The sequence below is a fragment of the Phaseolus vulgaris genome, chromosome 10, assembly GCF_000499845.2.
Source record: "Phaseolus vulgaris cultivar G19833 chromosome 10, P. vulgaris v2.0, whole genome shotgun sequence".
NCBI lineage: Eukaryota > Viridiplantae > Streptophyta > Magnoliopsida > Fabales > Fabaceae > Phaseolus > Phaseolus vulgaris.
In genome coordinates this window covers 11,329,681-11,401,769 of record NC_023750.2, presented here as the reverse complement: position 1 = coordinate 11,401,769, position 72,089 = coordinate 11,329,681, and the positions used below count along the sequence as shown (strand labels likewise).

The following is a 72,089-nucleotide window of genomic DNA, read 5'->3' as shown; positions in this document are numbered from 1 at the left end:
CAAGAGGAAACCCAAAAACTTACCTGCCTCCACGCCGAAAATACATTTCTCCGGATTCAGCTTCAATCTGAACTTGGCGATCGTCGTGAACAACTCTTCCAAGTCTGCAACGTGCTTGCTTTTTTCCGGCGAGGTCACGACCATGTCATCGACGTAAGCTTGCACGTTCCTTCCCAGCATTGGTGCAAGTACTCGATCCATCAGCCTCTGGTACGTGGCCCCCGCGTTCTTCAGCCCAAACGGCATCACCTTATAGCAATAGCACGATCTCTCCGTCATGAAGGCTGTCTTTTCTTCATCCATGGGATGCATCTTGATCTGATTATATCCTGAGAAGGCATCCAGGAAACTCAGCAACTTACACCCTGCAGCACTATCGACCAGGGCATCTATGCTTGGTAAAGGATACGAATCCTTTGGGCAAGCTTTGTTCAGGTCGGTGAAGTCGACGCACATGCGCCATTTCCCGTTACTCTTCTTCACCAGCACGACGTTTGCCAACCATTCAGGGTACTGGACTTCCCTGATGTGGCCTGCAGCGAGGAGTTTCTGTGTTTCGTCCCTGATCGCCTGCCTCCTCTCCTCGTTGAACTTTCTTCTCCTTTGTCGCACCGGTCTCACCAAATTGTCCATCGCCAGATGATGGCACAAGAAGTCGGGATCAATCCTGGGCATGTTCGAAGCGGACCATGCAAACGTGTCCAGATGCCGCTCAATCACCTCGGCGATCTGGTCCTGGAGCTCGACCTCCAGAGATCTTCCCAGCTTGAAGATCTTTCCTCCGATCTCCTTTTCGAGCCACTGCTCGACAGGTTTTGGCCTGGATTCTCTGGCGATCACCGCCCTGGCGATTCCCTGCTCCCTCGCTTCCTAAGGGCGATTCCGCTCCTCTTCCTCCTCCAGACCAGCATTCTTCTCCCCCAGCTCAGCGTCCACCATCTCCACATCTCTTCCGGCGGCCTCCTCTGTTACCGTCGATCTGGGCTTCACACCGGGAGGCGGGGTGGTTGTTACATAACTCACCGATCTCTTGTTTTTCAGGCTATTCTCATAGCACTTTTTCGCTTCTTTCTGATCAGACTTGATCGTGATCACCACCCCTTCCATGGACGGCAACTTTACCTTCATGTGCCGGGTCGACGGGATGGCGCCTATCCTGTTAAGCGTGGGCCTTCCCAACAGGATGTTGTATGCTGAAGGAGCGTTTACGATGAGGTACTTGATTTTCTCCGTCCTCGACCCAGCCTCATCTATAAACGTGGTTCTCAGCTCTATGTACCCCCTGACCTCCACCTGGTCACCGGCGAACCCATATAGGCACCCTCCATAGGGCCTTAGCTGGTCAAGGGGCAACTCTAGCTGCGTGAAAGTCGGCCAGAACATCACGTCTGCCGAGCTTCCTTGGTCCACCAGAACTCTGTGGACCTTCCTTCCCGCTGTAACCAACGAAATGACTATGGGATCGTTGTCATGGGGCACAACGTCCCGAAGATCCTGTTTGGTGAACGTAATGTCCACTTCCGGCGAGTGATCTTCAAACATATCCACTGTCATCACCGATCGCGCGTACTTCTTCCTCTGCGATGCGGTGCATCCACCACCTGAGAAGCCCCCTGCAATGGTGTGGATCTCCCCGTGGATAGGCATCTCGTGTTGCTGGGCTTCTCCACCTGCTGGCTGGGAACTCGACGCTCCCCCCGTCCTCCTGTCCAGCAGATAGTCATTTAGGAACCCGCTCTTAACCAGATCGTCGAGCTGATATCCCAAGGACAAACACGAGTCCAAAGTGTGGCCAAAACCTTGGTGAAACTCACACCAGGCATCCGGCTTTGACCCCAGCACCTTGTCGCCCACCTTCTCATGCGCTTTCAACCTAGCAGATATATTAGGAATGGCGATTAGATCCGCTAGTCCCATGACAAACTTGTGCTTAGGCGGGCGATTGTATTCCCGGCGTGCTGGTTGCTGGCGCCCCTGGCTCCTTCCCTTGTTCCTCCTGTCGTAAGGATGGCGAGTCCTCTGGTCCTTCCTGGCCGCCGCCGCTGTTTCCAGCACCCTTTGCGGCTGGATTCTGGTCTGGGCGCGTGGCCTAGCGGGAGCCATGCTCCCTCTCTTCTCAGCGACCTCACTTTCATTAGCGATGTGAGCCACCGCAAGTCGCCTGACTTCAGCAAACGTCGCGGGGTGAGCCCTGATCAAGGCCTCGCAGAATGGTCCTGGCAGCACGCCCTTCTTGAAGGCATAGACCAGCATTTCTTCATCCTTGGCCGGCGATCTGACCATCTGCGCCCCAAAGCGATTCAGGTAGTCTCTAAGGGACTCTCCCTGGTACTGCCTTATATCGAACAGATCATAAGACACCCTAGGCGGTGCCTTATTCACGATGTACTGCTCGACAAAAATCTTCGAGAACTGTTGAAAATTGGTTATGTGGCCGTTAGGCAGGCTCACAAACCACTCCATCGCCGTTCCCTGGAGCGTGCTCACGAACATCTTGCAGTAGACGGCATCTGACCCTCCCGACAGCATCATCTGCGTATGGAACGTGGTTAGATGAGCCTCTGGATCCTCCACGCCGGTAAAGACAGCCTTAACCGGAACCACGCTCGTGGGAATAGGCGTGTCAGTAATCGCCTGAACAAAAGGCATAGGGAAAACACGAGGTGGCGTCGACGGCGCCACCTCTTCAGCAGAAGAACACCCTTGCTGCTCCTGAAGAGCTTGACGCAGCTCCTCAGTCACCTTGCTAAGCTCCTCGTTCCTGGCGCGAGAGGCGACCAGGTCCTCATGCATTCTCGCCTGCTCTACGCGTGAGGCTTCCACAGTTGCCTGCAACGAACGCATCATCTCTGCCATCTGCGCCATGGTCATGGCAGCGGCGCCTTCGGCAACAACGGGCGCAACTGGACTTGAACGATTGCTTCTCATTTTTCTCATGAAACTCAGCGAATCACGGAATGCAGCGAACGACACTTCAACCACGATCGATTCAGCGACCAATCGGAGAAAACTGTGCGAAACTGCGCGAGAAAACTCAAGAACACCGTAAACCTTCAAAGAAAACCACAACTTCACCAGAAACCACCGCTTCCCCACGGACAACCAACGAGCGAAAGAACTCGAACTCCACCGAACAAATTACGTGTGAACAGCAGGAAACCTTACTCCACCAATCGAAAACCCAAACGAACGGTACAAAACGCGAATTCACCGAACGAAACTCAAGCAAACAACGAACGATGGTTGCACCGGCACACAACCACGCGGAAAACTTCGAAAACCTCCAAGAACTCACGCTGTGGATGGGAGCAAGTTTTACACGGCCCCACGGTGGGCGCCTGATGATCCTGCCTGTTGACCGGAACGCTGGAAACTGCCTCGTCAAAGGATCGACGTGTGCACCGCTTGGAACCTCCGTTCCTCTTCGAGATCCACCTCAAGAACCTGCAAAGAAACAGAGCGGCGCCGCTGCGGCCGATCGCACTCCAACGCCCAAGTCAGTGACGGTATCACCAAATACTAAGAGAACAAGAACCGTGCAAATCCTCTCTCACAGTAAGCTCTATAACTCGCAAGCGTAAAGAGTATAATCTGAACGTGCGTACCTCAGAAAGTTTGTTGAGAACTCTTATATACCTGGTTGTTTTCTCTCTCCTGGCAGTTACAGACCTGGACACGTGGCTCGCATCCAGTCGTACACGTGCCATCATCTGGAGCCTCCTTGACTTGGCGCTGCTTCTACTCTCATTTTGGCTAAGTTACTTATGCATGGTACTGCCCAGTGCATAGCTAACTTAGGAGTGCGATCTCTACTGGAACTGGCGAGTTAGGGGCCTTCATACACCTTCCCTGTGGTCTCGCCGGCCGCCTTCATAATCTGTTTCTCCTTCATCTTTGGCGATGTGCTTGCTTTGGCGATCTCCAATGACTAGGTTGCCTGAATCTACATCTGGCGACTTCATCTTTAACCTGGTGATCGCTGATTCTGGTAAGCTGGAGATCGGAACACGCCTATTTAACAACTGGCGACTACACGAGCCCCCCGACTTCCTTCCCTTCTGCCAACCTGGCGCCTTGTCAACACGCCTATATTGTAGCAAGATGCCACGTCATCACTCCCGACTACCAGGGCGGTACATTTTGTTATGACGAAGATTTGTTCAATATTACCATTTGTATGTAATCTAATCAAGTTTACATATTTTTTTCATTTGTGATGAAAATTATTTGTTTATCAAAAAATTATATATTCAAGAAGTATATAGGTTATTTTGTGTAATTTTTTATAACTTAACTTATATATTATTGAAAAAATATTTACTTATTTTAAAAATATATAAATTTAGGTGCATAAAAGTTTAAATTTAAACGTGGATGGTGAATGATCGTTGCCCTGCTCACATGTAGATAAAATTGAGGAAAGTCGCGTATGCACATGCAAAATACCATATTAACCTTACTTTTGTTTTTTTTACTGGTGCACTCTTCTTTGTTGTTTGAGGTCTTCGTCTTTGACTTGTTCGTGTGAGGTGTTTGTTGAAGAAAGGTGGTGGTGTGAAAAATTTGTTGGAATTGCTTTCGTTATGCTTAAATTTGAGGATGTGGTTGTCTTTGTGGTGTGCTCGTCAGTAGAGTAGGAACACGCAAAGGTAATCATAACCAATTAAGGAGGTGGAGTAATCAATTATACATAATTTATGTGTGTGATAATTGATTATGTATGCGACCATAATCCATTATGGTGCATGAATAACTGATTATGGGTTTCGTTTGTGAGTGTTAATCGATTAAGGTCCATGAATAATCGATTATTCATCTTCGATTGCATGATTTTTTTTGTGAACGTGTTGAAGGTGGTTATTATTAGTTAGACATTGCTTCTAGACGCTCTAAATACAGTAGACGCTCCTTATACAGTAAATGCCCTCTTAAGACGCTCACTTGTACATGCTTGAGTTACACTTCTTATAACGTAATTTTTGTATTGTACACCCTGAGATTTGTGTTGTAGACACTTCCTGTAGAGGCTCCCTATACTTCACAGTTGCCTCAACATCTTTTCTCCTAAGTGCAGTTGCTGACTTGCAATTGTTGAACAAGGTGCTTTGATGTTTCCAAATCCAAGAGGAATGCTTGAAAACCTTATTATTGGTTGTGTGTGTGTCTAGTAGTCTTTAAATTTTTAATCCACTCCTTAAGATGGGCCAAGGTTAATTGAATCTTAATATTTTTTAAAAGAATGAGTTTTCTAAAGAGTGTGAAATTTCAACTTGTTGAAATGTCGATTCAACCGGTTGTTTGACACTAAGTGACTTTTAAAATGAGTTTGAAAAGCTTAGCTTTGTTTTGACTTTGCTGTCAAACTGATTCAACCAGTTGTTTCGAGAATTCAACTGGTTGTTTTTCTGAAAACCTTAGCATGATCTTGTTAAGTTGGTTAAACTGATTTTTAATGACCCTAACTGCTTTTGGTTCTTAAATTAACTGCTTTGACCATTTGATTGGAGTATAAAAAGTTGTTTTACGCTCATATGCATTAACTAAGTAAGAGAGATCAATCAAAAATAGTTTTCAAGATTTCAAAGAGCTTTTGGATCATCTCAAGTGTGAAATAGGATTGGGTTTTGTAATTCTGAACCTTAAGCTTCTATTTACCCAGGTGTGTTTTATTCCCTTCTTTCTTGAACATTGTATTTCTGTGTGTTCTTGTGTGGTACAGTTTTAGAAGGTGGTTCTGGATACTATGGTGTTTGCTAAAAGTGGTGTATGTTCTTGAGGGGTTCAAGATCATCACTTTTAGTGTGTGGTTTGTAATCTAGGTTTAATTACATAGTGAATTCTCAGTGGTTAGCTGAGGAATGGATGTAACTCTTGGTTAAGAGTGAACCAGTATAAACATCTTGTGTGAATCTCTCTATCCTTATACTCTTTAAACCACTTTAGCTTTGATTTTCTAAACTGCTGGTATAAACAACCGATTGTTTCTTAAAAACAACTGGTTGATTTTCTGGAATCAAACTAAAAACGGTTTTCTTTTTAGCTAAACAGATTTTTAATTGATTAATTCTTCATGTCTACCTTCAATCTTTGCAAAAATATTTCAAAAACAATTTACCCGCCCTCTTGTTTAAGGCCTCTAATTCTAACAATTAGTATCAGAGTTGAGTTCTTGAAAGTTACTCAAGTTTCGATCCTAAAACCTTTTTAAAATGACTAAAAAACTACCCTTTGGGAAGAGTGCTTCTATAAATAGGCCACCTTTGTTTTTTGGACTGTATTATCAATTTTGGAAGGTTAGAATGAAAATCTTTATTGAATCAATTGATAAAGGAATCTGGGATGCTATTGTAAATGGCCCTTTTATACCTAAGCATGAAAAAGATGATGTTTTCATTGAAAAAACCTTGGTCCTAATGGACTGAGAGTGAAAGTAAAAGAGTTCAATATGATTGCATTGCTAAGAACATCATCAACTCTTCTTTGAATTCTGATGAGTTTTTCAGGGTCTCATAATCTGCTTCTGCAAAGGAAATGTGGGATATCCTTGAGGTTACCCATGAAGGTACCACTGATGTGAAGAGAACAAGGAAGCATGCTTTAATTCAAGAATATGAAATGTTCAGGATGCTAAAGGGGGAAACGATCTCAGATGTGCAAAAAGGATTCACCCACATAGTGAATCATCTCATCAGCCTTGGCAAGATCTTTGAAAGGTAGAAGTTGAACATCAAGATCCTCAAATGTTTGGATAGATCTTGGCAACCAAAGATCACTGTAATTTATGAATCCAAGGATTTGACAACATTGACCACAACCTATTTGTTTGGTAAGCTAAGAGAGCATGAACTTGAGATGAACCAGCTAAGTGACCAAGAACATGAAGAAAAGCATATGAGGGGCATAACTTTAAGAGTTGTTGGTCATAAAAATGGTCAAGACTCAAGTGAGGGCAGTGATGGTGAGACTCTCAACTTGCTCACAAGAAAGTTTAGCAAATTCTTGAAGAAGAACAATCCGGACAAGAACCAATCTTCAAACAAGTATAATAGTAAGAAGGTGATTGAGTTCAATTCTACAAACTATATTTGTTTTGGATGTGGTAAACAGGGTCATATCAAGGCCGATTGTCCAAATAATAAGAGCAAGGAGAGAGGGGAAAGCAAGAAGTTTGAAAAGAAGGGTAAAGCAAGAAAAGCCTACATTACTTGACAAGATAATGATGATTCATCCTCTAGCTCATCATCAAAGGAAAATGAAGAAGCCAATTTATGTTTAATGGCAAAGGAAGAATCAGAGTCAAGTAGTGTAAGTTCCAACATTTCCATTAACTTTGAAAATTATAGTCAACTTTTTGATGCTTTCAAAAAGACCCATGAAAAAGCTAATAAATTGACCCTTTTGAACAACCGCTTGAAAGGTTTGAATAATTGGTTGGAAAATAGAGTCAAGACCTTGGAAGAAGAGTTGAACAATTCAAAAACTGATTTTGAAAATTTGGAAATGATTTACAAGAACTCTTCTTGCAAGTGTGACTCTAGCTTTTGTGAAAATTATGAATCACTTCAAAAGAAAGTCCATTATCTTTTAAAAATTGTGGACAAGTTTTCCAAAGGCCAATCCAACTTTGAAATTGTTCTTGCATCCCAAAAATGTGTTTTTGGCAAAGTTGGACTGGGTTTTAATTCAAACAGCAAAAAAAGATCAGTTCAAAACCTTTTTCCAGTTTCTTTGAAAAACAACTGATTGTTTTGTCGAAACAATCGGTTTGTTTCGTGCTTTTACTACATGAAAAGGGGCCACTTTGTTAGATTATGCAGAGTAAGAAAATATTTTGTTCCCAGAGGTATTTTAAAGTGGGTTCCTAAGAATTCCAAGGTTCTTACTGTCCCAGTTAATACCCATGGACCCAAATTTATAAGGGGACCAAACCTTGCCTCTTGATCTTATTTCTTGCAGGATTCTTTGATGGCAAATCAGCACATGTGGTACCTGGACAATGACTGGTCTAATCACTTGACAAGGGATAAAGACAAGTTTGTCATCTACTCATTAAACAAGAAGATCATCTGAAATATGGGGACAACAATGAAGGCATTCTTTGGCAAAGTTGGACTGGGTTTTAATTCAAACAGCAAAAAAAGATCAGTTCAAAACCTTTTTCCAGTTTCTTTGAAAAACAACTGATTGTTTTGTCGAAACAATCGGTTTGTTTCGTGCTTTTACTACATGAAAAGGGGCCACTTTGTTAGATTATGCAGAGTAAGAAAATATTTTGTTCCCAGAGGTATTTTAAAGTGGGTTCCTAAGAATTCCAAGGTTCTTACTGTCCCAGTTAATACCCATGGACCCAAATTTATAAGGGGACCAAACCTTGCCTCTTGATCTTATTTCTTGCAGGATTCTTTGATGGCAAATCAGCACATGTGGTACCTGGACAATGACTGGTCTAATCACTTGACAAGGGATAAAGACAAGTTTGTCATCTACTCATTAAACAAGAAGATCATCTGAAATATGGGGACAACAATGAAGGCATTCTTTGGCAAAGTTGGACTGGGTTTTAATTCAAACAGCAAAAAAAGATCAGTTCAAAACCTTTTTCCAGTTTCTTTGAAAAACAACTGATTGTTTTGTCGAAACAATCGGTTTGTTTCGTGCTTTTACTACATGAAAATGGGGCCACTTTGTTAGATTATGCAGAGTAAGAAAATATTTTGTTCCCAGAGGTATTTTAAAGTGGGTTCCTAAGAATTCCAAGGTTCTTACTGTCCCAGTTAATACCCATGGACCCAAATTTATAAGGGGACCAAACCTTGCCTCTTGATCTTATTTCTTGCAGGATTCTTTGATGGCAAATCAGCACATGTGGTACCTGGACAATGACTGGTCTAATCACTTGACAAGGGATAAAGACAAGTTTGTCATCTACTCATTAAACAAGAAGATCATATGAAATATGGGGACAACAATGAAGGCATTCTTGGGAATCAAGAAAATCTTAGAGTAAAGAAAAAGTGTTATGGTGAAAACCTATCAAAGTGATTGATATTCTTATGGTTCAGAAGTATACAGCTTACTCAGATTCTTGACAAGTAAAAAATTCATGATCTATGTAAAGTAAGTTGTATATGTTCATCCTATGCTTGTCTCATATGACCAAATGAACTTCTAAAATGTTTTTCTCTTGGTTAACCTTGTTGAGATTGTCTTTTTGCAAAGGTATGAATGAATTACATTATACATTTCCCATCACTTAGAAAGATTATTTGCTTTGAAAAAAACTTACTTGTTGTCACAGTAAAACAACCGATTGTTTTACCTCTGACACCTAAGAAATTAAGCTGGTTTGAATACTTACTCATGGTTCCAACTATTTCTTTTATTTCAAAACCTATTATGGGTCAAATATGCATTAAATGTGCCTTTGAATCAGATCATAATGGAATATATTTTGGTCATAAAGGAATGTATTCTATGGTTTCCTTGGAAATTTAAGTGCTTTTTATGGATGGTCAAATCTAAATAAAGGGGCCTTAAATACTATATATGTTTGAGTCTGACACATTGTAGATTCCCACTGTAACAAATATTTTTTTTTCTTCAGAAAAACAACCCACTAAATGCCAAAGCATCTTGATTGCTTTTTCTGCTTATATATATGTGTTATTTCAACTAAATATTTCACTTAAACAACCCATTGTTTCTCTGCTACCTTACTTGAAACTTGTTGTGTTCCTCAAAAGTCATCTCTGCATCACGACCTTAACACCTCCCTCATAAAAAAGGATGAAAACACGTGTTGTAAAAAGAGGAGGACACCTAGAGAACTAGTTTTCAGGTGATGATGAGAAGAGTGATAAGTTCTTGCATGAATCAAGTAGGAAAACCATCAATAATCCTAAGTTGATATCCAGTTAAAGGAACAACAGCTGAAAAGGTTTTTGGAAATGTCAAGAAACACATATCCTGATCTTGTGAAGGTGATGTCAGGAAACACATATCCTGATTTGTGTGGATTGCTATCACAAGGTTGAAGTATGTTGGGCTGAGATCAACAAAGGAAACATTGGTGTAGTGGAGGAATTCAACAAGATGTAGTATTATAGGAGTTGCCTCAGGAATCCTCATTCTAAAGTGAAGGGTTTTTATATGGGAGGTTTGAAGTTGAATGAAAGACTCATTGCTTTCATAGTATTTTGGAAGTTGACTCCAAGGGGGAGCAATCATTCGGTCCTTACTGAAGAGGATCTTGTTCTCATATACTGCATTATGAAGAAGATCAAGGTTAATTGGATTCATATCTTCAAAGAACACATGCAAAAGTCAATGAGGTTAAGTGACTACCACTTTCCCTATGTTGTTCTTATTTCAAATTTTCTACAATACTTTGAAATTGACCTTGAAGAAGAATTATCTTAGGTGGTGAAGCCATCTCATGAAGTTAATAATGGATCTCTTAGTAAGATGGGATTCATTAAGGTTGGTGGCAAATGGGTAAGTAAAGATGGTGAACAAGGGGGTTCTTCTAGTGGAAACCAAGCTGAAGCCGACGAGGATAGTCAAGTTACTCCTAATACTGGGAATGACGGAGTAGATGAACATCAAAATGGACAGGGAGATCAAGGCAATGATGTTACTGGTAAAGCCTATGGTGTTGGTCCAAGCATTGGAAATATGGATGATCATATTGCTTCCATGTCACCTTTTGAGAGATTGATGATTAATCGCATAGATAGCATGGCCTATAATCAAAGGAATAATTATGAGTTTTATGCTGCAAGGTTCCAAATCTGGATAAACAGATTGAAGTTGTACAAAACCAGCTATTCGAGCTCCAATACGGCGAAGATTGAAAAATTTCATGCATCAGTTTATACTTCTGCTTATGCTTGTTGAACTATCTTTCTTAAAATTTTGCTTTTATCCTTTCTCTTATTCTATTTATGAAGACAAATAGGGGGAGAATTGGAGGTTTACATGTTGTAATTTTGATACTCTATCGTGTGTTTTTAATATGCTTTGAATTGTTGGTGCCATAAGCTCTAATTCACCATGATTCTATTGCCACACACTGGTTTTGGCACTGCTTCTATGGTTCTCTGCATACACATGTGTAGATCTGTGTGTGCCTTCTCAAATTTGGTTTATCCTGCTGCTATGTATGCTTTGTATATGCATGAATTCTGTTTTGTAGGACCTATCAAATTCAAACACTACAACAAGTAAATTTGGGATTTGTCTTCATCAAATAGGGGAAGATTGTTGAACAAGGTGCTTTGATGTCTCCAAATCAAAGAGGAATACTTGAAGACCTTGTTGCTGGTTGTGTGTGTGTCTAGTAGTCTTTGAATTGTTAATTCACCCCTTAAGATGATCCAAGGTTAATTGAATCTTAATATTTTTTAAGAGAACGAGTTTTCTAAAGAGTGTGAAATTTCAACCTGTTGAAATGTCGATTCAATTAGTGGCTTTTAAAATGAGTTTGAAAAGCTTGGCTTTGTTTTGACTTTGCTGTCAAACTGATTCAACTAGTTGTTTCGATAATTCAACTGGTTGTTTTTCTGAAAACCTTAACAGAATTTTGTTAAGTTGGTTAAATAGATTTTTTAATGATCCTAACTGCTTTTGGTTCTTGAATTAACTGCTTTGACCATTTGATTGAAGTGTAAAAAAGTTGTTTTACGCTCTTATGCATTAACTAAGTAAGAGAGATCAATCGAATACAATTTTCAAGATTTTAAAGAGCTTTTGGATCATCTCAAGTGTGGAATATGATTGGGTTTTGTAATTCTGAACTTTAATATTTGATTTACACAGGTGTATTATATTCCCTTCTTCCTTGAACATTGTATCTCTGTGTGTTGTTGTGTGGTGCAATTTCAGAAGGTGGTTCAGGAAATTGTGGTGTTTGCTAAAAGTGGTGTGTTTTCTTAAGGGGTTCAAGATCATCACTTTTAGTGTGTGGTTTGTAATATAGGTTTGATTACATAATGAACTCTTAATGGTTAGCTGAGGACTGGATGTAGCTTTTGGTTAATAATGAACCAGTATAAACATCTTGTGTGAATATCTGTATCCTTACACTCTTTAAACTGCTTTAGCTTTGATTTTCTATACTGCTAGTATAAACAACCGTTTTTTTCGTAAAGACAACTGGTTGATTTTCTGGAATCAAACTAAAAACAAATTTCTTTTTGGCTAAACAGATTTCAGTTGATTAATTTGTCATTGCTTTTCACTTTACCTTCAATCTTTGAAACAATTCACCCCTTCTCGTTTAAGGTCTCTAATTCTAACAATAATGTGGTGCAGGTTGGTAGCTGTAGGAGAAGGAGAAAGATAATGAGAACATAATAATGTTATTAATAAAAATAAACATTAAAAGTTAAAATAATAATTTAGGAAATTAAGTTATAAAATAATAAAAATAAATATAACTGTTTATAATAATAATAAAAAATATATGAATAATAATAATAATTAATTGAAGAATTTATTTATTTCTAATTTTATTTAAATATTACATTAAATAATTTAAAATTTTTATTTCTTTAGAATTTTTAATAATTTAGGAATTTAATTTATTTTAAATTTTTATTCAAATAAGACATTAAATAATTTTAAAATTTGTATTTATTTAAGATTTTGAATAACTTAAATATTTTATTTATTTTATATTTTTATTTAAGTGAGACATTAAATAATTTATGATTTGTATTTATTTAAGATTTTGAATAACTTAAAAATTTTATATATTTAAGATTTTTAATAATTTAGAATTATTTTTTATTTCAGATTTTTATTTAAAGAAAATATTAAACAATTTATGATTTATATTTATTTAAGATTTTGAATAATTTAAAATTTTTATTGACTTTATATATTTATTTAAGTAAAACATTAAATAATTTAAATTTATTGTTTATTTAGAATTTTAATAATTTAGTAAATTTATTTATGTAAAAGATGTGTGAAAATTTGTAAAATATTTGTACATAAATTTTAATTTGTCTATAAATAAAATAAAATAATTATATTTTATTTTAATTTAATTTTAACAAGATAAATTTTTAATCTTACAATTTTATCTATCAAAAAAATTATTTATCAGTCACACCTATCACTTCATTTACACATTTTCATATATTTTTTCTTTTATTTTTATATATAAAACAATTTTACTTTTACCTAATTCACCTAATTTCATCTCAAATTTAACGTAAAGCTTAATCATAAAAAAAAGGCTAGAAATAAATAAGTGACCCTTTGTGTATTTTTTTAAAGGGAAATGGAGGGAAATGTGGTCCCTTCCCACTTCAGTTCTTCCACATTTCCGTACAAACTTCCTTAGACTGTTCACACCACTCCCAACGCAAATTTGCTTCAAACAATAATGAAAAATATTTAGGTTAGATTACTTGTTTTAATTTTTTAAAACTAATTTTATGATATATGTGGAAAGTATAAGGGATTAAAATAATACATTTTTCTATAAAAATATATGTTTAAAAATATTTTTATATATTACACTTAAAAGTAATATATATATATATATATATATATCAAAATGCGAGTAGAAAATTATCTATAAAATTTACGAGAAATGTATATTCCAGGAAAACTTAATAAAAGGTGATATATAATTTTTACTACAAATTTAGATTGATGCTTGATTTAAGTTATTTTTAAAAGACTTAATTTTATTACTAATTACTGGTTTTAGTGTTTTTATGGACATAATTATCTCATTTTTATGGTATATTTATTATATATTAAAAACAAATTGATTCCTTCCTCAATATTCTTTTGATTGCTAGGCATATAATAATTCTTTAATTTAGATTGCGTGTATTTTTTTTCTTAATATTTTAATCTAACCGAGTCTCATTTTCAAATTGAGCAAATTTTAATTTGATTATTAATAGCTTTTTATTTAAAACCCTTAAATTTTGGTTTTCTATTAACATAAATGGAATCGATTAAATTACCTTGTCCTCAAAACTTATCACTCAAAATATCAATCTTCGCTCTAAATAAAAATTAAATCTCAAAATTTCAATTGTTTAAATCCAATCATCATCAACCCGACAAAAAAAAGAGTCCGATATATCATCTAATAAAATCTTTCAAACTTTAACAAGTTTTACTCAATTTCTTATTTCTAAATCTTTTAAATTGAAAAAAAAAATACTAAACTCGATACATATAATCTTTATTTATGTTATTATATTGAAATTGATTTTTTAAAATTCATATAATTAGAAATAATTTATACTACCTTACTAAATTAAACATGCAAACAATTAAAGCAAGATAATCCAAGAGTATAAACTCCGAGATTTCTCCTTTGAACTCTGAACTGTCAACCAACACAACTCAAGCATCCCCCACTCGCCAAAGAACAGCGCGTGCCCTCACTCTCCGCCACGATCCCTGTCTCCATCCACTCCCTTATCAGCACATTCAAATTCGTTTGTTCATCAAACCACTCTTATCTCCCTCGGTCATTCAAACACAACACAACACAACACATAGTCACAAACACACTCAACACTCCACACTCCACACTCAAATCTTGCCTCAAAACTCTCTTGTTCTCTTCCCCCACTCGCTCATTTCCTTGTCATTTTCCCCCCTCTTCCCCCTTTTTTCTCCTACCATCCTCTAAACAGTTCACTTACGCACGCAGAGAGAGAAAGTTCAGAGCTTTTGCATAGAATCACCACCCCATTATCCTGCATTTCCCATTTTATGCGTTGATTCCATCTGGGTCTCTCTCAAACCGCTCTTTGATGATGGACACCGCTTCATCCCCTTTGTCTCTCCAAAGCCAAAAGACAAGCTTCCAGGACTTGCCAGAAGCTTCCCCCAAGCCTTACAAGAAGGGCTTTGTGGCCACCCTAATGGGAGGAGTCTCTACTACTCCTTCCTTCAAAGAAGATAACTACTTTGTCTCCCTCCTCAGGTCCTCAGAGAAGAAAGCGCTTCAGGAGCTGAAGGACAAGCTCAAAGCGTCCTTTGATGACTCTCCCTCTGATGCCTCCATGTGGGGCATTCCCCTCCTTGGAGGTGATGACAAAGCTGATGTTATTCTCCTGAAGTTTCTTAGAGCAAGGGACTTCAGGGTTGGTGATGCCCTACACATGCTTCTAAGGTGTCTTGCTTGGAGGAAGGAGTTTGGTGCCGACACCATTTTGGAAGAGGATTTGGGGTTCAAGGAGCTTGAAGGAGTGATAGCATATATGCAAGGGTATGACAAAGAGGGGCACCCTGTGTGCTACAATGCGTATGGGGTGTTTAAGGACAAGGAAATGTATGAGAGGGTCTTTGGTGACGACGAGAAGCTGAAAAAATTCCTCAGGTGGAGGGTTCAAGTCCTTGAGAGAGGCATCAAGGTTCTTCATTTCAAGCCTGGTGGGGTCAATTCTCTCATTCAGGTCACAGACCTCAAGGACATGCCCAAGAGAGAGCTTAGGGTGGCTTCCAACCACATTCTCTCCTTGTTCCAAGACAACTACCCGGAAATGGTGGCTCGCAAGGTTTATGTGGTTTTGTTGTTTTCTTCAAATTAGGAACAAGTTGAAGTTTGTTGTTTTGGTTGCTCTCAATTAATGCCATGGCATTTATGTGACCGCGACACAATTTTTCACCTTTTTTTTGATAAATATATTTCTTTTCTCATTTCCTTGGTTTGGCTTTTGGGGATTCAGGTTTTCATCAACGTGCCGTGGTACTTCAGCATGCTGTATTCAATGTTCAGTCCGTTTCTGACTCAGAGAACTAAGAGCAAGTTTGTGATCTCCAAGGAAGGAAATGCTGCAGAGACACTCTACAAGTGAGTTTATTGGTTCCATTTGGATGAATTGCTTTTCTGTCTTTTTTCCCCTGGTTAAATGTTCTGCAATTCAAAAGCCTACTAGTTTAAAGCATTTTGGCTCCGCTCATATGTTTTTAATCTATATTAAGATTTAAAAATGCTTCTGAGATATTGTCTGCTTTCTAGTTTCTATTATTCTTAGGTTTTGTTCATTAACATTATTATTACTCAAGTTGTCTTTCTTCGGCTTTCATTTTGTGGTAACGAATATAATTCCAACTTTCCTTTTATTTCCATTTTGGGTTTGCTTTCTGAAGGGATTTGTTTTCTTGTGTTCAGATTTATTAGGCCTGAGGATATTCCTGTTCAGTATGGAGGACTGAATCGGCCCAGTGATTTGCCGAATGGTCCCCCAAAACCTGCATCTGAGTTCACAATCAAAGGAGGGGAGAAAGTGAACATACAAATTGAAGGAATTGAGGTGATGATTCACCCACTGCTTTTGGTGCATGTTTCCATCAGCTTTTTAAAGAAACAATAACTTGTCTTTGCTTGTTTGAACATTTTTTTTAAAAAAATAAGGTTTCATTTCACACGCATTCAAAATCACTATTTAAATATGAAAATTTATTGACTTGTATGATAACTATCTTTCATTCTACTCTCATTTCTGATTGCTTGAAAAGGCCATACAAATTAAACTCAATAATGTGTCTAACTAACACACTATTCTCTTAAGATTATGATTAGTCTTCTTGTCATGCAAATAAATGGGTTCCTTTTTAGATATAATAATCTATCTTTTTGGATTTTCTGTATTTTAAATTTTGCTTAATGGTTTTGGTGCCATTGGAAGACTAGTTGGTAATTTAGTTCTTGTTGGGTGAATTAGGCTGGTGCAACAATCACATGGGACATTGTAGTGGGAGGATGGGACTTGGAATACAGTGCTGAATTTGTGCCAAATGCTGAAGGAAGCTACACCATAGCAGTTGAAAAGGCAAGGAAGATGGGAGCCTCAGAAGAAGCAATCCACAACTCATTCACATCAAAAGAATCTGGAAAGATGGTACTCTCAGTTGATAACACTGCCTCAAGGAGGAAAAAGGTTGCTGCTTATCGCTATGTTGTCCGCAAAAGCAGCACCATTTAAGAAGGCCATTAAATAGTTTTTAGGAGCTTTTATTAATATTTTGCATGTGATGTTACTTTTTCTACCTTTTTTTGATTAATTTTTAGAGGGTCTCATTTATGCTTCTGAACTCTTTAAAGCCTGTTCCACAGGTATTAACTAGTAGTGGTACTAATGTGATGTAAAAAGGAGAAAAAACAATGGTGGTGGTAGTATATGGCTTGGTATAGGAGGAAAAGCAAGTTAAGTTTGCTTATATAGCATACCAAATTACTGTTTGTTGCCCTTTAGATGGTGGTGACTCTTGCAAGTGTGAGTGTGTGACCATTGATTGTATTGTCCTTTGAGACACGTGGCTATTGTGTATGTTGCAGTCTAGAGGCATCATCATTTTGTGCAGGAGCAATCTATGGTTTATGAATTGAGGTTTCTGTTTTTGTTAAGGGTTTGATAGGTTGAACGAAAGTGCTTGAGACGTGTCCACGTAAATGAATGGGAAAATTCTGTGGGTGGATATTGACAGGACCATGTATTGTAAGAGGGTGTTTGGTTTGGTTACTTTGTATAGGTTGTATTATAATCAACGTATGGACCAAGAGGGTAACCAGAGTTCCAAAGCAAGAAGTTGGAAGATGTCACAGGCAGTGTCTGATAACGTGTTCAGAGGGTTAAAATTAGGTAGTGAAGCCTCTTTCATTGATTTATAATGTTCCAAGAGTGATGTCAATTCTGGTTTGGTGAACCATCTCACCTTTGGTTTTTAAATTGCTTCTCTTTCTACCCTCCTTTACCTTTTATGTATGAATATCGATTTTCTATCCCCAGTCTAAGGTTTTTACTACTTACTAGCAAAGTTTATATTAGTATTTGGTAATTTGTCTTTTATAGTGCTGCCTTTGGTTGGGTGGGAGATAAAGCAATGTACTTATTATGGGTTACTTTAACTTTAAGGTTTTTAACAAATGAGTTAAGATGTGTTAAATAAAGGTTTAAAGTGGCCTCATAAATTTTGGACATGGGCTTAGAATTAAAAAGACTACTAACTCATTTGTCTATTATCTTCCAAGTTTTATCAAAAAATATAAAAGTCTTACCTAAATTAGGTTGACTCAAAATTAATCAAATTGTCCAATTTTACTTTTAGTTTTGGTTTGTATCAAATTCTTTCAATGGATAGTAATTTGATTTTTTTTTTCTTTTGAACAATGTATTTAATTTCAAAACTGAATAGAGGGCACAAGAGAGTAAATACCAATATATATATATTGGAGTGAAGCATTTGTTATTTTGCTATTGGACTATTACAGAATGTCCTCTCATGATAGGCTGCATTGAATGCATTTTACTGTGACAATTGGACACCACCCTTAGTTCAAACCAGCATTGGAAGCATTAACAAATGGGAAAAGGAACCTGTCATATGAAAAATTGTCATTCAATGCATCTGCTAACAAGTGCTGCAGAATTCTTCAGTAGCAATGAAAGGTATCACATATTTTCTCCAGAATAGAAGACTAATAATACATTGTTCTGAACGATTTCCCTTGTGCAGATGCAGAATGCACAATTCTCAGTCTTTCAAGGGTCATTACTTATATTTTATTTTGGTTGAATTTTGTTGCCAACCACTGAGAAAATTTTACTTGCTGCTGGCCCTTTACAATGGACCACGGTTCTGAACTATGACAGGAATCATCAGTGTTTGTGATACTACCTTATTCTCATATTTTGATTTTCATAATATAATTTTTCTTTTCTTAATTATACCTACATTTATTACCTATTATAGTTCAATTTTAGTCATTCTAATTTTATTTGTCTCTTTAATTTCAAAATGCACCAGTTAATGTTTTCCATTTTTTTGTCTGTATAAAGTATTGTATAAATCACTTACACAAACAAAATTAATGTTTTTAAAAACTAAAAAGACTAGAAACGAGCTAAATTTTTTTCCTAGAGAAAATGAACTAAATTTTGAAATACAAACAGATTTTTTCTAGAGAATACAAACAGATTTTACATATTAGTCCATTTTTTGCATCCATTTATTTATTTTTTAATCAAAGAGAATTAATATTAAATATGTAGATAGTATTTAACTATTTGTGTTCCTTTTTTTCTCGTAACGTGAGAAAAGGGCTGCATTCAAATCCACCGTACAATTTTGTGTTTTTTTTTTCTCTCTCATAAAATGAAAAAGAGCTGCATTCAAATCCATTGCAGTATTTGGAGAAACTTCTCAATAAAGATTTTTAGAAAAAAAATAAGAAGTAAAATTAAATTTATTTTTTATTATAGAATTAACTTATGCGCTAATTAATTTATAGAAACTTTCTTATATAACTTTTCCAAATTTTCTATTCGTTAATTTTAATGTTCAGATAAATTTATTTAATTTATTTTCGTAATTTTCTGTTTTAAAAGTTGTGAATTACTTTTGTACTGATTGGTTGTGGACGTGTTCAGGGACTCACCCGAGCACTTAAGCGTGGTAACCTGACTGGTGAGGTCTATAAGGGCAAAATACTTAGCTCGGTCCAAGATAATGGTAAGCCCGATAATATGTCAAGAAGTCAGCCCAAACAACGGGTAGTCAATATTAAAAAGATAATTAAAGTAAAAATAACAAAAGGAATAATTGAATTAGCTAGGCACAAATATTTTTATGTTTATTAACTCCTAAAGGGAGATCTGCGAATGCTATAAAATGGCCTCAAGACCTTGAACCAAGGTAAGTTTCAATCTGGCGATACTACTACACCCATACAAATACTCTATATTGAGATACTCATACTTATATGCTCTTATTGACTTGATCGTCAGAATCTTGTTAACAGATGGAACTGATCTCGCTAACTATCATTTAAATCTGTTGATAAAAAATATAATTGTTATTATTTATATTTGTTATCATATTATTTTGAAGATAACATAACTTATTATTATCATTTAAGTATGTAGTGATATCATAGTGAAGATAACATAAATGATTAATTATCATTTAAATATGTTGTGATATTATTCTGAAGATGACAAATATAATTGTTAGTATTTAAATCTGTTATCACATTATTCTGAAGATAACATTATTTAAGTTTGTTGTGATATCATTGTGAAGATAACAAATATAATTGTATTTGAATATGTTATCATGTTATTTTGAAGATAATATAAATGATTAATTATCATTTAAATTTGTTGTCATATTATTCAGAAGATAACAAATATAATTGTTATTATTTAAATTTGTTATCATATTATGATGAAGATAACATAAATGATTGTTACCATTTAAGTATGTTGTAATATTATTCTGAAGATAGGAAATGTAATTGTTATTATTTAAATATGTCATCATATTATTATGAAAATCACATGTATATTTAAATTTGTTATCATCTTATTCTTAAGATAACATAAATGATTATTATATTTTGAGTCTGTTATGATATTATTTTGAAGATAACAAATATAATTGTTATTATTTAAATTTGTTATCATATTATTATGAAAACCACGTATATATTTAAATTCGTTATCATGTTATCTTGCAGATAACATAAATGATTGTTATCTTTTAAGTTTGTTGTGATATTATTATTAAGATAAAACATATAATTATTATTATTTAAATATGTTAAAATATTATTATGAAAATCTCAGATATATGTAAATTTGTTATCGTGTTATTTTGAAGATAACATAAATGATTAATTATCATTTAAGTCTATTATGATATTATTATGAAGATAACAAATATAATTGTTATCATGATCTCTCACATGAGAGAAATTATTCTTGTACTAGATATAGAGTGTAGTAGTGTAAAAGTACATGTCTAGGAAAGTTCTAGTAAGGAAAGACTTGGTATTTAAGTGCGTCCATTGATGACCCACCTCTCTTCAGTTAAGAAATTTATTTATAGTGTGTTTTTAGACATTTTAACGTTTCCTTGTTTCCTTTGGCAACACTATTTTACCCCTAAAGGGGGTCTTTTGATGAGGTCACCCTAAAATATTTTTTTTGGAAATCTACACATGGTTACATTTACCCCGATTAGCCACACCCTAAGATGACCTAACTCCAAACAGTTACAGTTACTCCGATTAGTCGCACTCGTAAGATGACCTAACTCGGAACAGTTACTGTTACTCCGATTAGCCGCACTTGTAAGACGACCTAACTCGAAACAGATACAGTTACTCTGATTAGCCGCACCTGTAAGACGACCTAACTCGGAACAATTACAGTTACTCCGATTAGCCGCACCCGTAAGACGACCTAAATTGGAACAATTACAGTTACTCCGATTAGCCGGCCTAACTCGGAACAACTACAGTTACTCTGATTAGCCGCACCCATAAGACGGCCTAACTCAGAACAATTACAGTTACCTCGATTAGCTGAAACCATAAGACGGCCTAACTCGGAACAATTATAGTTACCCCGATTAGTCGCACCCATAAGACGGCCTAACTCAGAACAATTACAGTTATCCAGATTAGCCACACCCATAAGACGACCTAACTCAGAACAATTACAGTTACAACGATTAGCCGCACCCAAAAGACGACCTAACTTGGAGCAGTTACAATTACTCCGTTTAGCCGCACCCACAACATGGGCTAACTCGGAGTAGATACAGTTACTCTGATTAGCCACACTCTGAGGTCGGCCTAACTCGGAACAAATACAGTTACTTCGATTAGGCGCACCCTAAGGTCGGCCTAACTCAGAACAGATACAGTTACTCTGATTAGTCCCATCCTAAGGTCGTCCTAACTCAAAACAAATGCAATTACCCCGATTAGCCAAATCCTAAGGTCGGCGTAACTCGTAGCAAATACAGTTACTCCGATTAGCCGCACCCTAAGGTCGCCTAACTTAGAATAATTACAATTACTTTGATTAGCCGCACCCATAAGACGACCTAACTCGGAGTAGATACAGTTACTCTGATTAGCCACACCCTAAGGTCAGCTTAACTCAGAACAAATACAGTTACTCCGGTTAGCCACACCCTAAAGTAGGCCTAACTCAGAACATATGCAATTACTCCGATTAGTTGCACCGTAAGGTCGACCTAACTCATAATAGATTCAGTTACTCTGATTAGCCGAATCCTAAGGTCGGTGTAACTCGGAGCAAATACAGTTACTCCGATTAGACGCACCCTGAGGTCGACCTAACTCAGAAAAAATATAGTTACCCCGATTAGTCGCATCCTAAGGTCGACTTAACTCGGAACAATTACAGTTACTCTGATTAGCCGCACCCTAAGTCGGCCTAACTCGAAACAATTGCAGTTACCCCGATTAGCCGCACCATAAGCTTGGCTTAACTCGAAATAATTATAGTTACCCACTGATTAGCCAGACTGTAGGGTCAAACTAACTTGGGGATGAGCACCTTCTATGTATTGTTATAATCATCGCTCAGCCAAACCTGAGTTCGAACTACCCTAGTGATATCGATGCCAATATATCGCCTCAACAAAATCAAACACATATCAAGCTAACCAATGGTACAGGTTAAGTAATGCTAAAGCAACGAGCGATTCGGCTGACCCGGAAGGGGGCAACCCGATAACGACTCGACTTGCGACTAGGCATTGTTCTTTAAGCAGTTCTTTTTTGGCCCAGGGGTAAGCAGAGCTGTAGTCCATCTTTGGAGGCAAGTAAGGCATGAACAGAAATAAAATGTGAAGCACAGTTCAGAAAATGCATATATGATATAAGCTAATTGAAGAATGGTAACGTGCATTGTCCAATCAAAATCAATAGCAAACGATAACTACCACCACTCAAAAAGGTTTTGTTGGTGAAAGCATACCTTTTTTCGGTGATTCATAACGGGGCAAGGTGGCACAGTGGAAGGGAGAAAGAGTTTGTTTTTGCTTTGATAAATCTTGCGTAAATGGTGAAAGTACGGTTTCAAAGAGGGAAAGTTTTTTATTTTTCGAAAAGGGGAAGTTAAAACGACATGTTCTCCCTACTCTTGATGGCATGACATGTGTACACACCATAATCAGTATGGTGAAGACGTCCCTTCAAGAGGCGCTTCAAAAGTTGTGTACCAGCTACCCTTTAAGAAAAATATCTTGTCAAAGCAGGTGCAGGTAAGCCTCTTCACTTCGCCATGCTCGGCTTGAGGCTGGGGAGCTGTGTACTGGTCGAACGTGCTCGGGGTCCGACCCGAGCACTTAAGCATGATATCCTGGCTGGTTAGGTCTATAAGGGAAAAATAGTTAGCTCTACCTAAGATAATGGTAAGCTCAATGGTATATCAAGAAGTCGACCCAAACAACTGGCAGCCCATATTAAAAAAGATAATTAAAGTAAAAACAACAGAAGGAATAACCGAATTAGCTAGACACAGATATTACTCTGAGATTCAATGAAAATAAACAGTTAGAGATAATGTTCTACCTGCACCCCTAAAATAAAGGGGATATATTAACATAATATTTTTATGTTTATTAACTCCTGAAATAAGATATATGAATCTATAAAAGGGCCTCAAGACCCTAAATAAAGGTAAGTTTAAATTTGGTGATACTACACCCATAATTATACTCTATATTGAGATACTCATACTTATATGCTCTCGCTGACTTGATTGTCGGAGTCTTGTCAACAGATAGAGCTCCACTCACTATGAATTATTAACATCCCAAATTAGCAACAACAAAAAAGAAAATTCAGCCTGGAGTCCACCACCAAGGTCCGATCCAGGTCAGCCGATGAGAATAATTTTTTCTCTTAAAATAATGTTAAAGTAGTTCAAGCTACTTTTTTTTAGGAGGAATGGCTTTTTTAACTAACATTGAAAAGGAGGTTTTGAGGGATGACTGCGTCTTCCTGCACCTCCATATGTTACTGGACACCCCATTACTTTTATAACTCAAGAAATACCTTTACATAAAGAAGTTAAATGTTTAAAGTTATGATTGCGGAGGTTGTAGGCTATGTGTATTGTGTAATTTAGAGAATTTGGATTACACAATCTGAAATTAATTAAAAGGGTGGGATAACTTTTGGATTGGACAATCCCGAATTCATAACCAAAATCGAAAGGAGGACATTCTGGATTAGGTAATTCGTAAGACAAAGATATATTCTGGATTACATGATATATTTTGTATCGGTCGGTACCAGACGACACTGAATGGGACATAGTCACCAGCCGACCGAGTGAATGAGCACCTAAAGTCTCGCATTAAGTGAGTGTAATTGTCGTTACAATAGCATTTAATGAGCCATAATTATATCTGAAACATGTGGGAAACATCTCCGCAAAATCAGTTAAATACTAATTAACTGAAAGACGTTGCAAGTATTCCTAAATACCAATATACCTCCCCATTAATTAGGGACCACGATGCATATCAGTTAACTGATATCCAACTCATCACAGTGAAAGACCATAACTAACACTATAAATAGAACCTCCGCAAAGGTGTAAGATACGTTTTTCATTATGCAAGAATACATCCAAAATACCAGTACTGACTTGAGCGTTGGAGTACAATCGCATGTACCCCCACCCGCCTGAGTCCAAAAAGGAAAGAAGGAAGCTTGAAGATAGTCAACATACAACCAATTGATACCGATACGTCACCAAATTGTGTTACCTGGGTGCCCCCTCTCCTTCTACACAAGTAGGTATTTAGAAGTAATTTTTTTTATACAAAATACATTCCAAATTACACAAATCAGAACCTAATACCAGATTTGGAAGTAATTTTTCAACAAAATATATTCTAGATTACATAAATTACAAGTTAATACTGGACCCTGAAGTACCTTTCAGTTTATATAATCCTAAATATATATTTTTGAAGAATTACTTTTGGTTTGTGCAAACCAGACAAACAATTTTGGATTACAAAATGGTTTCCCACATATAATCTAGAAGGTTTACAAAATACGAAAAATAAAACGACAAAAGACACAATGACAAACCAGTAAACAAGAACAGTAATATATAACTCAAAAATTAATATTTTTCACACATAGAACCACCAAAAAAATCTTCAATAAGCTCAAATGGATGTGGGTTGCTTGGGGCTGCGCCGCTCAGAAAACTAGAAAGAATGAAGAAGGTGAAAATTTGTCTAGGATTCCAGGGTTTTATTTTTCATTGAAGGAAAAAATTGTATTTTCAAATTTATCATGGGGTGCACAAGAACATGTGGAGGTGCAGGAAGAAACAGGGATACGCTAAAGTCCAATAAGACGCGCAGAAGAAAATTTAGAGAACTGCTATTTGTCACAAAAATTGATTTGTTCAAACTATACAAATTGATGTGTCAATGATTGTTAGAAATTGAAGGTCAAGAAATACACTCTCCTATCTTAGACGTAAGAAAAACCTTTTTACGCTAATTAATAAACTTAATTAACACTTAATTTTATAATTCTATTTGAAAATATCTTTCCTTAAATTATCATATGTTGAAACTCGTTATGAAATTAAAAATATTAAAAATTCAATCTTAAACTAAATACAAATTATTTTAACAATACTATCATTAAATAAAGTAAAATTGGTTAAAATTTGTTGATATTTTAGAGCAGCATACATGATTTTTTTGGTTTATGTTGAGAAAGTATAAAGATTGGCAAATCACAAACATTTGTCTTAATATTATTAATACATACATGTATATAGCACATATATTGTTCCTAGAATTATTCCCATTCATTATTAATTAATGTTTTTTACTTAACTCATTTTTATTCAAAATTTTGCATGCTTTACTGATAAAATCAATTACTGTATTGTTTGTTTGTGGTTTATGTGAAGGAGACTGAAAAGAAAAATAAAGCGCCCATAAAGTTCATAATTCTTAGTTTTTTCCTTGTTAGATAAACTCTTTCATTAATAATAACGAAAATACACAATTATGTCCTCGGAAAATAATAACGAAAATAACGAAAATACACAATTAGGTAAGTATATATATATATATATATATAAAAGTCAAAGTGAATCACATCAGGGCTTCCAAGTATACCTCCGAAACTCTTTTGGGTGGATTTAGTATTTTCCAATGACTTTCTGACACCAGCATGTGCATATAGTTTATGAAGATATAACATTTAGAAGCATTGTTCAAAAATAACTTTTGTCTTTAACCTTGTACTTGTGTTTAACCTTAATCTTTGATTATGCTCAATAACTATATAACCCCTCTGAATGATCAGAAAACTATTATAACTATAATTTAGTTGGTACGTGTAGAATCATAAAATCCTTTAATTCTATTGTCAGTTGGGGAAGAGTTAAACATCACACTGGGAAAGAATTGAACATAAATAGAACAGTAGGTCTGCATAGTTCTTCAATGAACATTTTATAGTACTCAAAGCCAGAAAAAAAAGTGTTACAATAAGTTCATCTTATTAGGCTGATAAAAGAAAAGTCTTGCATTACATGAAATCACACCAGAATTAGAAGGCTGAAATAATTGCTTTCTTCTGGGTTTATGTGCAAACAAAACCTTCTGGCTATGCTATTGTTACCTTGTTAGTTGCACTAGTCCCCCCCTATAACATTATACATTTTGATTTGTACAGTTGTTGCTGAGTTAGTTATCAGCTTCAAATTGCTATCTATGATTCAAAATTGAATATAGATAACCCCTACAAGAGCTTCACATTCTTCCTTTTGATTCTAAAACTTCTCTTGCCATTTACACTTAGTCACATTCCGTATTTATATGTCTAGATTATGACCAATGCAGTTGTGATGACCTCTATTTGTGATGCTTCAGTGTGGTTCCTAAAACATGTTCAAGGGTCTTATATGGCCTACCAAACAAGCTCCAAGGGGGTTTTCTTTTATGGTATAATGCTGCTGTCTGGAGAGGTGTTCTCTGGTTTTTGTCATGAAGAGGTAGGGTGCTTTCAAACCAGATTGTCTCTGGATTACTTGAATGATATCTGGAGCGGCTGTCTATAGTGTTAAATTATATCAGATGATTTTCATATCCGAAGGGGCTGAACTACCTTTGTTTGGAGCCTTGTTCACATCTGATGCGCAGCCAATGCTGGGTGCTGGTTTTTGTATGGTGGAGCTGCTGCTTGGCTGCAGGTGAAGATCGTTGGGTTACAGCAAGGGGCCATCAAAAGTAGATGCAGGGTAGATTCTCATCATATGCTATTAATTCTTTGTTGATAGAAAATGACCAATACAGTTGCTTCAGAGGGATGTTATTGTTCCCACTCACATTGGATCAGGATTGGGTCCAAACAGTCTGATCCTTCAAGAACAAGCATATAGCTGTACAATCATCAACCTTGGAACCATATTTACGTCTCCAAGCTTTAATTGCATGGTTCACTAACAAATTAGCTGCCATGGACCTTTTTGGTGCTGAAGCAACTATGTTTATCACTTCACTGTTTGTTAGCACATCCCATACCTGTAAGAAAGAAAATTTAGACCTTTTTGATTGAGATAAATTTGGGGAAATAATTGGTTGTGGAACTAAACATGCATGTGTGGAAACTGAGTAGTTTAATTCATTTTCCCTTGATTATTTATTTTCTTGCACTATTTGATCAAATGATTGAGATATTGATATGAAAATGCGTACCCCATCAGAAGCCAAAACCACAAACTCATCCTGCTCGGTGAGTTTTCTGTATGATACATCGGGAACTGCGATGAGACCGTAATCTTTTAGGCAAAAGTTTCCGAAGGCTCTTGCCATAGCGAGTCCAGGGCGAGCCCCTTGTGGCCTCCATATTCTCTTTACACTTGGTTGTTCTTTTAAAGAAAAAATACTACCTCCGCAATTGATGATTCTTAAAGCTTCACCTGATAGTGACATTGAAGAAGAAAAGCAAGTTAGACATAGGAACATTTGGAAGAGTGCCTTATGAAAATAACTTGTTTTAGCTTATTTCACTAAGTTATACAATCAAGTTATAAATAAGCTCTCATTTGATTTGACAAGTTCTCAATGAAATAAGCTTTTAACTAAACCAATTAACCAATCCAAGAGGTTTTAAGATTAGAAACTAAGATTAACAGTTAATACCAAGACTTACTTGGAATATTTGGGGTCAAGTCAACAGTAAGTTGAACAGGAACAAGATGGTTGTCATGTGCTCTTCTGCAAAGAACTGCACGAGAATCCCCCAAATTGCCAATTATTAATTGGTCACCCTGAAATTTAAAGGGTGGAAAGAATGTGGTTAATTATAACATCCTTGCAAAGGCAACATTTGACAAGGAGATAATGGTCTAATTGTACCTGTTTGATAACAGTTACAGCAGTGCTACCGCCACCAAATCCTTTAGAGTCTATGTTCTTAATAAGCTCTTCATCCATTTCATTGAAGCACCTCGTAAAGCTTCCCTCCCATGAAGAAAAGGACATGTTTTGGTCATCCTCAACATAGACATTACTATGACTACTTCCATCTGTATCATTAGTATGTTTGACAACCTTTTGTTGTGACTGTTTAATTGATGCTGAGAGTTTTGAGGGTAGTTTTTCACGTAAAGACCGTGCAAACTTGTGTCCTAGAGGACCATGACCGTCAAACACGCCACAAAAGATCGTGTCCTTTTTTCCAGTGAAGTCCTGATAACGTATCACATTAAACATTAATCCAAGCCATGAATTCATTCACTAAGAACCATTATGTTTCAATTAATCAAAATCATAAGATAAATTCACTGTTCAATCATATAGTAAAAGATGCCAATGAATGCTACAAACCAAACATAGAGCTTTGCGTTTTAATAATTAATTACTTACAAATATTATAGTTCCTATATTAACCATTTTTCTAATTTTTACTTTTTAATCTTTATATATTATTTTGATCGTTTGTCTTTTGTTTTACGGATTAAAAGAAATTAAACTGTATATTTGTAAGAACTAAAATCAGCATTTTTTAATATAAAGTTTTGAAATAAAACTGTTTATAAATAGACTTAAAATTTTTCTATACTTTGACAAATAGCAAACACGGTAATAAAATGAAACAAAAGCCAAGCTAAAAAAAGAAAACTATGATTGAGGGGAGAGAAACCATATATGTGAAGAACTCAATGATTTGAAAACCATCATAAGTTAATTTTATATCTACAATTTCACCTTGTAAAATGTAATTACCAACCTTAAGGACTCTAAAGAAAACAATTCCAGCAAGATTGATTGAAAAGAAAATATAAAATGAAGCCAAATTGCAGACATAAACATGAATAATCTTACCTTCCAAACAGTCAATGCATCTTGATTAACTTCTTTTGAACCCTTTTGGCTGAACATGGATACAAACTCAGAGGACCCTCTTAACATGACCCCTGCCCCACCATGTTTACATGCACCATAATCAATGTAATGCTTACATGAACATTCCAAATCATATACCTTGTCTACAAATGAACCAGAGCAACTGCAACACCCTCCCATAATAATATATCTCAGATGCACAACAACAATTTCCAAAATATAAAGAGTGCCACAGATTTGCAGAGAAAACAAGTGAAGGAAAGTTGCATGCAAGGAAGGTTGTTTTCGTTTTCTTTAGAACAAAGGATGAAAAAAAAACTTGTTGGTGTTTTGCCTTTTATCCTTAGTAGTTTATCTGTAAATTTTGTATTAAGTTGTCACAACGAACTTAATTTGGATTATGAGTTGATTACTTGAACTGTCTCAATTCTAATTTAGAACGACATCATCTTAATCTATCCATTCTATTGTCTTTATTTGTGGATAATATGGATTTGAAAGATAATTTGACAACTATATTTAGTTGTTTAGTTGTTTTTGTGAGTAAGGTTACATATCCGAACTGACTAGTAACGAAAGAAAACATTTTCTTTCATTTACGAGTTACAACTACTAAGTAAACTCCTGTGATGCATAATTTGTTTTATAAAGGAGAAAATAGTATTTTTTTATGATTTTTTGTGTTATATGAAAAAAGTTTTCTACCCAGTTTAATAATATTTACTATATTAATCAATCATGCTTATTTTTTTTATAAAATAAATATTTTTAGTAATTAATTCAACTCGAACTATTATCAAGTTTCAAAAATTATGATATTTTAAAAAATTCATTATTTAAAGAAGTTAGTTATAATAACTTTTAAATAATTAAAACCAGTATAACTGAATTTAATTATTTATTTCTGACTACTTTAACCCAAAATCCTTGTAATTTTTTCTTTTCTGATAATATTTTAATAAATAAGCTAATATAATTTTGATAAACATCTTTAACAAAATATTAATAACATAATAAATGTAAAATAATAACTGTACATTTTTTATTGAGAATTTTAATTACAAATATTCCAATCTAAAATGCATGTATTATTAACAATAAATATAAATGTAATTTAAAATTTTAAAATTTGAAGTACATTATTTATCAAAATTATATTTTCTAATCTCACAGGGCGTCTATGCTCGGGTAGACATACTTACGTCGAGTTAGATCATATCACGTACATCAACACTAATCAATCAAAACTAATGCTCCATCTTTTGAGAACAAATTTATCATTAGATGACCTCGTTGAAAAACTCATTTAAGGGAAAAAGAGCATCACCTTAAACAACATATTGTTCAAAAGAAAAGCATAAAAAACTAAATATTTTAACTAAAGTAAAACTTGAGATTCGCCACGTTCCACCTTCGTGGGATGACTCCTCCTTTCAAAGTCTCCAGCTTATACACCCCATTTCCGAGTACCTCAACTACATGGAACGCGTATCATTAGAATTTATAAATAAATTTCCAAAAGATAAAAGAAAAACAACAGCTGCAATTTTTAGGATGTTTAAATTATATAGTAGATTTTATTCCTAATATTATAATAATTTGTGTCCCTTTATATGCAAGATTAAGAAAAAACCTTCCATCCTATAATGATGATATGACCAAAGACAAAAAGCAAATAAAAGAAATAATTAAAAACTACCTTGTTTAGGAATATCTGATCCCGAAGCCTTTCTTATTGTAGAAACAGATGCCTCTAATTTAGGACCTGGGAAACAAAAGCTTTCAGAAAAATCAAAAGAGCAAGTAGTTAATAGTTTCAATAGTTGTGTTTACAAAAATTTCAAGATGATTTATTTAATAAAAAAATTAATTTATACTGATTATAAAGCATCTCAAAGTGTTTTAAAATAAAGATGTTCAAAATTTGGTTTCTAAACATATTTTCGCAAGATGGCAAACTTTATTATCCTTTTTTGATTTTGAAATAGAACATATTAAAGGGAAATATAATTCTTTGCCAAATTTTTTAACCAGAGAAGTTTTACAGGCTTCAATATGAGTGTCAAGCCAACTGGGAAATATGATTATAGTCCCCCACTAGGATCAAATAAAGCATCTAATTCAATGAATAAAGCTCCCACTGGGATCAAATAAAGCATCTAATAAATAAAGCTCAATATATGGTTCCCCTCGTAGATTAAATAAAAGTTTCTTCATCAATATCATTAAGATCATCCTGTTCATTATCTTTAAGGCCATCAGCACCATCAAACTAACCTCTACTTTGGCATACATCATAAAAACTCCTCAATCATCAAAACTCTTAATACGTTCAAATAGATTCACCCCACTATACTATCAAAATGTATTAATAAGCCCAAAAGATTTTACTAGGAAAACTCCTGTTCCAGCAGGTTTCCCAAGATTAATACCCTCAGATGAATATTTAGAGAAATCCAAAAGTATGCCAATACTAATATTAGAAAAAACATGGATAACTCCAGACCCAAGACAAATAGCTGAAACCTACTTTCCCAAGACTTCCATTATTTGCCAATAGATATATGCAAAACCAAAACCTTCTGAGTTCATATTGGTGGGTACATAATTCATAGAAGTATCTCATAATAGGAATGGTGAAGGAAATATCCAGTTTTCCAAAATAAAAATTCTTCAAGTTCTGACCCCCCAAGAGTGGAACCAACCTCTCCACAATTAATAAAAAAAATCGTTTTCACGGGTGTTTGATCTACAACAATATAGTTATTATGATTAAATGGATGCATGGACCAATATATTATATATTTTTTAAGTCGGAAAAGCATTTGTGGTTTATTTGATTCAAAATGGAATATCTTTGAAGATTCCAAGATGGTTTATAAAAAGGTTTGTTAATTTTTGAATATTAGCTTCAATATTTTCCATAGAAATAAATGAAGTGCATTCGTATTTTAGACAAAATTCTACATTTGTACCTGGATATAGACTTATATCTTTTATAGCCTCTCAAGCTATTACTTGGATATTAGCCTGGGATAATATTTTAGAACAACTATATGAAGGAGTATAAATAAAAAATGTTGTCAAGAAAGATAAAGATCAAATGGTGGAGAAAATTCAACAATAAATTAGTGTGCAAGAACAAGATCCAAGAATAGTTAAAGAATAATTCAGGGAGAAAAGATAGACCTACACTCAAACAAGACACATTATTCTTAGCAGAGAAACAACAACTAATGGTAACCTTAGCATTAACAACATAAAAAAAAGAGTTTGAAAGAGCTCTTCAAAAAGCTACTTCTTCAAAAGGCTCAAACAAAGCCAATACATCCAGTCTTTATCTCTGCAATGAAGACATGTATTATTGAAGACTCCATTAATCGTAGTATGCCAAGACATTGTCTACCATCAAGAAAAAGTAAAAAGAATCAAAACAATAACTGAAGCATATGTCAATATTTGACAAGACAAGAGCCAAAACAATATGTAAAATTATTTGTCACAAGTATTGTAATATGTCTACATAAATGAAGCTCTTAAGACAGAGTTCACTAGAAGCTTGTTGTAAGAAACTCTTATAAAATCTATTTTCGTCTTGAGCAAGTATCTTCCATGGTTTTTGTAAGTCTTTTTCCTATTTCAATCTTTTTTCAGAACTTTGATTCAATATTTCTTATGAATGTTTTCAGTTCAACACCTTTATGGTCTATGATGATTTTTAATGTTATGATCCTGCCTTGTATTGGGTATAGAGCCAGAAAAGCTATGATGATTCTATATTTAGTTTTCTTTGAAGGAGAAGTAATACCAAGAAAATAGCAAAAATGAATATCTAATATAAATTATCTAACGCTAAAATATGTAAGAGTACAATATGTTATAATACTTCTTTTGTATTATTAAAAGATATGAATACCATAATAATTCTAGGAACTCCCCTTTTAATATTATTATTATTATTATGATTATTATTATTATTTTGGATTATATGATTTGTCACTATAATGTTGTATTGGTTATCCGGATGTACACTGATAGATTGAAAGGTGATTAATTGTGAATGTTTATTCCAAAGTTGTTTAACCAAACCCATCCCTATGCTGTCTTCGTTTCAACTTCACCGTTTCATATTGGTTCAGCATATCTATTTTTCTCCTAAATTGATAATAACAATATTCTATTATAAGACTCAGAAGTGCCCTCTGTAAACTTAATAATATGCCCAAAAACATATTATGTATGCTCTTCACGTGTAAATACGCAGAGATATATTGTTTATTGCAGCAGTCTGTTGTATGAGCTATGAAATAATGTGTTAAACCACCAGTAGTACATTAATGTATTTCTAAGTTGAAGTAAAATAGACACATTTCATACGTGAGATTCTTCTCCATCCTTCAAACGCAAACATAATATATAGTAATTTTTAACTGTCTTTTGAGGACATTATGAAACCCTTCCACAATGATGAAACCACAACCTCCACATGCTGGATATAGTTTCATACATTCATCCTTCCATCAAAAACAAACTGCAGAATCTTGGCACTCACCACACACAAACTGCAAAGAATAGGAAAAAGACCAGTATTCATTTCTGCAGTAAGCACGTTTCAATTAAAATGACACGAATACTCAATAAAATATATACACAAAATGTTAGGCTTGGTTAACACTTACAATTCCAGTCCAGTGTCAAACCGAACAATTACGCCAATTCAAGACGTTTAATTGAATGCAATAACTTGGTTAGATGTTGATGATGTAACTGAAAGAAGGAGAATTACTTTAAATCCATTTACCGTCTATCTTTATCCCACGGACATGACACATTTTAGCCCAAATTTCACGCCCATTAATGTGTCATCGCTTTTGCAGCAAGGGACATTCCTTTATGCTTAATTTTATTAGAGAGACCGGCAGCCTTTCTCCCCCGATATTCTCCAGCTTTTCACAATTTTCAATGTGCAATTTTTGCAGGGATGTGAGATGGAGAAGGCCCTTGCAGTTCAACGTCTCCAGACTTGAGAAGTTATAGAGACGCAGAGACTTAAGGGAGGGAGGCAGCAATCCCTCCTTTGGGAAGGACTTGATGCTATCACATGGACCGTTGACAATGACAGTAGTAACCATGTCCATAGACACCCATGCTTGACGGCTCACTAGTTTCTCACAATTACTGATAACAACTCTTCTCAAGTTAGGTGCCATACTCCCTCCTGGAAATGTCTCAATCTGTTGGCAGTTTGATATCTCAAGATATTCCATCATTGGGAGAAGAGTAGACATCTGATCGGGCAATGACTTCAACTTCTCACAGTTACAAACAATGAAACGAGTCAAATTGGGCGCAGACAATCCTCCCGGGAACGATACAAAGTTGGGACAGAAGCTAATATCAATAGAATTGAGTCTCTTAAACGACTCTGACCCTACGACCAAAAGAGATTTCATACTTTCACAGTTGATGATTTTAAGACTTACAAGATTTGGAAAGGTAACCAGTGGAAGAGACGTGAGTGAATCACAACTATTCTTTATTGACAGTGATTCCAGTAATTCGTGTTTGTGTTGCATGGGGAACTTCAGTTTCTTTAAACCACTGATATACAGACTTTTCAGCGACGCAGGAAGACGATCACCTGGAAACGATACGGCTGACGAACAATTCCTTAATGTTAAAGATTGGAGGCAAGTAGGCTGGATGTTAGCGATGGCCTCCATCATGGACTCTACCATTGGGTTTCCTTCTATGTCTATATGTTCCACAAAAAGAAGAAGCACATGAAACCCTACTTTGTTGCTTTTAGTCTCTAACGTTGGAAGAGTGGGAGCCCTTGGGACGGTAGAGACAAGAAGCTCGCAATTTGTAATCTTGAGTGTTTTCAGAGCAGGAAGGTGATTTGGCAAATCTCCCATTAATTTGGGGCAGTTCTTTATATGAAGATCCTTAAGCACAGGAAAAGCTTCTGAATCGATGGAACTCCACACCTCCCAACAAGGCATATCATAAATGTATAAAGATTGAAGGGAGGGAAAGGGCTTAACAGATGAACAATCTTCCTTCTTATAAAAGCCTGCATCAATAGTCTTCACCGAATTCATGTCTGAAATACGGAGGTCCTTGAGAGACGGTAGTTGCCCAAGTGAAGGAAGCATGCAACAGTTGTTATAATTTTTTAAATACAGATATGTTATATTTTGGTAGGAAAAACTTTCCACCCATTCAGGAAATCTGGTTCCTTTATAACCGCATATTGACAGCGATTTCAGGTCTTGGTGAGGTTGTAACCTGCTCAGTATTTCTAATTCAATTTTGAAGTCGATGCTATTGTCGTTACCCATAGACCATTCCAAGGATAGATCATTGATGTGCTTCTTATCCATTATCCTGGCCTCTGATGCTTCTTCACCTTTTGTTACATTCTCTAACTTCTTAACAGAAAACCAGCCATGGAGATTTGGAAGTCCTCCCAGTTCTTTGATGCTATTCTCTTTATGGTTGCCCACAATATAGAAGTCCAACCTCTGTAATTGATTTAGTTTCCCCATTCTTTTAGGCATCTCTTTTATGGAAGTCTGAAGAATTTTAAGATGACGCAAGTTTGCAAGATTTTGCATGGCACTAGGCAACTTAGTCAGATTGAAGCACCAACTCAACTTCAAAGTCTGTAGATTATACAAGTTACACAATGACTCCGGTAGTGTTTTAATACTTGTATGAGAGAGATTTAAATAACGCAAATGGATCAATTCACCTGTTGAATCAGGCAGAGCAAGCTGACTTCGGAAACCACAAAATGATAAAACTCTCAAGTACTTAAACTTCGACACTATAATAAGTGGTGCCTTTTCGTTGTTGAACTGAGAATCTTCACAATAGATCGGCAAGAAAGTTCTTGGAAACTTTACTGTGTCGAAAACTTTGATATCCGAGACTGGATCACGGAATCTTGTAAACGACAAATGACGAGTCTTTCTATCAACTTTGGTTTCTTTTCCAAGTTCATCTGCTCTGAAATAGAATTCTCCGCCAAGGAATGTTGCTAGATCATGCATCAGGTCATGCATTACAAAATAATCACCAAAAGATTGAAAAAACAATCTCGAAACCAAATCATCAAAATACTCCTGACCAACTTGTTCTAATGTCTTTCCTTTTTTTGATTCTTTTACAAGATCTTCAGCCATCCACAACAGTATCAGATCATCTTTTCTAAATTCATAATCCTTGGGATACAGTGAGCAATATACAAAACACCGTTTTAAATGTGGAGGGAGATGATTATAACTAATCCTGAGTGCTGGAATAATTTTACACTGACTTTCAGGAAGTTCCCAAATGTCACTTTCAAGTACGTTATTCCAATCCCTAATAGCGTGTTTTCTTCTCAACATTCCTCCAAGTGACTGTGCAGCTAAAGGCAACCCATTACACTTTTTAACAATCTCCTTTCCAATCTTTTCTAGAGTTCCTCTATTCTCACTGCCTTCTGGGGAAGGAAAGGCATGGTTTGCAAACACCAACCAACAATCTTCATTTGACAATGTGTTTAGATGATATACTTTAACAGCTTGAAAAGGGATTACAGCCGCTACATTTTCATTGCGGGTTGTCACCAGAACTTTACTCCCCCTAATCCCACTTAGAAATGGTTTTGTAAGACTACTCCAATTCTCAGAATCCTCTATCCAAACATCATCCAAGACAATGAGGAATCTCTTACCTTTCAGTTTGTCCATCAAGTAAAGTTGAAGGGCATTTAGATCACTCAATTTACAAGGCTTTTGGGTAATTTCTTCTATCATAGTTTTTGTGACCTTCACAATATCAAAGATATCAGAAACACAAACCCATGACTTTAAATCAAATATCTGCTGCTTCAATTTGCCATCGTTGTACACAGATCGGGCCAAAGTGGTTTTTCCAACCCCGCCCATGCCTACAATAGGGATCACCGACACTTGTTCACCATCACTGTCCTCTAACACCATTTTCATTATGGCCTCCTTGTCTTTATCCCTACCGTACATACCATATCCATCTTCCAGAGATGTTGGCTGAGCTTTCCATGGCTGGTGTCTCTCCACTGGAATGTCCTTCAAATCAAGACTCTCCTTTTGTTTTAAAATGTCATCTAATCTTTCAACTATGTCTTCCAACTTATTAATTCTAAGAATCTTCTTCCTTTTGAAACGGTGAGAAAAGGAATTGCTTACCTCCTGGTGAGTAGCAGCTTTAGTAGAAACTTCATCAAGTAAGTCGTCAACCTGGTAGACAACATCTCTGAGAACATCGAGCCACTTTTTGACATTGGAGTCTGAGATTTGTCGATTCTCAGCATCAGCAAGCATAACTCTTACAACTATCAGCTGGTTCTCCACCTTTTGAAGCAACTTGTCAGGCTTCTTTCCACGGATCAAGTTGACAAGCTCAGGGGAAGCTAGTCTTTCAAAAAGTACGTCAAGGAAAGCAGAGAGAAGTGCACCACCTACCACGGCTAAAGCCATGATCTCATGAACAAACAAAAAAGCAAATACAAGAGTTTTTTGTGAGCAGATTTGGGCTTTCTATTCTCCGTCAGTAGCTGCCATCAAAATAAGCCGTTGACTATGTATTTATAATTTTGATGGTTGAGATTAAAGATTCCTAGTTAAAAAGTCTACTGGTATGTCCTTTTCAAGGTTCATGGTCGGATGCTTTTTGAAAATTCAGCATAGATATATTAATTAAAAATTCAATGAATGAGAATCAAGACATCATCAGTAAAGTATGGTTGATGATGTAATACATGTGGTCATAGTTGACTAAAGATCTGAGAGGCAGCAATTAAATCTGATATGGGAAAAACAGAACTTACATAATTCATGTTCAAATCAAGCATCCATTATCTCTTTTGAGTGATTTCGCAATAGTGTGCCCATTTGCTTTAAGATATCATCTTGCACGGTCCTTGTGGAGGTAATCAGTCTAAAAGATAAATTGTAATGTATAAAAATTTATTTAACCACATTATGACTTTGTATGAGTTGTATTATGCTTTCTGGGACGGCTTTTGAGTTTTTTCAAATTCGACATTAGATTTATGGTTTATCATTTCTAGCAATTAATTTCAAGGACTTAATTTAGCTGTAAAAATGCTTTGTACAATTTTCACTTTCTTATTATTTTTTATTCATCATTTTATTGATTAATGTGAGCGTTAAATTTTCTTCAAGTGAAATGAAAGGGCAGGAAGTTATTTACTTATTTTGAAGGAACAAATGTCATGAGTTTCTTTCAAGATTTGGTATTCTGAATTCTTCCAGTAATATTTGATCATATCATCTTTGTACTGATAGAAGAGAAGCATCCAAATTAAGTAAAATTTTGTGACAACTTCAGTATGTTGTTCATCTCCAGTAAAAAGTCACATCCAAATTTGCAATGATAAATGATAAAAGCCAGGATGTCAGTGCTGAAAAAAATCTGAATGAACTGTGAATACCCCAACAGACAAGTAAATAAGATACACATGGATATTTAAAATTTCTTATAAAATCAAAGTTGGAAGCATTGTGAGTGGAAGAAACTTACCTAAAGAGACATGATGAGAAATGAAAGATTGGAAAAACCAGGATTGTCATTACTCTTGAATGGTGGATACAAAATGAATAAAAGTTAGCGCTCCTGAACATACAAACAGATGAAGCTCGTATCAGTAAAAGCAGAGAAAAACCATAAATAAACAGTGTTAAGAATTTTGTAATAGTCAATATATAGTAAATGTTCTATAACTCTGAAACAACTTTGTCCTTTAAACTTTGTAATTCCTAAAACCTACAACTTATGCCTGTTCCTGTCAAAGCAAATTAAAAAAAATAATCTTAAATTAGTTTACACATTGAAATATCTTAACTATCTTCCAAGTAAAATATGAAAAATAGATAAAAATATTCTCATAGCTAATTGAAAGTTTGATATTTGTTTTGTCCTACTTGAAAGTTGAAAACTTAAGTATGATCAAATAGATAACTAAATTTGTATGAGCTGTGAACAAAAGGTAGGAAGCAAAGAAATTGAGTGCAGTACCAACACAGGCAAAAGTAAAGGGCTTAAGTATAAACAAATATCTTAATTAATGGACATGTTTGAGAGAATCTGTAATGCATAAACAAAAGCAAAAATGTGTCGGTGAGACATAGGGGAGATTTGGGACATATAAGCCAATAATAAATTTGTGGATGCTGATATATTAACACTATAGTAACAAACACACACTTTACACCTTAATAAATTAATATTTTAATTATATTATTATTTTTTAATTTAAAATATTATTATATTATTATAAATGATTGTTAAGTATATGTGTTTTTTACTGTTGGGCTGTCAACAAAATCTTTTCCTAAAATTATATAAAAAGTCATGACACCTTCAATTCAAAATCTTATCATAATAGTTTTGTGAGTTTTTATCTTTATGAGATACCATACGTACAAGTCTATTAAACTCTGAAGTAGAGAAATTCAATCTGGAATTGGCCAACTTAATCCAATTCCTTGAATCACTCTATCACAACAAAAGAAAAATTCTTAAGAATTTCTTTTGTCCTCACAACGTTGAGACTATAAATCATTAATGTCTTTATTCTTAGAATTCAAAACAGATTTCAAACATGAAGTCAAAGACAACTTTTGCATTTTCATACGAAAACATAAAATTTGTATATAATTTTTCGGACAGGAAATGGTTTGAGGGGAATAAAAGAAAATGAGTGTTAGTCTACCTTTACACCAAGTTTTTCAAACTACAATGACTTTCTTTAATAGAATCCATATGATATATACATATGAATTCTCAGTGAAGTTGATGTTTTTTTCTCAGTAAACTTCATGACCTCAGATAAAACCACCCCTCCAGTCTGATATTAAGCGTCAAAAGCAGTGAGTCTAACGTAAAGGAAAATAAGAAACAATGAAGCCGAGTCTAATGTGAAGGAAAATAAGAAACGATGAAGCTGAGTATAATTAAGGAAATTTTTCAGATGAAGCTGCAGACAGTGTAATGGATCAATCTTATTCCCTTTTTCCACGCTTTCCTTAACTGGAGCACCCTGCCATTTCAGACCTTGTCCTCATTTCCTCCACCATTTGGCCTTGAAGCTCAGCTTTAAGCACATGAAAATATGAGCTCTAGGTGTTTTACTTACAGTTTTCCTGGCAATGATATTTTTTGTAAATATATTATTTGCAGGACTATGCATCTACTGATACAATTTGCTGTAAAGCTTATGCTGTGACGCATCTCTAGCATGAGATTGTAACACTGTGAACTAAATTTTAGAGATGCATATGATCCAACCCAGGAGAAAATGACAAGAGAAGCTCTTAACAATAAATTGTGAAAATATGCAGAATTGACCTGCTTTATTGCAGGAGCTAGATTGAATTTAACTACGAAAAGAATGGGTTAAAGCACCAGAGCAGTTCACGTATTTCTCAAATGAAGTAGGATGGATACATTCCATATATATGAGATTTAGTCTACATGCTGCACATACAAACAAAATATATACTAATTGATGACACTGTTGGAGAAAAAGTGTGGCAAATTATGGATTTTGGCAAATCATAAATCAGCACATCACTTGATGCTTTCTATTTTGCTATCAAAAAATGGTAACGTTGAAATGTATAGCTGGTTACAAGTTTGCATCCTGATAAAGAAAAGAAAAGAAATAAAAGAATATTATGACATGATTATACTGAGCTTGAACTATTGTAGTGAAGTTTCTCCCTGAAATTTATTTGACTTCCGTAAATATGTGATTTGAATTGGCATTAAAATTGTAAAGATAGAATTTACTTGCCAGAACTCAGTCCATAGGTGCTGAAGCTTCTCTTATGGAAGTTTGATCTCTGAGGAAATAGTGGAACCATTTACTACTGATGAAACCACAACCTCTACTCATATCTTTTGTATCAAAAGCTTTTGAATGGAAGATTTCATTTCTTTCTCATTCAGTGCATTGGTGTTAGTGCATATCAGTAGTTATAAGATGGGATTCACTCCTTTCAACATGTACAGTTCCTTTTCAGCATTTCAAATGCATAATAAGCAGTATGAGAAATTCAACCTCCGCATGCTGAGATTTAGCTTTCAGATGCGTTCAACCCAAATCCATCAGTCCATCAAACACAAAAGTGAGGACCTGCTAGAGTGCAGTATATAACAATTTCCTACAACACAAGAATAATGGGAAAAACAAAACTTCAGATATGTCAAAGCAGAGCATTTGAAATGCCTAGCATTATGAAAAGGCTTCCAAGTAAAATTCAAGCTGTTGAGATCATATTCAAAGCAATACAAAGCATAATCTTTGTGGAAATGATCTGTCTCCCATATTCACCACAATACAAAGCATAATCTTGGCACATACCACACAGACAAACTGTAAAGAATAAGAAAAAGACCAGTACTTACTTATGCACTTACTTATGCAGTAAGTACATTTAAATTAAATTGACATGAATGCTTATACAAAAAGTTAGGTTTCCTTTACACTTGCAATTCCAGTCAAGTATCAAACTGAACAGTTAACTAATTGAAGGCTAGTTGAATGCAATAAGTTAAATCTGAAAGGAGAAAGACAAGAAATGAAAGATATCTTTGACAAAATAGTTTTCCATGGTTAGATGTTGATGAAGAAAGTGAAAGAAGGAGAATTACCTGCTCATTAAATCCATCTACCGTCAATGTTTATACCATGGATATGGCAGATTTTAGGCCAAATTTGACTGTCCTTTCTTTGGAATAGTCTTTGCAGCAAAGAACATTTCTCTGTGCTTAATATTATTAAAACATCCTCACCAGCAAAAACTAAGAGTTTTGTATGTGACAAACAGAGTTTCACAAGTCTACTATAATATAAGCAGCACAAGTCTACTATAATATAAGGAGCCGGATAAACAGAAGATTTACTTTATTTAAATTATTTAAGATCTCAGATGGTTCTAGAAAGTATTTTAATTGAAATCAACAAATTAAAATTCAAATAAAGTTTTAGTCCATTAAAACTAACAGAACAAATTTCATATAAATTTCCCTTTTAATGTTTTAAAGAGAACTTTTGAAATTAGACATGTGAGAAAATACTTCAACTTTTTGAGAGTTATTTTTCTTGAGTTAAAAACTATTTTCTTGGAGCAATTGTTTGGAGTTTTTCGGATTACACGGAGATATCCTAAACCTTTGAAGTAATTCAAGTGTGATTGTTTATTGTCTCTTTGTTTTCTGAGTGTTAAACTATTATTGGATGAGATTTTTAATTGCAATAGGGTAATTGCGGGTTACTTGTTGTGTAGAACACTCTTGTAGGGTTCAAGAGTGATTTTCTTGCACTACAAAACGATCAAATTTACCCTGATCCAGAATCCTTAGGTACCAACAAAAATCCATCGGTAAATGAGTATTATCCAGAAAAAGATTATATGGATGTAAGAAATTTACTTACGGATGATGAGTCCGTAAATAACTAAAATAGTGGGTATTATTCACGACCTTCTTTCCGTGGATATTACCTGTGAACTTTTGTTTGTAGGTATTACCCACCAAGGATAAATTTTTACTACCAGCATTTATGGGAAATTTGCCATTAGCTCCCGTGGGTAGTATCAACACATACTTTACTCAAGGATTTTTTTTCCGTAGGCGTAGGCATTTCCCACCAAGTCTAGTCCCTAAATAAATTCCCGCTACCAGTATTTGTGGAAATTTCCCACTAGTTCTTATCCGTAGATAATATCTACGTACACATTACCCATAGTAAAATTTCCCATGAATATAATTATGTATGTAAATCAAAATGTTCATTTAAGCATTAAATGAATTGTTTTCAAATCAAAAACCTTGGAGATGGAATGGCATGTGCTGAAAGGGTGTTAAAAATTTGGGTGCTTCTTGCACCCCAATCAAATAGGTGAAATGATCAAAATGTCACATTTAATTCACTCTCATTCCAAAAAGCTCTTTCAGGAATATATTTCAGAAGATTCTAGAATATATTATATATGTTTTGGAAAATTTATTTTAGAAATTATTTTTAAAAAATATTTTCTGGAATATATTTCATAAATTTTGGAATAAGTTATTCTGAAAGCTTAGAAATATTTTCTGGAATATATTTCATGAATCTTAGAAATATGTCTTCTTTTAAATAAAATTAAGGTAAATAAGCAAGAATACTGTTGTATAGTTTATACTACATTTGCTTACTGTTTGATTCGTAAAGAGTATTAAACATATTCATTTAATTTATATTTTACTTTAATTAGCGTGAACTATAAAAAGTTTCAAATAGTAAAAAGTATAAAACTTAAAAAATATCAACATTAACCAACATATTTTTTTTACCTTTAGAATTAGGTAAATTCTAATTTTTTTTATTATGAATAAAAATACATAGGACCAAGGTTAATTCTTTTTGGATCCAAGTAAAAAGTTCCAAAAGTATTTTCTTCATTTTTACATGTTTTTTATTTTTATTTTGAGGAAAAAATAAACCTTCTAAAACATTACATTCCTTTCACATATTTAATGAAAAGTATTGTTTCAAGATGTTCAACATTGTAGGATGTTAATACCTTCGTGGACAAATCCAAAAGTAGAATCTCTTTCATTAATCACTACCTCATTAAATATCAGTTCCTTCCAAATCAAATATGAATAGCATTTGAATCGTTTTGAGTAAATATAACAAAAAACAACATCAACAATTTCATTAAATATAACAAGAAAGAAGATACAAAAGATTTACTTTTTTTATATAAAAACTCTCATGTTAGGCATCACTGTAAAACTTGATATCTCGGTTAGGTTGACACCTCAAGTAACAACAACCATCTGTCACCACTTGAAAAAAGTACTATTAAAAAAAGAAAAAGAAAGAAAGAAAGGAAATACAAAAAAACATGGGGAGACTAGACCAAAATCCATATATAAAAAATCTAACAAAAACGATAGGTAATCTATACCTATTAATAAAGAATTCTAAGAAAAGATTATATGGAAGCCTATTATACTAATGAAATTGTTCTCTATGAAAAAACCCTAAGTTAGCAAGCTTGTCAACACATGCATTCCCTTCACGAAAAATGTAAGAAATCCTAAACCTGATTTTCCCACAATAATTAAGACAAGTGTTCCACCTATTACGAAGAATCTAAGGCACATTAATCCTAGTAGTAAATGCATCACAAATCAAGGAAAAATCTCATTAAAGCCATAAACTATTAAGACTCATCTTTTGAGTTTCTTCAATGGCATATATAACTCCATAAAACTCAGCAACCAAAGTAGTATTAATATCAAGGAAAGTAGAGAAACCACCAATAAACTCTCCCATACTCCCACAAAAAATACCACCACAAGCAGCAAGACCAGGAGAATCCCTAGCAGCACCATCAATGTTAATTTTAACCCAACCAGGTAAAGGAATTTTCCATCTAACAGGTAGAGGATGAAGAATTTTGCCACTACGAGTATTAATATCAAAGAACTTAAGCACATTGAAATCAAACATATTATTCCTCATCGGGCTTTTAGACAAATTACCCAGTTGGCAAGTGAAATCTTTAATGGTGTAAATGGCCCTGAATAAATCAATCTTAACCTGAAATCTAGCATGATTTCTCACACGCCATATCATCCAAATAGAAAAGGCTATCACAACAAGTTTAATCAAATTAACCAAAGGACTATCATCAATCTTAATAAAACAAAGGAGGTCACCCACATTAGAGAAATCAGAATTAAGAAATATTTTCCAAACTCAACTCCAAATATGCAATGCATTAGGACATTCAAAAAATAAATGTTGAATAGATTCTTCCCACCTTTCACAAAGCATACACATAGAACATATATGCAAACCTTTGTGCTGAATGTGTTGATCTGTAGGAAGCCACCCATGAAAAACATTCCAAAGTGCTAAATTTTTGGAAGAAGGAATATATGGAGGCAAAATGAGTTTACCCTAACCACAAGGAACTCCTGGATCCACGAAAAATTTCCTAGCAGTTTGAGGTGAAATGAGCAGAGTCTTCTAGAATCCAATTAGGAGTATCTTGTTCCTGCCTAATCATGATATGTTCAAAACAATGATTCACCTATTGTAAAGGCAAGGAAATAATCCAATCACGACCATTCCAGAATTGGGAAATTGTAGTCATCAGGATTCTAGAACCACCAGGTACCCCTACAATGTTTGATAAACAAGTAGAAGAACACCATTTATCATTCCATAACACTACTTGTACCAACAGTCCAAGAGGTATGTTCAAGAATAGTATCATAAAGTTGTTTAATCCTAGGCCAAATAGAAGAGGATCTATAAGCCAATCTAAGTTGGTACTTAGATTTAAGAACTCTGGCTTTTAAGAGAAAAGACCAAAGCTTATTACTATAAGTAAAATTCCAAATAAGCTTAAGAAGGTAAACATTATTTTCGTGTTGGAGGTTATTAATCTTCAATTCTCCATTCTCAAAAGGAGAACAGATCTTAGCCCAATCAACTATAGTTATGCCTTTCTTCATAATATCACCAGTCCAAATAAAATTTCTACTCCACTACTCAACTTGCTTAAGAATAGAATTAAAACTATAAGAAACGAAACCAATAACCACAGTATTGACTATACTGGGTTGGAGTTCGGTTCTCGATAATCCTCTGAGAATAGTTCGGTCCTCGGTGTGGGCCGGCAAGTGGTCAACTCGGCTATTGGGCCCGGGTGAGGATTATGTCTTTGGTCCAATTGGTGGGGCCCATTAAAATGAACATAATGTGGCTGCCCTACGAAAGGGGTTAGGCCCATTGTGTGTGTGCGATTATAGATGTTGTGCGCGTTTGTTGCGTGGCACGTGTGAACTTGTTACTTGTTGCATGTTAATTACGTATTAAATATATTGTTGATAGGTATTGATAATAACTAATGCAAAACTAACTTGTTTTGGCTTCTTTTTTCGTGTAGTTTTGTATGTTGCGGATGAATGGACTTGAAAATGACATTAATGGCTGAATAGAAGTGTGGATAAGATGAAATGAAGAGGGGAAGTAGAAGCTTAGAAGATGTGTGGCCAACTTCTGAGACGATTCAAGCAAAACACTAATAGAAGTGCAAACTTGAGATTGAGAATTTCAAGACAAATGAGCTACCAACTTGGGCAACATTTCATTATCAATTCAAATTTGATTTTCAAGAGGGTTAGCACTTGTATTTATAGTGCTATGGGCAACCAAGGTGCAAGCTTTAAACCTAAAAACTATCCACTCATAGAAGGACAAGTGTCTCTCTCTAATTGGAGCAAATCCTCTTAAATTAGAGGTTGACAAGTGTCCTCCTCTAATTGGAGAGAATCCTCTCTATTCCCATGAAGACAAATGTCCTTTTGCATTTGTGGGAATCCTCTCCATTAAGGAGATGACATGTGGACCTTCATGCCTTCCTTGCCACTCCATGCTTTCTATTTGCACTCTAGTATATGTTCAACTCCAGACAAAGACTTTTCTATTCTTTCTTTTTCTATCATCACTTTTTCTCTCTTTTCTTTATCTTCTTTATCTTTCCTTTCGTTCTCTTCTCTTTCTCTTTTTTCTTTCTCTTTTTTCTTTCTCTTTTTTCTTTCTCTTCTTTCTTTCTGACAAGAGTTTGTAAGCTTTCTTTAAACTCTTTTTCTCTTCTAGCGTAGTCTTTTTCTCCGTCTACAAATTATTTTTCTATTCTAACAAGCTCTTTCATTTCTTCTCTAACCTTTCTTGTTCTATCATATGAAGGCAGAACAAATTTTCTTCTCATACACGCCTTTAAATCACTCCAATACTCTACTTTTGATGTTGTACCAATTCTATCATCAATTTGCCTTTGTTGCCACCAAGACCCAGCATATTCTTGAAAACATAGGATAGCCAAGAAAAATCCAGTATATTCATCCACTTTGTATTTCTTAAAAGTTTGATCAAGCTTTGTCTCCCATTCTAAATAATCTTCAACATTTTTGTTTCTATCAAAGTAGAGAATGTATACTTCAAGCTCGGTAGAATAATATAAACTTCTAGGCTCAAAACATACCCCTTCCTTCCATTGATAATGGGAGTTATAAATCTTTCTTCTATGAATATGTCTTTCTTCTTCAAACCTTTTGTCCTTATTTTGGTTGAGAACCATTTTGCCAAACATTTCTTTTATCTCATCTCATTTTCTATCTTTATCTTCTCTCAAAATTCTATTATCCTCTCTCCACCCATAGGCATCTTCTTGTTCGCTATTACTTCCTTGTACACTTGATCCATGTAAATGATCACTCATTTTGAAATTAAAAAAAAATGATTTTCATAAAATATTATTTCAAATGAGTGATAAAATATTTTCACAAATAGGTTTTAGAGTTGGTGAAGCTTCAATCAAGGTCAACAAGTCAAACTGTCTCCAAGTTCACTCCCAGGAAAGAGAGGTGAGTCACTAGGACTGCTTAAATACCGAGTATTCCCTTAGCCAAAGCTTACCGCTCGGATAGTCTTAACAAATTTTTTCCTTAAAAGAAACTTCAAAACAAATTTTCCCTAAATGTGATGTATGCAAGGTGGCATAGTGATCAAAGGAAGATCAACTACAAACGGAGAACAATCACCTAGGTATCATGGAGACGTAGAAATTAAAGGCAAAGAAAATAAAGAAGGAAATACGGAAAAGTAAACTTGATGTGTCCTATGTGAAAGTACAAGTGACAATTAGAGCCCCTTAACACACTTTCACGACTAATGAACGAATTTAGCTATTACAATGTTTTTAATGGGATTGCTTTGAAAGCATTTTTCCCACCAACTAATTGTTAGAATATATGGCTTTAAACTAGAGGGGGGGTGAATTGTTTAAAGAGGGTTTTTATAAACTTTTAAGCCTTGAATGAAAATACTTCAAGAAAACCTTGATTAAGAAATGAGTTTTTCAGAACATAAAGCAAAAGGCACAATACTAGTAAAAACAATCAGTTGTTTATACCAGTTAGCAAATATCAAAACTGAATTTAAAGAGTTAGGAATAGAGAGATTGCACACAGATGTTTATACTGGTTCACTCCAACACCAGAGCTACATCCAGTCTTCTCAGAAGCCCTGAGGAAATCCACTAAGCAATCACAAATGATCACTTACACAACAACCAAGAGAATGACCTTGAACACCTTAAGAAACACACTCTCCTTGGCCAACACACCAACACCAAGATTGTTGATCTTGATCCCCTCAAGAACACACAGCCAATCTCAGCAAACACAGAAACAAAACTTGTTTTTCAGAGTACAAGGATTACACTTGTTACAGAAGATAATCTGAAATCAATACAAGCAGAATCCTATTCCACAAACTTTGATCAATCACAAACTTTCAGCAATCTCAGCTCCTTGAAAAAATCAAAAACTCTTAGCAAAAAGTTGTCAAAGATTTTTTTTCTCAAATATGTTTTTCTGAATTTATTCAAAAGATGTAGTTTGTTATCAAATCTTAACAAACTCTTAAATTGCATTAAAAGATTGGTCAAAGCATTTAATGACTGGAGCGTAAGAAGTTAAATCATTTAAAGCTCAGTTAAAGATAAAACAGTTTTTCTGTTATGGTCCCAAAACAAACAATCGGTTGTTTCCTCGAATCCATCGGTTGTTTTGGTTCTTAACAGTTCAACCATTTGAAAAATAGTTTTCAATCTTTTTCTCAAAACACCTAAGTATAAACAATCGGTTGTTTCGACAAAACAATCGATTATTTTAACTTAGTTTGAAAACATTTTATCTTCAGAAAGATTGAGATGCTTTATGCTTTAGATTCGATCAAGGGGTGGATTACAAAACTCAAACTACCCCAGAACTATACTAAACCAGCACAGCAACACCAAGCACAGCCAAGACTTCAACATCCTTCAAAAGGTTTGGATTCTTCAAAGCTTGAACACCACTTGGTTCAACACTAATATAAGCAAAAATAAGCAAGGAAAAAAAACTTGAACACAAAGGTTCCGTGATACAATGCTACTATTAATACAATATTTTTGTAATGATTTTCTTTTCTTCAAGTTGTCAAATCTTCCTTCTCTTTATATGAACTTGATTCTTGTCTTCAATTGCTGCCCTCTTCAAATAATCATTGTTTTTAGCCTTTGGCTATGAATCATCAAGTAGAAATTAGCTTCACAACTTCAAAACAAACTTCCACTCAATATGAATTTCACCTTATGAGGCCAACAAGTAAAAAATCAAGAAAAACTCAATTAAAATTGCTAAACTCAAATGGATATAATTTGAAAACTGCAAAGATTATTTTAAGACACAAATCAACAATTAAAGCTAACAAAAATAGTGAGCCCTCAAATAGGAAACCTAAGAATGGAACTATAATAGATTTCCAAACATAAATTCTAGAATAAATCCGATAGTGAAACTTTCAAAAATTTGTAAAAATTCATCCAGAAACATTTTGTGTATGAAATTTTTATGTGAGGATCTCAACACAATATTTGATCAAAAGAAACAAACTTTAGGTCAAACGGATGTGTATTCTGATATAAATAAATCAAACACTGCAGCACCAGTATTAAGAGATTGAAACTGTTTTTCAGTACTGGCAAAGATTATTCCAAACCTTTATCCCAACTCTAAAACACATCAAGTAAGGTGTGGTAAAAATTTCAGATAAAAAAACCCAAGGAATAAGATGCAGTAAATTTTATACTGAGAGCAACTCCACATTGAAACTGTTTTTTCTAGGCTAAAAAGGTCCTGACTTTTACTGTTTACAACCTTTTTTCTATTTTTTTTGGACGTTTTGTTTTAATTGGATACCAACAACATCTCAATAGAGTTCTGTGAATTTTTTCAGTTTTTTTTTACCAAAATAAAAACCCACAATAAATTCTTACAACAGAGACAAAATTTCCCAAAAACTAGAAAAGAAGAAACCAAAGGGTTTTGAAAAAAAGGCATTGAAACTCAAGACATAATAGAAACCTAACTCTAATGAACTTGTTAATGAAATAATAACAAGATAAGAGACTCAAAAATATAAAAAGAAAAGCACATAAAAGGCACAAAATGACTCAAACCACATGGATATTCATTGTTAAAACAAGAAACAAAAAATCAAACAAAGGACTACTTGATTTGATGACATATATGGAAACAACATGACTTTAGACAACTAGAAATTGATCATAAAATAAAAATGAAACCAACATAAAGTTGTATGTGTGTGATAGTTTAGTTATATTAGACCTTGATTGGATTATAAATGGAGAGTTCTTTTTTTAAAAAAATTAAATATTTTCTTTTTTTACAATTTGTTCTTAAAAAATTGTCAAATCAAACCTATATATTTGTTACTATCAAACCTAATTTTTTTTCTTCCTTTTCAAACATAGTCAAACGTCAAAACATTAAACATTAAGATAAATATCAAATATCACTATTCTTCCACTTCCAAAACATTAAAAATACCTAATTCCAAAACATTAAACATAAACATTAATTCAAAAACAATAAACATAAACATTATTGACATTCTTCCATTTCAATAACATTGAATGCCGCCTTAGAAGATCATCCATTTTTTCAAAATTATAATCTTCTCCGTCATCTGCATACATTAAAACAATGACAATTAATTAATTATTTTTTCATAAAAAATAATACAATAAAAATAAGATAAATTAAAATAATCAAATTACCTTCAGAAAATTCATGCTTCCAACTAGAAGTACAAATCATTGCTTCCATGTTTTCAGGAAAAAGTCGATTACTATACTTGTTAAGAATTGGAGAACCAATGCTAAATGCAGATTCTCATGCAACTGTGGTTATAGGGATGCTCAACAAATCTCTAGCCATTAAAGCAAGATCAGAAAAACGTTGACTATTATTTTTCCACCAATCTAACACATCCATCTGCTCTAAATAGTCCAAATCCAAAGTTGGTTCATCCAAACAAGTGTCAAGTTGTGACCTTCCAGCTTTATTAGCTACTTGAAGCTTGTGCATTTTTAATTCCTATAATGATGTAATAAGTTAGTATAATGGATTGCTGTAAAAAAAATTAAAAATGAATTAAAGTGCATTAATAAGTATTATTAAAGTAAATAACTTACATAAAAAAGATTTGGTTTAGACATAGATGATGAAAATGAAGATTGTCCTTGCTTTTGCTTTTAAACACTTTATGATGTTGTGAAACCTTTGGTAGAATATTCAGCAAAAAGTTTGTATAATTTTTGCTTGATCTTTTCCAATTTTAGTTCCCAAGTAACTGAATCAATTTTTTCAAAGCAAAATCCCAATGTTTCTAACTTCATCCTTGGGTCTAAAATTGCACCAAATGCAAGTACAACGCTATATTCATCCCAATATTTCTCAAACTTTACTATCATCAATTTAGCCATGTTCTTAATTAGTACATCTTCATCCTTCACATTTTCCATCAATAAACACTGAATTTTCCAAACTTGTAAAAAATACAAGTTGAAAGTAGGATAACTTGTAGCAGAAATCAAGTTAGTGATTTCATAAAAGGGTAACAAGAACTTGCAAATTTTTCCAGCTCTCTCCCACTCTTCCTCTGTAGGGCAATATTTATAAGATTCATCAACCAAATGCAAGCTTCCAAAAACACGTTGATATTTAAGAGCACTATTAATCATCAAATAAGTGGAGTTCCATCTTGTAGGGACATCAAGACACAACCCAGATGATACATCAATATCACTAAACATTTTAAGGTATTATTTAAATTTCACCATTCTACTTTCCGAACCCCTCACATACTTGATGCTATTTCTAATTTGGTCCAAAGCATCACCAAGCACCTTTAATCCTTCTTGAATAATTAAATTCAATATATGTGCACAACAACGAACATGAAAGAATTCACCACCACATATCAAACCATTTTGCAAAATAAGTTGCCTTTTTAAAGTATTTTGGAGAACATCATTAGCAGAAGCATTATCCAAAGTCATAGAAAACACATTTTTCTCTAGTCCCCAATCTTGTAAAAATTCATTAATTTTCTTAGACAACTCAAAACCTGTGTGAGGGGGAGGCATATGACAAAAGTTTAGTAGCTTGGTATTTGACTTCCAAATCAGGTCAACAAAATGTGTAGTCAATGATATGAAACCCTCAGTATTAATAGATGTCCATAAATCAGAAGTTAAGCATATCCTACTAGGAATGGAAGCAATCAATTCCTTAAGCATTATTTTTTCTTTCATATACATTCTCCCAATATCAGCCTTAATAGTGTTTCTAGAAATCATAATTGAATCAGGACACAAGTAGTTTATCCAAGTCCTAAGTTCGGGATACACAACAAATTTGTAAGGCAAATTGTGGCTAATAACTAGACTAGACAACAATTCCCGATGTACAACTTGATTTTTTTTCCCCTTCAACTTTCCCTACATATCCAAAATCATTTGACCCACATCTTCAGATTTTCTTCTAACACATTTCATAATATGACGATTTAAATGAGAAGTCCCATATTTTCTTCCACAAGTTATATATATTTTGTTGCAACTATTGCACTTTGCCCTTTCTTTTCCATCCTTTCCCTCCTTAATCCTAGTAAAATACCTCCAATAATCAGATGTGCTAGTCTTATCCCTTTTCTTTTTTTCAGGTTCAACAGTTTCAGATTGTTTCTCAGTATTATCATCTTCCTCCAATTCAAACTCACAAAGAGGCATGTTACATTCTTCATCCATTACAATCAATTTGCAAATTGAGATCCTGTTGGAAAATATAGAATCCCTAATTTATATGCAAATAAACCCAAATACCCAATTTATATCAAAATTTCAAATCAAATAAACACAAATCCCTAATTTACATAAAAAAAAATTCAAAACAAATAAACACAAATCCCCAATTTATATCAAAATTTCAAATCAAATAAACCCAAATACCCAATTTATATCAAAATTTCAAATAAAATAAACACAAATCCCTAATTTACATAAAAAAAATTCAAAACAAATAAACACAAATCCCCAATTTATATCAAAATTTCAAATCAAATAAACATAAATCCCCAATTTATATCAAAATTTCAAACCACATACACACAAATCTCCAATTAATTTGTAGAAAAAAACTTGCCTTGTGTGGTGGAGAAGGAGTGGCGGCAACAGCTGCAACAATGGTGCGGTCCGGCAGCGGTGTGGAAGTAGAGTCGCAAGCGAGCGAGCGATCAGAGGCGGCCTGAGTGATCGTAGGCGGCACGAGCGAGCGGAAGCGGCACGAGCCAGCAGCAGCGGCGTGAGCAAGCGGAGTCGCAGCGGCACGACCGGCAGAGTTGGCGGAGTGAACAGCAGCGGCGTTGCCGAGAGCGTTTGTGTGTGGACCATTTGGGAGCAGTAGTTGAGTCCCTGTGAGATGTGAGCGCGATTGTGTTGTGTTTCTTTCTTTGAAATTTTATGAAAACCTAATTATGTTGCTATGCTGCTGCTAAGTGCCATTTTTTTTTTCTTGCGGGTTAGCGGGCCAGCCCACCTCGCTGCTGGCCCGCGGGCTAATGCGGGTTAGCGGGTTGAAAAGGTCAGCCCGCCCCGTGTTTTATACCATCGGGCCGCGAGCCACTCTGCTTTGCTATCCGTAATTTTGATGTTGTTGAGTAAATGTATGCTTTATAGTGAATGACTACCAATGTCATTCCCATGATACATGAACTGATTGTGAGACTCTAGTTGTAGTACATGCTAAGAATCTTATGTATGCTAGATGGTAAACAAAAGTGACAATCTATTGACAAGGCGTGTTAAATTTAGTTTCAAATATTAAAAATTCATTGAAATATTATTAGCGTTTGTGTTTGTTAGAATGTATGGCTTTAAACTAGAGGGGGGTGAATTGTTTAAAGGGGTTTTTGCAAACTTTTTAAGCTAGAATGAAATTCTATGCAAGAAACCAGATTAGGAATTCAGTTAGCCAAGAAACAAAGCTCAAAACAGTAAAGTACCAGAAAAACAATCGGTTGTTTTGTAGAAACAATCGGTTATTTAAGGAAGAAAGAGATGCACAAACAATTTATACTGGTTCACTCTTAAACCAAGAGCTACATCCAGTTTCCCAGAAACCACTAGGGAATCCACTAGGTAGTCAAAACCAGATTACATACACACACCACCAAAGAAGTGACCTTGATCCCCTCAAGAAGCACACTTCCTTTGGCTCAGCACACACACCAAGAATGTTGATCTTGACAACCTCAAGAGCACACAACCCTTCTTGGCTTTACAACACCAGAATGTACAAAGTTTTTCAGAACGAATTACACTTGTTACAGAATGAACTGAAATTAATACAGATGTAATCATATTCCATATCTCTCTTGAATAACCAAAGTTCAAAGTGAAAACTCAAATCTTTGAAAAGCTCTTTGAAAAACTCAATTTTTTTTCTCTTTCTTGTTGTTTGTTATAAAACATTAACAAACTATTTATAGCATTCAAATCTTGGTCAAAGCATTTAAAGCAGGAGCGTATTCAATTATAAAACCATTTAAAGCTCACTTAACTAACAAAACTATTTCTGTTAGGATTTCAAACAAACAATCGGTTGAAAGAGCGAATCAATCGGTTGTTTTGGTTTGACAGCAAGTCAACCATCCAAAACAGTTTTCAAACTTTTTCAAAAACACCTAAGTATAAAACATTCGGTTGTTTCGACAAAACAACAGGTTGTTTTTCACTTAGTTGGAAAAACACTTTAAACATAAAAAATTTGAAAACACTTAAGCTTTAGATTCAATAAAGAGTGGATTACAAAGATAAACTACCCCAGATCCTACTTTAAAGCACATCAGCAACTTCAAGCAACTCCAGCCTTCCATCAAACTCTAGGATTTAGATTCTTAAAAGCTTTGATCACACTTGATTCAACAATCTCCCCCTATTTGATGAAGACAAATCCCTGGTTACTTGTGTTGGACTTGATTGAATCTAAAGCAATTCCTGCAAAACAAAGTTTAAGCAATATACAACACCTATGGCAGCAGGTTAGAGCAGTACAAAAAACTTGTGTTTTGCTTAACCAAAACAGCAGCCAAAACCAACCAAAACAGCAACAGCAAAGCAGCAAAAACATTAATCACTTAAACAAATAGAGTTTGCATAAGTAGAGACAACACAACATAAAATCTCCCCCTATTTGTCTTCACAAATAGACTATAAGAAGAGATAAAAAGCAATTGTTCCAGATTAAACAGAATTTAAAAGAAATAGCACTTAAACTGGTACAAAACAAAATCAATCGGTTGTTTCGAGAATTCAACAGGTTGTTTTTCTTCAGTCATCCCTGTCATATTGAAGCTCAAAGATCTGGTTCTGAACAACTTCAATCTGTTCATCCAGGGTCATAAAACGACTATCCATGCTCTAAAATCGATTGTCAATGCTATGGAAATTGGTCACACAAAGATCATGGAGATTTCTTTGATTCTCAGCAAAGCCATCAAGTCTATTCACCATGTATCTTTCAAAGGAAGACATAGAAGGAATTTCCTCCCCTTGATGTCTTGCACTTGTTCCAGCACCAAGGTTAGTTGCAGAATGTTCTTCATTGTGGATATCCATATCAGTAGCTTGATCTTCTTCATCAAAATCAGCAGCTGCACACTTGATGAACCACCATGATCACCATCTTTGCTCACCCATCTTCCATTTATTTTGGTGAATCCCATCTTGCTTAGAGAACCATTATTCATTTCTTGTGTTGATTTAACCAACTCAGAGGTCTCATCTTCAAGATTCACTTCAAAATAGAGCAAGAATTTAGAGATTAAAACAACATAGGGATAGTGGTAGTCACTTAACCTCATGAATTTTTGCATGTGTTCTTTGATGATATGAATCCAATTGATCTTGATCTTCTTCATGATGCAGTAGATATACACAAGATCTTCTTCTATTAAAACAAAATGGTTGCTCCCCCTTGGAGTTAGAATCCAAGTAACAATAAGAGCAAGCACTCTTTCATCTAACTTCAAGCCTCCAACAGAACAAGTTCTCACTTGGGCTTGTTGATTCTTCAAACAGCTCTTGTAGTATTGGACTTTGTTGAAATCTTCCTCAACTCCAAGATTTCCTTTGTTAATCCTTAGACCAACATACTTTAATCCAATTACTGCAGTCCACACATCATGGGTAATCTCCATGTCTACACCTTTCACATGAGAAACAAGGTTGTTTCCTTCAAACTTAAGATTGGTGTAGAATACCCAAATCAAATCAGGGTATATGTTTCCCTTCATCTCCAATAATCTTCTTAGCAACTGATCATTGAGAAGCTTTCTCACATTTCCAACTTTTGGCTTTTCAGCCAATCAAAGGAGACAACTTTTGGGTTGTTGATCACCTTTGTGCTTGTCTCAAAACGATATCTCTCAATGAGCTCATTATCCCCTGAAAACCAGCCCTCAAGTCTCCCTCCAGACCTTACAGCCCTTGTTTTGATCCTCTTTGATGTAGGTGGAGTGGACTCCATGATAGCAGAAAAAAAAGGCAAAGGTTCACACACAAGGAGAACAAGAGATGTTGCAAGAGATGGCTCAATTGATTGTTTTTGTGAGAGAGAACTGCTGCACCAGATTTTATAGCATAACTGAACCCTACTATGATCACTCAATGTTGTTCACCAAGTTATGTTGATATCAAATAACTACACTAAGTGCATAAGAAACATCAAATAATGTACAATGTATATGATGGTATCAGCTGGTTCTTCAACTTTTGAAGCAAGCAACTTGTCGGGCTTCTATCCTCGGATCAAGTTGACAACCAACCTGTTGAAAAGAACGTTAAAGAAAGCAACAAGCAAGGAGTGCACCACCTACAATTACTAATCTCATCAGATCAGTTAACCGAGCTTATTTACAAACTTGGATTTGCTGAACTCTCCCAACCCCACAGTATTTGATCATGTTATCTTTGGTAGTGAAATTACGTCTCAATTAAAATCAGGAATGCTTAATAAAATATATAGACACAAAAAGTTAGGTTTGTTAACACTTGCAATTCCAGTCCACTGTCAAACCGAACAATTATGCAATTCAAGACATTTAATTGGATGAAATAACTTCTAAGATGTTGATGACGTAAGTGTAAGAAGGAGAATTACCTGCTCATCATCCTTACTCGTTAAATCCATGTTCCGTTAATCTTTATCCCACGAACATGGCACATTTTAGCCCAAATTTCACTGTTCTTTCTGTGGCATCGTTTTTCCAGCAACGGACATCCCTCTATTATTAATCTTATTAGAGAGACCGGCAGCCTTTCTCCCTCGATATTCTCCAGCTTTTTACATTTTTCAATGCGCAATTGTTGTAGCGACTTGAGATGAAGAAGGCCCTTGCACTCCAACGTCTCCATACTTGACAATTCACTTAGATACAGATGCGTAAGGGAGAGAGGCAGCAATCCCTCCTTTGGGAAGCACTTGATGCCATCACATGGACCGTTGACAATGACACTGGTAACCATATCCATGGACACCCATGCTTGGCGGCTCACTAGTTTCTCACAGTTCCTCATCTCAACTCTTCTCAAGTTAGGTGGCATACTCCCTCCTGGAAATGACTCAATTTGTTGGCAGTTCCATATTCTAAGATATTCCATCTTTGGGAGAAGAGTAGACATCTGATCGGGCAATGATTTCAACTTCTCACAGTGACACACAATTAAATAAGTCAAATTGGGCGCAGACAATCCTCCCGGGAATGATACAAAGTTGGGACAGTCGCTAATATAAATAGAATTGAGTCTCTTAAACGACTCTGACCCTACGACCGAAAGAGATTCCATACTTTCACAATTTCTGATATCAAGACGAATGAGATTTGGAAAGGTATCCAGTGGAAGAGACGTTAGCCAATCACAACTATTCTTTATTGACAGTGATTCCAGTAATTCGTGTTTGTGTTTCATGGGGAACTTCAGTTTCTTTAAATCACTGATATCAAGAGTTGTCAGCGATGCTGGAAGACAATCACCTGGAAAAGATATGGCTGACGAACAATCCTTTAATGACAAGGAACTGAGGCAAGTAGGTTGGATGTTAGTGATGGCCTCCATCATGGACTCCACCATTGGGCTTCCTTCTATCTCTATATTCTCCACCGAAAGAGGAAACACATGAAACGTCACTTTGTTGCTTTTAGATATCAGTAATCTTCGAAGGGTAGGAGCCCTTGGGACGGAAGAGACAAGATGCTCGCAATTTATAATACTGAGTGTTTGCAGAGCAAGAAGGTGATTAGGCAAGTCTCCCTTTAGTTTGGGGCAGTCTGTTATATAAAGATACTTAAGCTCAGGAAAAGCTTCTGATTCGATTGAACTCCACACCTCCCAACGAGGCATATCAGAAATGTATAGAGATTGAAGGGAGGGAAAGGGCGTCACAGATGAACAATCTTCCTTCTTATAAAAGCCTGCATCAATAGTCTTCACTGAATCCATGTTTGAAATATTGAGGTTCTTGAGAGACGGTAGTTGCCCCATTGAAGGAAGCATGCAACAGTTGTTACAATTATTTAAATACAGATATGTTATATTTTGGTAGGAAAAACTCTCCACCCATTCAGGAAATCTGGTTCCTTTATAACCGCTTATTGACAGCTGTTCCAGATCTTGGTGAGGATGTAAGTTGCTGAGTACATCTAATTCAACTTCGAAGTCGATGTCATCGTCGTTACCTGTAGACCATTCTAAGGATAGATCATTAATATGCTTCTTATCCATTATCCTGGCCTCTAATGCTTCTTCACCTTTTCTAACATTCTCCAATTTCTCAATAGAAAACGAACCATGAAGATTTGGAAGTCCTCCCAGTTCTTTAATGCTATTCTCTTTATGTTTGCCCACAGTATAGAAATCCAACTTTTGTAATTGATTTAGTTTCCCCATTCTTTTAGGCATCTCTTTTATGGGAGTCTGATCAATTTCAAGATGACGCAAGTTTACAAGATTTTGCATGGCACTAGGCAACTTAGTCAGATGCGAGCAGCAATCCAACTTCAAAGTTTGGAGATTGTACAAATTGCACAATGACTCTGGCAGTGTTTCTATACTGGTATGAGAGACATTTAAATAACGCAAATGGATCAATTGACCTATTGAATCAGGCAGAGCAAGCTGATTTTTGAAGTTACAAAATGATAAAACTCTCAAGTACTTAAGCATTGACACTATAATAAGTGGTGCCTTTTCGTTGTTGAATGGAGACTCTTTACAATTGATCAGCGAGAAAGTTCTTGGAAATTTTACTGTGTCGAAAACTTCAATATCCGAGACTGGATCACTGAATCTTGTAAACGACAAATGACGAGTCTTTCTATCGATCTTGGTTTCTTTTCCAAGTTCATCTGCTCTGAAATAAAATTCCCCGCCAATGAATGTTGCTAGATCATGCATCAAGTCATGCATTACAAAACAATCTCCCCATTGATTACTTTGAAAAAACGATCGGGAAACCAAATCATCAAAATACTCCTGACCAACTTCTTCTAAAGTCTTTCCTTTTTTTGGTGCTTTTACAAGATCTTCAGCAATCCACAGCTGGATCAGCTCATCTTTCTTAAATGCATAATCTTTGGGATACAGTGAGCAATATACAAAACACCGTTTTAAATGCGGAGGGAGATAATTATAACTAATTCTGAGTGCTGGAATAATTTTACACTGACTTTCAGGAAGTTCCCAAATGTCACTCTCAAGTACATTATTCCAATCCCTAATAGCGTGCTTTCTTCTCAACATTCCTCCAAGTGACTGTGCAGCTAAAGGCAACCCATTACACTTTTTAACAATCTCCTTTCCAATTTTTTCTAGAGTTCCTCTATTCTCACTGTCTTCTGAGAGAGGAAAAGCATGGTTTGCAAACACCAACCAACAATCTTCATTTGACAATTTGTTTAAATGATATACTTCAACAGTTTGAAAAGGGACTACAGCCGCTACATTTTCATTGCGGGTTGTGACCAGAATTTTACTTCCCCTCATCCCACTTAGAAAGGGTTTTGTAAGACTACTCCAGCTATCACAATCCTCGATCCAAACATCATCCAGGACAATTAAGAATTTTTTATTTATCATCTTGTCCATCAACTCAAGTTGAAGTGAATTTAGATCATTCAAATTACAGGACATCTTGGTAACTTCCTCTATCATACTTTTTGTCACCTTCACAATATCAAATATATCAGAAACACAAACCCATGCCTTTAAATCAAATATCTGCTGCTTCAATTTGTCATCGTTATACACAGATCGGGCCAAAGTGGTTTTTCCGACCCCACCCATGCCTACAATAGATATCACGGACACTTCTTCACCATCACTGTTCTCCTCTAGCACCATCTTCATTATGGCATCCTTGTCTTTATCCCTACCATACATACCATATCCATCTTCCAGAGATGTTGGCTGAGCTTTCCATGGCTGGTGTCTCTCCACTGGAATGTCCTTCAAATCAAGACTCTCCTTTTGTTTTAAAATGTCATCTAATCTTTCAACTATGTCTTCCAACTTACTAATACTAACAATCTTCTTCCTGTTGAAAAGGCGAGAAAAGGAATCGCTTACCTCCTTTTGAGTAGCAGCTTTAGTAGAAACTTCATCAAGTAAGTCGTCAACCTCGTACACAACATCTCTGAGAACATCGAGCCACTTTTTGACATTGGAGTCTGAGATTTGTCGATTCTCAGCATCAGCAAGTACCACTCTAACAACTATCAGCTGGTTCTCCACCTTTCGAAGCAACTTGTCAGGCTTCTTTCCACGGATGAAGTTGACAAACTCAGGGGAAGCTAGCCTTTCAAAAAGAACGTCAAGGAAAGCAGAGAGAAGTGCACCACCTACCACGGCTAAAGCCATGATCTCAGGAACAAACAAAAATGTAAAAGGAATTGGCTGCAAGAGACTATGGTGGTTCAAGATGAGGCGAACTTTTGTGAGGAGATTTGGATTGGTCAACTCTCTTCACTTCAACTTTATATTCTCCATCAGTTCCTGCGATCAAAATAAACCGTTGGATATGTATTTAGAATTTTGTATGGTTGAGATTTAAGATGCTTTGTTGAAAAGTCAGGTTCATGGTCGGATGCTTTTTGAAAATTCGGTGGATGAGAATCAAGACTTGATGAGTGAAATACTAGTTTCTAATCTAAATTTTCTTTAGGGTAATGTATATAAACTGATTTAACCAAATGTTATTCTTATTTCCTTTCCCATAAGTATATAGGAAAAATAATTATAGCAAAAGGGCCATATTGTAATTGAGGCTGTTGCAAGTATAGTTAATGATGTAAAACATGTGGTCATAGTTGTCTAAAGATGTGAAAGGAGGCAGCAATTAAATCTGATATGGGAAAAATAGAATATGCATATTTCATGTTCAAATCAAGCATCCATGATCTCTTTGGGTGATTTTGCAATAGTGTCCCCATTTACTTTAAGATATCATCTTTGTTCATCACGGTCCTTGTGGACATAATTAATCAAAAGATAAATTGTAATGTATACAAATTTATTTAACCACATTATATCTTGTATCAATTGTATATATGCTTTCTGGGATTGCTTTTGAGTTTTTCCAAATCCCGGCATTAGATTTATGATTTATCGTGTCTAGCAATTAATTAATTTCAAGGACTGAATTTAGCTGTAAAAATGCTTTGTACAATTTTCACTTTCTTATGATGCTCTTTCACTGGTTATTTTTTGTTCATCACTTTGTTATTTAATGTGAGTATTAAATTTTCTTCAAGTGAAATGAAAGAGCAGGAAGTTAATTACTTATTTTGAAGGAGCTTGTGTCATGAGTTTTTTTTTAAGATTTGTATAGAGGGAATGTAATGACTATTTACATTAGTATCATGGTGTTTTCAGACCCTTTTTTTGCTGTGTCTGAGTTTTCAGGGCAGATTGTCATATATGTGAACTTGCGCTTTTCAGGATAATGACCATCAATATATATATATATATATATATCATTAATCCAAGCCATGAATTTCACTCTCTGGGAATCATTATACGTTAATAAAATCTATAAGATAAAGTGATTGTTGAAGCATAAAGTTAAAGATAGAGCTTTTCCATCACTTGGTAATGGTGATAGATGGCTATTGAAGAGGAATCCTATTAGAAATTTGTGAGAACTGGAGGTTGGAATAGCAAAATTCCTTATCAAACAAATTAACTGAATATTTTGTTTAAGGAATTATGAATGTCAAATTTCAGGACTAAGCTATCATGTGCAGTCCAAGTTTATGCAGTAAAACTTATGCAGAAAACATAAAAGACTTAAAGTAAAAGGTTAATTTTTCTAGATAGCAATTTAAAAAAATTTATTCAATGCTTAAATTGTAAAAGAAAAGATATTGAGTAAAATAAATGGGAATAAAAATAGAAAATAAAGAACATAAATCTGCAACAGCATTCCATGTCTTCTATGCCCAATATCAATTTTCTAATATAATATAAATTGGGCCTCACAAATTTGCAGAGAAAACATGCCAAGGAAAACGGGACTTTCTTCTCAGGACCAAAGAGTTAAGGGATTTTCAAATATATAGAAGTCAAATCTTCCTACACCCAATCATATTTAACCTGTACCCAACATATTTTTTAAATTTCCAAAAATACCCTTTATTCTGGAAATAAAAATTTGGAATTGAAAATAATATCTTCCAGAAAAATAAATCTGGAAGATGTTATTGAGTTTCGAAAATAAAAATCCGAAAACAAAAATCAAAATTCTATTCTAGACAAAAAAATCTAAAATTGAAAATAATATATTTCGGAAAAGAAGATCTGGAAGAGAGATTATTATGTCCAGAAATGAAAATTTGGAAACAAAAATAAAAAGCCCATTCTGGATAAGAAAATCCGTAATACAAAAAATTCGTTTAGGAAAAAAAAATCTGGAACACATATTCTGGAAAAGGGAATCCATAAGGTATTTTTATATACATCTCATTTTCTTAGGACATTTTCGTCTTTTCCACTCGAATTGGGTGCACTATTAAAAAATGAGTTTATAGGTAATTAACGTTATAAAATCCTCTTAAAATTTGTTTGTAAAGAGCTGATTATATCTTATTTATTATAATTTGACTTTATTACTGTAATATGACTTTATTTATAATTGATGTTAGATTTAAATCAACTTACATAAAAATTGTATCTCAATTATATATTTGTTCCTGTCGGTTGACTTGCTCTGCCGGTTGACTCTAACAACTGTTGTCGCCCTTCAGTGCCTGAGGAACGTACCTTCTTGATCAAGAAATCTCTCACTTGCAAAAGACAAAGGGGCGCCTTAGAGGTCGTTTGCACTCCGACGCTCAAGTCAATATTAAGGCAAAGAAACACCAAGTGTGTATATTAGCTTTAGTCTTAGAAACTGCGTACCTTACTAGGGTTTTGACACCCTTTATATAGGCTGAATCTAGGGTTTACCTTTGCGTTGTTACCCTTGACTAGGGTTCCTTGGAGAATGTCCTTGCGCCGCTATTCATAGAATCTTAGCGTATCTGGCACATGAAATTCTCTTAACTGGAGTGCAACGAATGTTAGAGTGGTCGCTTGGGTACCAACTTGTGCATCCAATCTCTAGCGCCATCTGCTTCGTGGGTGCCCTAAGTTTTCACGTGTGATGCATGCAGCTTTCCGTGGAAAGCCTAACCCTAATGGGCCTTAACGCCTCCTAGGATTATCCACACGCGTTGCGCCTTCATGCGTCATACACACCACATGCATGGATCTCTCGTGACTTAGGCTTCCCACATACCTCTTGTCTTTAACTGTTATCTTATCGGGCCCACCTTATGTCTCTACAACATCCAGACAACCGGTGTCCGATCTTCTTCCCCTACTGGTGGGGTTTGATATCGATATCCAACATCGGGGCTTAGGATACAAATATCAAAGACTAACCAATTCTCTGGTAGGTGCGTCTGGGGCCCACCTCACGTGGCCCCCTTCCATCATCAAGCATTGGTGCGTGATGATTGAGGTCAGTCTCAGGGTTGATGACCGAGGACTGGTCGGGACACAAGCCTCGCAGTCTTGATTTGTAACTTGTTTCAGTGAAGAGACTAAGTGATCGCGTTGGGCGACCTACGTGGTGTTGGATGACGGGCGTGAACAGTACACCGAAGTGACATCTCATCATTTCTTCGTTAACCAACGTACATGTGTCGGGATCGATGGCTAAGACTTGTTGGCGTTCGAACTTCTTGGTGCACTGTTTAAACACTTTAACACTTACGCTTTCACCACTATTTCATCACTCTTGCTTACACGAACCTTCACTTGGTATTTGCGGAAGAACGCTCTCTTCTCTTTCTTCAAAAATCAAAACCCTTGAACCTCACCGCTCGAAAGGTATGATTTTTTTTCCCGATCATTTCGCCATTTATGATTTCACTGCTTGTAACATGCTCATATCTGCCTATGACTGTTTATGATTTCTGCACATTCATTTCTACTGTTCATGCTTCGAGTCTTTGTTTCTAGGGCTTCTCTGGTTCTGTTGAGTTGGGCCACTTTCAACCTTCTAAAGTTTCTCTTTTTCTTCTTCTTTTTAGCTTTCTTATCCAAAATGACCAAACGAGACGAACGAGTTCCCGAACCGACTTCTCGCTCGGACTCTAATTCCACTTCGACTTCATCGTCGTCCCCCGTTCTATCTTCTTGCCAATCCCTCCCCCTCTTGCCTCGTTCTATAAGTCTCTATACCGCTGGGCACCGGTGGACCTTTTAGAGGAAACGTCCACCTTTACAACCCTTAAGAGCATAACAACCTATAGGAAGAAGCAATCCTGCCATCCATCGCGTGTCTTTGGCAAAGACCACGATAAGTATGTGCGGATGGTGGCTTGTCGCGAGGGTGAGCCAGTATGTTCTGACGAAGCTTCTGACCCCGAAGGCCCTTTCTTCTTCATTTATTCCACCCTCTTCCGAAGACTGGGGCTTCAGTTACCCTTTACCCCTTCTGAGCGCACACTTCTGACCGAGGTGAATGTTGCCCCTGCCCAACTACACCCAAATAGTTGGGCGTTCGTGAAGGCTTTTGCCATCCTTTGCTGCATCCTCGACCTCACGCCGTCCGTAGACATCTTCCTTTATTTCTTTGAGGTTAAAGACCCAGGGACCCCTCTCTTTTAGATGGGTTTCCCTTATATTGGACGGAGAAGCCAAACCTTCAGAGAGCCCAGAGTCTTGTGGATCTTTCCCCTCAGGAGCGAGGTGTATGCGGGCTTCTCTCTGGGCTCTCTGCCCCTTTGAAAACTTTGGAGCTACTCAAGCGTGAGTTTAGCCCCGAAGATCTCGAAACCTATATCGGTACTCCCTTGTTCTCATGCCTCTTACTTTATCCCATTTTTGCCTGCATACTTGTCTTGTTTACTTACTCCCGCATTGACTTGTTGCTTCTACACAGATATGGGTTTCAACAAAGACAAGAAGAAGAAGTTGGCCGACCTCTTGGCCAAGCGAAGGGCGGCTGCTACTGGAGAGACCCTTTCAACGCCCCTAACCCCTTCATCTTCGGCTGCGCCTACTTCCCAACCCACCAATTCGGCCCTTGTCGCTATTGAGTTAAGAGGGGCAGTGGCAGTCGAGTTTGATGACGAAGACACGTGCATCGGTCTTGTCCTCAAACGACCAAGGGTGGGCGTGACCGTGGTGCCCTCTGCCTCCAACTCTGCCGGAACCCCGACCTTCGTGGATCATCCTCCTAGCACCTCCTCCCCGCTTCAAGTTGCTGCTCTCGAGGGTGGGGGAGAGAGTGCCCTTGGAGGCCAAGAGACGCCCTCCTCCTTGCCACTTCCCTTGCTGCTCCATAAAGTATTAAGTCGTTTCCAAAGCCCAAGAGGTGGAGGGCTTAAGCGGCAATCTCCTTTAGGAGCGAGTGGTCGATGTTCTTGGGGACCTCTTGTTTGCCTCCAACCTTGCGCTTAACAGGACCTAAGAGACTGAGGACCTCAAGGTTAGGGTGGCAAAGCTCGAGGAGGACCTGACCACCAGGACCAAAATCTTTACCAATCGCGAAACTGCCCTGTACTTGGAGTTGGCAAGCCTTCGCCAATTTGAGAAGGATGCCAAAAACGCCCTCCATGACAAGGGCCTAAAGGCGGTCGAACTAGAAGCGAGAATCTTGCCTCTTCATACCCGTGCAGTCGAGCTTGAAGATCTGGTGGCCGAACTGAAAGGAAAAGTGGTCAATCTGGAAGAGAGGGCCACGCAGCGCGAAATCCTTCTGAGGTAGGTTGAGGCCGAGTTGGCTGAGAAAACTGAGTCCTTGGCTGGGACGATTGAATCCTTCAAAAGGACAGAGGAGGAACTCATTAACAATGTCATTGAGGCTGACGGTGATGGTTTTCAAGACGTCGTCGCTCAGTTTGCCTGTGCGCATCCTGAGGTGGATCTTACCCTCTTTGGTGAGTCCAAATGCGTTGTGGACGGCCAGATCGTGCCACGAGAATGACTCCCCTTTGTAATTCTATTTTTGTTGACAATCAAGCTTTCTTGTATGTATACTTTATAAGTATTTATTCCTTTTAATTGTTGCCTCTATTCGCTTCGCTCTCCATACGGCGCCTCTGCTTTAGGTTCGCCCTTTAGGTAGAACTTTTGCATCGTATGCCTGTTCGACCTTGGAGTTAATACGCAAGAGGGGACGTATGTCTCCCCCTGATGTTTCTACTCCAAGTGAACGACACTTTCTCGATTTCACCCTTGCTGTATAAAGGCAGGGGATAGCTGATCTCGCCCTTGCTACAAAAGTCAAGGGACAAGACTTTGGTACTCGAACCATACTTCCTTTCGCCTTGGTGTGCTTACGCGAGAGGGGTTTATTGGGGAGGCCAAACTACTTCTGTTCTCCGCGTATCACTTCAAGGAAGGAGGTTCCTTTAGCTTTAGCAAACCATATTATTCTTCGTCTCGGTGAACTTACACGAGAGGGGCTTATTGGGAAGACCAAACTACCTTTGCTTCTCTTTGTATCACTTCAAGGGAAGAGGTTCCTTTATTTCAGCGAACCATACTATTCTTGGGCTTAGTGAACTTACGCAAGAGGGAGGTCCACTCTGGGGACCATACTACTTCCGCTCTTGACTTATCACTACAAGGGAGAGGTTCGTTTATTTCAGCGAACCATACTATTTTCGGGCTTGGTGAACTTACGCAAGAGGGAGGTCCACTCGGGGGACCATACTACTTCCGCTCTTGACTTATCACTACAAGGGAGAGGTTCGTTTAATTGCAATGCACATCTAACTGAATAAATTTTATTCAGGTGACCTCGTTAAAAAACCCTCTCAAGGGAAAAAGAGTGTCCCCTTAACATGTACGAATGCAAGATTTAACTAAAATAAAACTTCAGGTTGGTCGCGTTCCAAGTGTGAGGAATCGCGCCACCTTCTAATGTCTCGAGCCTGTATGCTCCATTCCCAAGGGCTTCCGTTATTCTGAAAGGACCGGCCACTTGGGAGATAACTTGTTTTCTAACTGGTACGGGTGGGCATTCCTCATCACCAGGTCGGCGACCTAGAACTGCTGAGGTCTCAGCTTGTAGTTGTACTTGTACTCCACCCTCCTTTTCAAGGCTTCAACTTTAATCCTTGCTTCCTCCCATACTTCATCCAGTAGGTCCAAGTTCACCTTTCTTTCCTCGTTTGACTCCTCGACCACGAAGTTCTGGAAACGTGGTGAGTTTTCCTGGATTTCTACTGGGATCATAGCGTCCGAACCATACACCAAGTTGAATGGCATTTCCTTGGTTGTGGACTAAGGGGTAGTGTGGTAGGCCTACACGATTCTAGGAACTTCTTCTGCCCAGGTTCCTTTAGCTTTGTCCAGCCTTTTTCAGACCTCTGAGCAGAACTCGGTTGGCTGACTCGACCTGTCCGTTCGTCTGCGGGTGTTCTACTGATGCAAATACTTGCTTTATCCCAGCTCCGTACATAGCTTGCCCAATTGCTGGCTTGCAAACTGGGTACCATTATTGGATACCAACCTCTTCGGGATTCCAAAGCGACACACTATATTTTTCCACAAGAAGTGCTAGATTTTATGGGTCGTGATATGTGCCACTGGATCGACCTCAATCCACTTCTTGAAATATTCTATGGCAACCACGAGGTACTTCATCTGCCGTACCGCCAAAGGAAAAGGCCCCAGAATATTGATTCCCCAGGTATGAAATGACCACGGGCTGTATATCGATCTCAACTCCTCTGGGGGCGCTTTGTGCCAATCAGCGTGTTGTTGGCACTGCTTGCATCGTTGGGCGTATCTCATGCAATCCTCCCTCATGATTGGCCAGTAATATCCTGCACAAATGGCCTTTGACGAGAGAGATCGGCCATCGATGTGGCTACCGCATATCCCTTCGTGTAGTTTTGCCATGAGGCGCGTGCATTGCTCACCGTCCATGCATACTAGTATAGGATGAGTGAATCTGTGCCTGAATAATTTCCCATAAATCAAGGTGTACTTGCTCGAATTTTTCTTGATTTTCTGAGCTTCTGCGGGCTCTAACGAGAGTATCTCATCGACTAAGTAGCGCTGGTAGGCCGTCATTCAGGTTTCTCCTAACTCAACCTGGCAAACTTGTGACGCTATTTCCCCAACAACTGGGTACCTGCTTATTCTGGGTGTTTTCACTATCTCTTCCTTCTCGTCCCTTCCAATGTGCTAATCTGGTGGATTTCTGTCGTATTGCCCGTGGTGGTTCGGGGTGTCTGCCCCCCTTGCCCGAACTGGCGAGTTTTGCAAGCAAGTTAGCTCGGGCATTTTGTTCTCTGGGTACATGGACTAACTCGAACACTTCGAACGACTCCTTCAGGACCTGGACGTATTCTAGGTATGCGGCCATTTGAGGGTTTTTAGCTTGGTATTCCCCCGTGACATGGCCTGTAACTAACAAGGAATCGCTCTTTGCTAACAACCCCTTTGCTCCCATCTCCTTAGCCAACAACATTCTCGCGATCAGGGCTTCATACTCTGCCTGGTTGTTGTTGGCCTTGAAAGCGAACTGTAGGGTCTGCTTAATCAGCAACCCATCCGGTACCTCCAATATAACACCTGTTCCACTACCTTGTTGGTTTGACGAACCATCCACAAAGAGTACCCACCTGAAATTTGCCCCTTCCTGGTGTGTGGCTGCCGAGGAGAGTTCCACTACAAAGTCGGCTTAGATCTGGCCCTTGATGGGGCCTCTAGGTTCGTAGTGTATGTCAAATTCAGACAATTCCATTATCCATCGTGTCGTTCTTCCCGCCACATCTGGTTTTTGCAAAACCTTGCGGATTGGAAGGTCCGTCATCACTATCACGGTGAAGCTCTGGAAGTAGTGGCAGAGTCTTCTTGCTGAGAATACCACATCTAAGGCTGCTTTTTCTAAGGCCTGGTATCTCACCTCTGACCCTTGCAATACCTTGCTGACGAAATAGATTGGCCTCTGTACCTGGTCTTGCTCCTGCAATAGGACCGAACTGATCGCCCTTTCTGTAACCGCGAAGTATAAACAGAGTGGGATACCTAACTCTGGCTTGCACAACACCGGAGGGTTGGCCAAGTACTCCTTCAGTTTGACGAACGCCTCCTCACACTCACAGGTCCAGACGAATCTATTATTCCTCTTCAGGCACTGAAAATAAGGGTGTTCCTTGTCTCCTCCTGCCGATACGAATCTGGACATAGCGGCCATGCGCCCTGTCAATTGTTGTACTTCTTTCACTGAGATCGGGCTTCTCATAGCTATTATGGCAGCACACTTCTCAGGATTTGCCTCGATTCCTCGTAAAGTGGGTAGGAAACCCAAGAACTTTCCTGCCTCCACTCCGAACACGCACTTCTCCGGGTTCAACTTTAGCCTGTACTTTGCTATCGTACTGAATAGCTCTTCCAGATCAGCTACGTGCTACTCCCTCTGCCAGGAGGTGACCACCATGTCATCTACGTATGCTTGGACATTCCGCCCCAACATGGGTGCTAGTACTCTGTCCATTAGTCGTTGGTAGGTGACCCCTACATTTTTTAGCCAAAGGGCATGACCTTATAGCAATAACAAGACAAATCTGTCATGAACGCGGTCTTACACTCATCCCTGGGGTGCATCATGATCTGGTTGTAGCCAGAGAAGGCATCCAGGAAGCTGAGTAACCTGCACCCGGAGGCACTGTCCACCAAGGCATCGATATTGGGAAGCGGGTAAGAATCTTTTGGGCAGGCCTTGTTGAGATCCATGAAATCGACAAACATCCTCCATTTCCCATTGGCTTTCTTTATTAGTACTACGTTGGCTAGCCATTCGGGGTACTGGATTTCCCTGATGTGGGCAACCTTTAGCAGCTTCTCTGTTTCTTCTCGTATGACCTGACGTTTTTCTCCATTGAACTTTCGCCTTCTCTGGCGAACAGGTCGGACCTTGGGGTCCATAGTGATGCGATGACACAGGAAATCAGGGTCGATACCGGGCATGTCGGCGACGGTCCATGCGAATGCGTCGAAGTGTTGCGCTATGACCACAGCGACTTGATACTATGACAACTTACTCAAAGACTGCCCAAGTTTGTGTTAGAATATATGGCCTTAAACGAGAGGGGGGGTGAATTATTTAAGAAAGATTTTAGTAAACTTTTAAGCTTAGAATGAAAATTCTTCAAGAAAACCTTGATTAAGGATTCAGTTTTTCAAAACACAAAGCAAAAGCACAAAGCTGGAAAAACAATCGGTTGTTTTAGCGAAACAATCGGTTGTTTATACCAGTTTTAAAATGACAAAACTGAATTTAAAGAGATAGGGATAGAGAGATTGTACACAGTTGTTTATACTGGTTCACTCCAAATCCAGAGCTACATCCAGTCTTCTCAGAACCGTGAGGAAATCCACTAAGTAATCACCACTTGATCACTTACACCACAACCAAGAGAATGACCTTGAACACCTCAAGAAACACACTCTCCTTGGCCAACACTAAGATTGTTGATCTTGAACACCTCAAGAACACACAGCCAATCTCAGCAAACACACAAAAGGAATTGTTCAACAGAGTACAAAGATTACACTTGTTACAGATGAATATCTAAAATCAATACAAGTAGAATCCTATTCCAACACTTTGATCAACCACAAACTCTTAGCAATCTCAGCACTTTGAAAAACTCTTTTGAAAAACTTTGTCAAAGATTCTTAATACTCAAATCTGTTTTTCTGAATTTATTCAAAGGTATAGTTTGTTATCAAATCATAACAAACTCTTAAATTGCATTAAAAGATTGGTCAAAGCATTTAATGACTGGAGCGTAAACAGTTAAAACATTTAAAGCTCAGTCAAACAAAAAACAGTTTTTCTGTTATGGTTCCAAAACAAACAATCGGTTGTTTCCTCGAATCAATCGGTTGTTTTGGTACTTAACAGTTTCAACCATTCAAAAATAGTTTTCAATCTTTCTCAAAACACCTAAGTATAAACAATCGGTTGTTTCAATTTAGTTTGAAAAACATTTTACTTTCATAAAGATTGAGATGCTAATTGCTTGAGATTTAATCAAAGGGTGGATTACAACATATAAACTACCCCAGAACAAAGCTTAAACCAGCACAGCAACATCAAGCAAAGCAGAGGCTTCAACATCCTTCAAAGGATTTGGATTCTTCAAAACATTGAACATCACAAGGTTCAACAATCTCCCCCTATTTGATGAAGACAAATCCCTGGTGCTTATGTTTGACCTGATTAAATCTGAAGCAGTTCCTGCAGAAAAAGCATTCATACTATCCAAAGCTTCTTTCAGT

At 36.3% G+C, this 72,089-nt stretch overlaps 4 protein-coding genes and 1 long non-coding RNA gene across 6 annotated transcripts; 1 reads left to right on the top strand and 4 right to left on the bottom strand.

The window, feature by feature from the left end:
• Positions 1–14,310: 14,310 nt before the first annotated feature.
• On the top strand, positions 14,311–17,714 carry LOC137818609 (patellin-6-like). The gene is made up of 4 exons (XM_068622134.1): positions 14,311–15,539; positions 15,711–15,835; positions 16,157–16,298; positions 16,710–17,714. The coding sequence occupies exons 1-4, from the start codon at positions 14,793–14,795 to the stop codon at positions 16,968–16,970; spliced, it is 1,275 nt and encodes a 424-aa protein (XP_068478235.1). The 5' UTR covers positions 14,311–14,792; the 3' UTR covers positions 16,971–17,714.
• A 9,475-nt stretch (positions 17,715–27,189) lies between these two features.
• Positions 27,190–29,385, bottom strand: LOC137814471 (probable protein phosphatase 2C 74). The gene is made up of 5 exons (XM_068617243.1): positions 29,185–29,385; positions 28,216–28,548; positions 28,010–28,127; positions 27,553–27,776; positions 27,190–27,378 (listed from the first exon to the last, which is right to left on the bottom strand). The coding sequence occupies exons 1-5, from the start codon at positions 29,383–29,385 to the stop codon at positions 27,190–27,192; spliced, it is 1,065 nt and encodes a 354-aa protein (XP_068473344.1).
• A 4,117-nt stretch (positions 29,386–33,502) lies between these two features.
• On the bottom strand, positions 33,503–37,788 carry LOC137819463 (putative disease resistance RPP13-like protein 1). The gene is made up of 2 exons (XM_068623319.1): positions 33,885–37,788; positions 33,503–33,767 (listed from the first exon to the last, which is right to left on the bottom strand). Exon 1 carries the CDS (start codon positions 37,713–37,715, stop codon positions 34,068–34,070), a length of 3,648 nt encoding a protein of 1,215 aa, XP_068479420.1. The 5' UTR covers positions 37,716–37,788; the 3' UTR covers positions 33,503–33,767; positions 33,885–34,067.
• A 12,918-nt stretch (positions 37,789–50,706) lies between these two features.
• On the bottom strand, positions 50,707–51,663 carry LOC137819440 (uncharacterized). Its single transcript, XR_011082291.1, has 3 exons — positions 51,372–51,663; positions 50,955–51,273; positions 50,707–50,863 (listed from the first exon to the last, which is right to left on the bottom strand). It is a non-coding gene; the product is annotated as an uncharacterized lncRNA (long non-coding RNA).
• A 3,086-nt stretch (positions 51,664–54,749) lies between these two features.
• On the bottom strand, positions 54,750–61,284 carry LOC137818720 (putative disease resistance RPP13-like protein 1). 2 transcript variants are annotated; one of them, XM_068622294.1, is made up of 2 exons: positions 57,400–61,284; positions 54,750–55,235 (listed from the first exon to the last, which is right to left on the bottom strand). In XM_068622294.1, exon 1 carries the CDS (start codon positions 61,152–61,154, stop codon positions 57,420–57,422), a length of 3,735 nt encoding a protein of 1,244 aa, XP_068478395.1. In that variant the 5' UTR covers positions 61,155–61,284; the 3' UTR covers positions 54,750–55,235; positions 57,400–57,419. The 2 variants fall into 2 exon arrangements, with proteins under 2 accessions (XP_068478395.1, XP_068478394.1); XM_068622293.1 differs by lacking the exon at positions 54,750–55,235 and adding an exon at positions 55,353–57,064.
• Positions 61,285–72,089: the final 10,805 nt, after the last annotated feature.

What these genes read in the sequence shown, in the direction of transcription:
- LOC137818609 (XM_068622134.1), top strand. Translation starts at nt 14,793, where the DNA reads ATGATGGACACCGCTTCATCCCCTTTGTCTCTCCAAAGCCAAAAGACA. An exon ending in CGGAAATGGTGGCTCGCAAG is followed by an intron (nt 15,540 to 15,710) that starts GTTTATGTGGTT and finishes TTGGGGATTCAG; the next exon opens with GTTTTCATCAACGTGCCGTG. An exon ending in TACAAATTGAAGGAATTGAG is followed by an intron (nt 16,299 to 16,709) that starts GTGATGATTCAC and finishes TGGGTGAATTAG; the next exon opens with GCTGGTGCAACAATCACATG.
- LOC137814471 (XM_068617243.1), bottom strand. Translation starts at nt 29,385, where the DNA reads ATGGGAGGGTGTTGCAGTTGCTCTGGTTCATTTGTAGACAAGGTATAT. An exon ending in ATGCATTGACTGTTTGGAAG is followed by an intron (nt 28,549 to 29,184) that starts GTAAGATTATTC and finishes ATACGTTATCAG; the next exon opens with GACTTCACTGGAAAAAAGGA. An exon ending in CTGTAACTGTTATCAAACAG is followed by an intron (nt 28,128 to 28,215) that starts GTACAATTAGAC and finishes TTTAAATTTCAG; the next exon opens with GGTGACCAATTAATAATTGG.
- LOC137819463 (XM_068623319.1), bottom strand. Translation starts at nt 37,715, where the DNA reads ATGGCTTTAGCCGTGGTAGGTGGTGCACTTCTCTCTGCTTTCCTTGAC.
- LOC137818720 (XM_068622294.1), bottom strand. Translation starts at nt 61,154, where the DNA reads ATGGCTTTAGCCGTGGTAGGTGGTGCACTTCTCTCTGCTTTCCTTGAC.